The sequence below is a fragment of the Neovison vison genome, chromosome 12, assembly GCF_020171115.1.
Source record: "Neovison vison isolate M4711 chromosome 12, ASM_NN_V1, whole genome shotgun sequence".
Taxonomy (NCBI): domain Eukaryota; kingdom Metazoa; phylum Chordata; class Mammalia; order Carnivora; family Mustelidae; genus Neogale; species Neogale vison.
In genome coordinates, this window is record NC_058102.1 from 78,930,693 (window position 1) to 78,991,640 (window position 60,948).

At 38.0% G+C, this 60,948-nt stretch overlaps 1 protein-coding gene across 2 annotated transcripts; it reads right to left on the bottom strand.

Moving 5' to 3' along the window:
- Positions 1-2,417: 2,417 nt before the first annotated feature.
- Positions 2,418-60,364, bottom strand: GXYLT1 (glucoside xylosyltransferase 1). Of its 2 annotated transcripts, XM_044229384.1 has the most exons (8): positions 60,121-60,364; positions 49,445-49,537; positions 39,037-39,208; positions 36,488-36,613; positions 31,321-31,572; positions 19,346-19,469; positions 18,868-19,040; positions 2,418-8,291 (listed from the first exon to the last, which is right to left on the bottom strand). In XM_044229384.1, exons 1-8 carry the CDS (start codon positions 60,339-60,341, stop codon positions 8,130-8,132), a joined length of 1,323 nt encoding a protein of 440 aa, XP_044085319.1. In that variant the 5' UTR covers positions 60,342-60,364; the 3' UTR covers positions 2,418-8,129. The 2 variants fall into 2 exon arrangements, with proteins under 2 accessions (XP_044085319.1, XP_044085320.1); XM_044229385.1 differs by lacking the exon at positions 49,445-49,537.
- Positions 60,365-60,948: the final 584 nt, after the last annotated feature.

The window sequence follows — 60,948 nt, forward strand, 5'->3', positions numbered from 1 at the left end:
CTGCCATATCTTAGCTGTTGCAAATAATGCTGCAATAAATATAGGGGTATATACATCTTTTCAAATTAGTGTTTTCATCTTTTATGGTAAATACTCAAGTACTGGGATTACTGAAACGTATGGTAATTTTTAAATTTCTGGGGGACCTCCATACTATTTTCCACAGTGGCTGCAACAGTTTTCATTCTCACCACAGTACACAAGGTTTCCTTTTTCTCCACATCCTCACCAAGTCTTACTGTGTTTTTTTATTTTAGCCATTCTAACAGGTGTAGGGTGACATTTTATTATGGTCTTAACTTCCATTTCCATGATTAGTGATGTTAAGCATCTTTTCATGTTGTCTGTTTTATCTGTTTGTCTTTGGAAAAATGTCTATTCTGCTCCTCTGCCTCTTGTTTAACTGGATTATTTGGTTCTTTGGTGTTGAGTTACTAAGTTCTTCTTGTATTTTGGACATTAACTCCTTATCGGATATATCACCGGCAAATTATCTTCTCCATCAGGCTGCCTTTTGTTTTGTGATGTTTCCCTTCACTGTGCAAACACTTTTTACTTTGGTATAGTCCCAGTAGTTTAATTTTGCTTTTGTTTCCCTTGCCTTAGACATATCTAGAAAAATGTTTCTGTAGCTGATGTCAAAGAGATTATGGTCTATGTTTTCTTCTGGGAGTTTTATGGTTTCATGCCTCACATGTAGGTCTTTAATCCATTTTTTTTTCGTGTGGTGTAAGAAAGTAGTCCAGTTCATTCTTTTGCATGTAGCTGTCCATTTTCCCATTTGTTGAAGAGATGGTTTTTTCCCTGTTATATATTCTTGCCTCTTTGGTCATAAATTAATTGACCATATAAATGTGGACTTATTTCTGGGCTCTCTATTCTGTTCTATGGATCTCTTATTTCTGTGCCAGCACCATACTGTTTTGTTTACTAAAACTTTTGTCGTGTATCTTGAAATCTTGGACCGTGGTACCTCCAACTGTTTTTCTTTCTCTAGACTTCTTTGAGTATTTGGGGTCTTTTGTGGTTCCATACAAATTTTAGGATTGTTCTAGTTTTGTGAAAAATGCTACTGGTTTTTTTTTAATAGGGATTATATTACTTATATTATTATATATTATATTACTTCACATACTTTTTTAAAGATTTTATTTATTTGAGAGAAAGACAGTGAGAGAGACCAAGAGAGGGGGGAAAGTCAGAGGGAGAAGCAGACTCCCCATGGAGCTGGGAACCCAATGCAGGACTCAATCCCTGGACCCTGAGATCATGACCTGAGCTGAAGGCAGTTGCTTAACCGAGCCACCCAGGCACCCTATTTCACACATTTTTAATTCTCCTGTATTATTTGAATTTTTGTTTCCATGGGGACATTTTGTAACTTACAAAAGATTTAATTGAAAATATGATAAAATTGCTAGTATTTATTATACATTTTCCTCATGAATTTAAAAGAACTGCTTCTTGGATGCAGTCATCACTTCAATAATCTTTTAACACCCTTAATATTGTGACTAGAAAACCCATTGTATAAATAATATAATATGTAAAATTACAAACTGTTGAGATCATAACAATACAGGGAACTTTGAAAGCAAAATTAAACCCTGGCACAGAAAAGGCTCGAATCTGAAATGTGATCCCCCTGGAAATTAGAATAAATACTTGGGCCAGTAAAATAATGTATGGTCTGTTGCCTACCCAGTAGCTATCTCCCAAGCTCCCAAGCTTCTACCCAACCAATTTCTTTTTTTTTTTTTTAATACTAAGTCTTTTTTTTTTTTTAAAGACTTTATTTATTTGACAGAGATCACAAGTAGGCAGAGAGGCAGGCAGAGAGAGAGGAAGGGAAGCAGGCTCCCCACTGAGCAGAGACCCCCGACGCGGGGCTCGATGCCAGGACCCTGAGATCATGACCTGAGCCGAACGCAGCAGCCTTAACCCACTGAGCCACCCAGGCGCCCCTACCCAAACAACTTTTAACATAACCCTGATGTGTTCCTTTTCCTCCAAGCAGCCATTCTTCAAGGGAAACCACCTCTAAGTTAGGGCAAATCTTCATGGTCTGAGTCAACTGTTAGTTTTATCACCTTAGCAAAGTGACTGTTTTAGGCACAGCTATTATATGGCTATGAGAGCAAGGAGAACCTTTCTCTTACAAAAAAGACATATACCTCTGCCTGTGGTTGTGATTGCAATCTGAATGTTAGCTGTCACTCTATGGCCATGTGGTGAGACCAAGCTCACATGGTGAGAATGGTAATGAAAAAACAGACAGTACTTAACTTCCTGAGGACACTGATCGGCTGCAGAAATACTCCAGAAACTGCCCACTGCCTAGGATCCTGGTTATCAGGCATCCCAAACCTAAACATTCCAAAATTGGTTTTGATTGTTAGAATAGTTCAGACACGCCATTTGAAGAAATTAAACATTTATGGAGTATATGTTTATTTAGAAACAGCAATACAGTTTCTCAAGAAAAAGATGACTTGAACTCCACCAATACAGAACAAAGCAACTTTCCATTATTCTCAGGTTACATCCAAATCTATAACCTTATTCCCCTTTAATAAATTTTAAGATATACAAAATACTTGGAGAAGATACCAAAATTATACTAAAATCATATTTTAAGGTAAAAAGCAGTTTAAAGGTAGTGATTTCTACATATCACAGTACACCAACAGGCCTTCCTGCAGTTTTAGAATCATTACCACTCAAAATATTAATATATTTATGCAAAATGCCTGTGAAAAGTTGAAACACCTGCAACTTTTTCCAGTTTTTGATTTCAGGAACAGGTGCAAACCACAATCTTCACAGATCATCTGTTATAACATCCATCAAAAACCATTGGTCCAGCTCTCAAATACTGACAAAGCATATTGCATGTGGGTCCTGCTAAGTCTTGAATGGATGACATATTCTACAGGTATACAATAAGCCCTGAATTACTTTTGCATAACATTCCAATACTCCCTGAAGAGATTTTATATAAAGTTGAAAACAGCTATTTGCCATCATAGTCAAAGTCAGTTTACTTTTTAAATGGAATATAAAACTGATGTGTTCTCTTCATGTTTTATAAGGAGTTACTATGGTATTATGTGAGTGAATATGCTCATAAATTCAGATTGTATATATAAACCAAACATAAGCAAATGCTCTACATCAGTTCTTAAGTTTGATATTAAAAACCCTGACCACAGACCCTCCAAACAGCATTCATAGTATTGGTAGGAGGAGAAATTTTCACTTCTTTTTTCCCCCTATTTTTTCAAAGGCACTCTTTTGTTTAAAAACCGAGTTTACAGAAAATTCTAAAGAAATAATCCTTTTAGACATTTGGAATTATTGGTAGAGATGAGGTGACAAGACACTGTTTTCCATTTAAAAGTAAATTTGACATTTTTTAAATCAATTTTAAATTGCCTAGTCCAATATGCTATTCCACATTCTTCTCATGTTCTTTAACTCCTAGACATATGAATTAATATCATACTCATTTCAGTTTTAAAAGAAAACATTCCTGTGCCATATAGACTTAAGTTTATATAACTTGATTTTAGAAATCTGGTTTCCTGTTCAGTGAATTAGGAAACAGCAAACACCAGAACAACTTAGCCAGACTTTAAGAGGCATAAAAGGGTCGCTTTGGCAATGTAAAAAGGATAACTGTTACAGTACAAATCATTAATCTACTTTTATTAAATATTAAAATGCAGTAAGGCAATTGTTTTAAGACACTTGAAAGTACATTTAATAAATGGATAACTGGCCCAATACCTGACATATTGCACCACTACTTTCCTTCTCTATTTACTCTAAGGAATCAAAAAAGCTATTTAAAAAACAGACCCATGATCTTTCTAAAATACTTAAAGAGGTTCTGATTACTATTAAGGTATTTATTACTTAGAATACAAACTTCTCAAAGACACTGAACAATATCTTTTCAGGCTTTTCCCTTCAATGTGTTTCTCCTGTCTTCCTATTCCCTTGAATCCATTTATAACAGCTCAACTGAAAGTATGCCTACTGAGGAATCAAAAGATAGGATTTACTGTGTAAGCTGCCATTCAAGGTAGAGCAATGATTCCCAATCTGGCTTCGTATCAGTATCATCTGGAAAACTGCTGTAATAGATTCCTGGGGCCCCTTCAGACCTAATCAAACCATCCCCTCCATCCCAGTCTCCCCTGTGCGAATCCATGTGGTTAATCTTGCATAATCCAACAACTGGCATGACTAAACCAACAACATTAAAAAGAGGATATCTGTCATCATGTTTCCATAGGTCTTTGCTCACAAACTGGGATCCAGTAAAGAAATAAAATGTTGAATCATTATCACTAAATTTAGATCAGTGAGTAAAGTGACTGGAACAGGACTCTAGTATTGATGAATCAAACCAAAGTAGCTATGCTACTTGCCTCCATGAAAGCCAGCACCCTTCCTGACCCTGGAGTGCCTCACAAACTGAAACCAGAAGGCAGGCAGACAGTGGCACAGGGTGGGGGGCCTACAGTTCAAAAAGTGACAGTTTCCACAGCATTTCTCTCCACCTCCACTTCTCGATTTTCCCATTCTCATTCCATCTTTTCCCTTACTCTGCCTTTTTGCCATTCTCACTTTTATTCCCTTCTCTATCCTTACTTTCTCACTTTCTCTCTTTTCCTTCTTTTTTTTTTTAAATCATTCATTTATAATCACTCCTTTCTTCTCTGCTTTCTCTTCCTTAAAAACTCCTCCTTACATAATATAAGCAAATTCTTACTGGAGATACATGTCAGAAAACATTCATGAAACAGAATGATCTGTATAAGAGGCAAAACAGAACTCAACACTAATGCTCTTGTGTGGCATGTATCAGTCATGTAGAACGCATTCAACTCCATTATCTCTGTTGGGTCACGTTACTTTCTGACTTGTGATTTCTGAGACTCATGAGGTTGGAAGAGCATATTGTTTACAAACCTAAGGCACAGAGAAGGTGAACAGATATGCCTGAGGTCCCAAACCAAGAAAAGAATCCAGGTATAATAACCAGACTTGTTTTCTTGCCATTATACCAGTAACATCGGACAGGAGGCAAGAACGAAAGAAAAATGAATAAGCGGTAATAGTATTATTTCAGTTTTTGAAGTGTCTAAAAGATAACTGGGTTACCTTATACATTATGAACTATTCTTCACAAGGGGAAAAAAAAAAAGCAACTGTATTGCTTTAAAAAGCAAGTCACAATATATATTTTCTAAGGGTTTCCAAGTTCTTTTAAGATGGCTACTTCATACAAATGAAGTCTGACTACATTTTAAAGTCATTCAACTTTGGTAATACGGCAGCCCAGAGATAGTTGAGGTTGTTCTAACACAAAGACTCAAAGAATACATAATGTAATTTATATAAACTGCATAGATATAATGTTTTATGAAAAGAAATATAATATATTCTCTAAGCTGTTATATATATTTAACCTCATTAATGCTGAGAACAGCATTTCTTAGGAATTCACAAAGAAAAAGTTACCATATCTAAGGATAAATTCAGAAAACTCATTTTACTATTGTTATGGATTTTCTATGAATCCTAAATTTTAGATAAATATAGTCCCTAAGTAGAAAGTTTTCACCATATCCCAATTTATGGTAAAATGCCCAATTAGGTCAGCTCTGAATAAAACCAGACAAAAAACCTTCTAACTGATCCACAAAGTGGAATGTGAGACAGTGAAATAAGTCACGACATGAGACCAGAGACATATACAGTCCAGTTGAATTAAATCATGACCACAATCTACATAGCCCCACCCCCATTATTAGAGCCCAAGGGGCTGAGATTCTCTGTTCACTGAGGAAATTAAACCTAAGAAACTTACTAATAATATAAATCCGTATCTTGCTAATAACCCCAGTTCCTCTAATATTTCAGAATCACATTTATAATCTACTAACTGTGCCAAGAATTATGGTATCCTAACTTCAACCTTCAACTTGGCAAAATGATTCCCAGTAGTTCCCAAACTAGCTTACATCAAAATCATCTGAGATGCTTATTAAATATAGAATCATAAGATAACTTATTTTTGTACCCTAATCTAACATTGAAGACAACTAAGGAAATTTGCTTAAGAATGGAAAGTAAATAAAGTCAAAGGAGGTATGATGTCATCGTAGTTACCAAAGTACTCATAGCAGTAAAATAACAGACTATCTGGCATTTTCTTTAATATACTTCAGTGAAGGGAAAAGGAATAGATGACACAAATACAGTAAGATATTTAAGTGTTTGAGCTGGGCAGTAAGTACCACTGTACTGTTCTGTTTTTATGTAGTTTTTAAATCTCTTCATTAAAAAACAATTGCAGCCCCTCTCCTAGACACAGTGTCCAAGAAGTCTAAGGGGAAGCCCAGGGATCCACGCTCAACAAGCCCCCCTCGAGAGTCTAATCTAGACAGGCAAAGTTTTCTTTCGGAGACCATTAGAAATGATCTGATATATATCCTCCAAACTTCAAAATCCTAGGATTCTCATTTTCTACTCAGTAAACTCAGTGTCAGCACAGTTCACAAGTGCTTATATTCACCATGGCATTCTGTCAAAGACATACAGATTGTGTTCTCTAAAAGCATCTGTTCAAAGAGTGCTCTAATTTGCCTTTTTTACACCTTCCTCTCTCAATTTGCCCTGACTGAACTGCAAAAGACAGGGGACAACTGCATTGACCATGTCTTTCTGCGTATGCCACGTCTCCACAGAGGACACTCTAAAGCCAATCACCACTTTTTTCACATAAGAGGTTTTTTTTTTCCTTCATGATTTTTCCTTTTCTAATTAAGCATTAAAATATCAAAAAAGGAAAAAGAATAACCACATAGCACTTAAAAAAGTCACATATATGGCACAGCATAGTACATGCCAAGTACTCAGAATCTAGTTATGTTAGAGAGAGCAGTCAAGAACACTAAATAATATTTTTCTTCTCTTTGAGATTAAAAAAATGTCTTAAGTGATATTAAAAAAAGGAAGATATGCACATTAACCCAATCAAAACTACTTTTTCTATACTCAGATATAACAGTCTTCTTAATCCAAATCATCCACAAAAGTTGTCTAGCTGACTTAAAAGTAAGGCTCTCTACATTTGCTTCTTCAAAAATATCTTGCAAAACCATTTTGAGGTAGAAGAAAAAAGTTTAAATGGATCACTTTTTTCTGCTTCATTGTAACTAAAATTACTGTTCACAGGAAGTATATAGCTTATGTCTTTTGGTCCATCACATTTTCCATAATCATGTAAGTATACTAGTTCCGTTCTCACTTTATGACCAGCGTATTTTTTGTTCCAGAATGCCCAGTAAAGCTGAAAATTTTCATTTAAAGTGATGAAAATTTCCAAAAATATCTGTTTAACAATCTAAGATCTGAGTTTGGCAACACAAGTTAACATATACAAATGAAAATACTACATTTCACAAACACATACAAACTAAAACTCCTAACATTTTTACGGTTTTCCCACTTTCTTATACAGCTCAATTTTAAACATGCAGCTTACTTATAATCTAACTTTAACATGATTGTCACAGGAATATTTTAAAACAGAGATGAAATGTATAAAGGCACACATCGATTGTCAATGGTTACATCAGTTACATCACATTGCATTAGAAACAGAACATACTCTGTTTCTGTAAACTTTCTGTCACACATTTAAAGTGAGGTTAGTGCTGACATAAAATTATTGCTATACTCACAGTTTGAGTGTTTTCACTGTGTATGAGGTACATTTTCTCCATCCATACACCCCTACTGTTCCTACTCACTTGAGAAGAGTCAACCAAAGTAGGCTACAAACCATTCAAAAATATTTCATCAATACTGGACTGACAGCAAATAGCATTACAAAACATCAGAGATCAAAAATGTCTTCTTGTTGGAGTCCAAGACTTTAATTTATTCTTCATTACATGAATTATATGCTCATTTAACTTCTTCAGGAGAAACAATTATTCTGTAGATGAATAATTTCTTCCTGAATACTTCATCCAAGACCATTCCTTCATGCATGTCCTCTGATATTTTGTTGTTTTAATTCACTTGATTTAATGGTTACCAAGGATCGATCACCTTTCCTTTGGAGGTCTATCATACCGGTCCTGTATGCTTTTTGTTAGCTGTTTGATAAATATTTTGTAAATTTTTCCACAGTACGTATGGACTGTCTTTTGTAGTTCCAGTTCTAAAGGTTTTAATAAGGAACGGATGTTGTTATCTTTAAAAGAACACTAGAGAAAGAAAATAAAAAGACAAAGATACATATAAAATTCAATTATGCCTCAAACTTCTTCAATTTAATATTTATGACTTCCACTTAGTCTCACAAAAAGTACAAATGCTCAACAAATAATTTCAATGAATTAAATGGATGTATGTTCTCACATGAGAGGAGGAAGAAAGACACAGTAAATCACTGAGGGCATCAGGGAAAGTTTTTCAGAGAAGAGGTAATGGAGGCATGGCATTCCAAGCCAAAGCAAGTACACATTCAAGACCAGAGAAGGCCCAGAGACACCTACTGGTGTGAGATGATGACCAAAAGCTCTGAAGGTATAGATCTCAGAGACTCTAAGGAAAGCCAAAATTCACTCCAATAATAGTGTTGAGGCTAGGCTACAAAGAATTCAGAGAAAGGCATGGAGTGGGAGGAATGAATGCAAAATGACTGCACAGTTCAGAATTTCCCAAAAAGCCCTAACTATATAAAGTAGTCCCATGGGTAAATGCATTTGGGAGCTGCTCCACATATGCACTCTTTATGGGAACTCACATTGGCACATGAAAAACTGTAAACAGTGAAATGAAAAACACGTGTGTTGAATGTTGTTTGGCCCACTGGTTCCAAAATATATTTTGACCAGAGTCCTTTTTTACGGTGTAAAATACTATGTAGCAGTTATTAAGTGGAAAGAAATTGTGACTTTATTGTTTTCAACTAGCTATATTTTATGATTTGGTATTTACAACTAGGCATATTTTCAATTAGAAAGATAGATGGGGCTTAAAAATGGAGGAGGTTTTTGGTTTTTTTTTAAAGATTTTATTTATTTATTTGACAGAGAGAGATCACAAGTAGGCAGAGAGGCAGGCAGAGAGAGAGAGAGGAGGAAGCAGGCTCCCTGCCAAGCAGAGAGCCCGATGCGGGACTTGATCCCAGGACCCTGAGATCATGACCTGAGCCGAAGGCAGCGGCTTAACCCACTGAGCCACCCAGGTGCCCCCAAAATGGAGGAGTTTTGTGAAAGTTTAAAGTCAGTGAAAAACGCAAGCTCCTGAAAGAAATGCAGCACCTAAAATCTCTGAGGGTTCAAATGACCTGAGGTGAACCCCAAGGTTCACTATCATGACACTGAGGGAGAAGAAAGGAAAATGCCACTTGAATCACAAACAGTGAATCTATGGGAAATCACAGCCAATCTTTGGAGAACAGGATGAACTTAGATGATAATTTGTAACATGGCTTTTATCAACGTAGAGATGTAAAGAGATGCTGAACTTCAGTATCTCTTTAGGAAGAAAACTATGAGCATTAACTGCATGAAACCATCACTCTTGGGGTGATTTTTTAAACTCAATCACATACACTTAGGATAAATATTGTTTAGAAGATTAAAAACAAAAAGAGGAGCAGATGCTTAACTGAATGTAATGAAAACAGTACTGACTGGCATGGAGGTATCTGGGAGAAACAAATAAAAGCTGGATTGGTTGGGTTTTTGTTTTTTATTTTTTTTAAGTGCTGTATATAGATATGGCAAAATTTATTTGGGGTTAAAAACAGCAGCCATGTTAAAAAAGGCAGGCTTAATCAAGTAACACCTTCAAATAACATTTTAATGTGTCAAAAACCATCCTTGGACAACTGTGGTTGAGAGGCCAATAATAATGGAAGACCAAACTACGATCTTTTTCTTACTAAGCAATGGAAATACAATGACAACATGAGGTGACTGGGTGATGGGTGTTAAGGAGGGCACGTGTTGGGATGAGCACTGAATATTATAATGCAACTAATGAATCGATGAACACTACAACAAAAACTTATGATGTACTATATGTTGGCTAACTGAACATAATGAACTAAAAAAATTTTTTAAATAAAATAAAATGACAGTATTACAAAGGTGTTTAAAAGTTGATTTCCAGAAATATGAAGTACTTGAGACTCAGTTCCTTCATTTTCATGTTTTAAAACCCCAGTGTTTGTGGTTAAAAACATTTTTTGTGGTTGCCTGGCTAGCTCAGTAGGAGAAGCATGCAAATCTTGATCTCAGGGTCATGAGTTTGAGCCCCATGTTGGGTGTAGATTACTTAAGTAAATAATTTTAAAAAGTATTTTGAAGAAGTATTTTCATCTCCTCACAGAGGCATTTTTCTGAAATAAAAACAGTGCCTCATGAATTAGTGCTCTTTTAGTCTACCATATAACACAACAAATTTGACCTTTCAGGGACAAGATGATAAATTACCAAAATTGCCACCCATATAAATAGAGACTGAAGTCATGGCACATTCTGGCATTCACAAATCTGCAGCACTGCAGAGCTGTGCAGGACATAACTTGCATCTAGGTGCTCCCCTTCCCAGAGGTCACATGTGGCCTTACCTGACTGGAGGCCTTTTTCCACCCAGTATGGTTTGCCTGACTTACTTTGACTTCTCCTTCTCTGCCTGGTACTCAACCTCATAGCTCAGTTCAGATGTCAGTACTTCTGGGAAGCCTTTCCTGATACAGTTAGTCACTCCTTCACTGGCACAGTGCACGAACTTTTAAGAAGGTCATGCTTTACACATAAAACTGTCAGTTGAAAGGCAGCAAATAAGTATTGAGGTTAAGATGACTACAATTAGATAATCTGAGGCATTTTCAAAGAATACATGTTTTAAAAATAAGGCAGAATGGCAGCACAATCCAGTAAATGCTGAGAGCCAACTATATGCAAGAAGGTACAACACTACACCCTAAACCACAATTTCACTTTCCCTGCAGCCAACTGCAGTCTGGGAGCAGATGATCCTCCTCCTAACATATTGTCACGAGGTCTACGGTAACCTAACGCTATGTTACAATGCCTACCATTCACCTATCTTCATCTCCTCACAGAGGCATTTTATCATCTCACATCATCAAGAAGAAGGGTGCATATAGGACAATAAACTATCCTGAGGGAAACCACATTCACAAAACTTTTATTACAATATATTGTTACAACTATTCTGCTTGATTATTAGGTATTATTCCTTAATCTCTTATGTGTCTAAGTTATAAATTAAACTTTATCGGGGCACCTGGGTGGCTCAGTGGGTTAAAGCCTCTGCCTTCAGCTCAGGTCATGATCTCAGGGTCCTGGGATCGAGCCCCGCATCGGGCTCTCTGCTCGGCAGGAGTCTGCTTCCTCCTCACTCTCTGCCTGCCTCTCTGCCTGCCTCTCTGCCTACTTGTGATCTCTGTCTGTCAAATAAATAAATAAAATCTTTTAAAAAAATAAATTAATTAATTAATTAAACTTTATCAAAGTTATGTACGTATAGGAAAAAAACATAGTACATACAGGGTTCAGTACTATCTGTAGTTTCAGACATCCACTGGGGGGCTTGGAATGTGTCCCCCATGGACAAGAGGGGAAAGACCAAAGCACAGAGGGAAACACTCAGGACAACTCCCTTGCAGAGATAGTTATGCAAATATAAGCAGGATATGAAGTAAATCAAAGTTAACACAGAACCACCAAGAAATGTAATTCAGAATGAAATACATGAAGCAGAAAATACCTTATAGAGCAATAAAATGTTTTGTTCCCATTTTACATTTGCAATTTTAATCTTAATATTTTTATTCATTCAACAACTAATATTTAACAAATATGTATGGACTGTAAAACTTGATTTGCTGGAAGACACAGCCATGCATTTACATTTTAAAGATGGTTCATATCCTTTTTCATTCATATTGTTCATTGCGTTCAATGGCTATGACTAAGCTTCTGTCTGAAACTTGCATAAATACCCTTGTCTGAATACATTGCTTTTAAAAATTACACTTCTCATTGAATTATAGATAAGGGAAGATAAAAACACTAACAAAGAGCACTTACATAAAAGACTGATTAACTTCATTAAATTGAAAAATGGAAAGATACAGATATAGTTAATACAAATTCAAAACAAACACAAATTATCAGTTCAGTATTTGAAATTATTTTAACGGATTTTTGTTCAAATCAAGTGTAATTAGCTTAAAACTATTAGTCATCTTTTTAAAAGTATATACTTATTAGAGATCAAAGATCAAATAAAACTAGTGAAATTTAATCCCTTAATAATGGATTCTTTAGGGCGCCTGGGTGGCTCAGTGGGTTAAGCCGCTGCCTTCGGCTCAGGTCATGATCTCAGGGTCCTGGGATCGAGTCCCACATCGGGCTCTCTGCTCTGCAGGGAGCCTGCTTCCTCCTCTCACTCTCTCTGCCTGCCTCTCTGTCTGCTTGTGATCTCTGTCTGTCAAATAAATAAATAAAATCTTTAAAAAAAAATAATAATGGATTCTTTAATGCTCAAAGGAAACAAAGATACCATATTTTTATAGGAATGCATTTCTTTTATATTCTGCAGTCTCAGAACACCAAAAGTACTTCTCATTTGACAACCCGTGATAAAGCATTAATATACAAAATTGATTTCTGGGGGCATCATAAAGTCTGCTACATTAAAATGAACATAAACACTAAATTTTAGAATTCTTTAGTGAGTAGCTGTATCATGATAAACTGATTATACAGAAACTTCATCTGTCATGTTTACAGAAGAAACTTAGCAAATAATGCACAAAATGATAGCCCACAATGCCATTAGCACTTTGCTTACCACCAAGTTTGAGAAACACTGATTTCCAGGAAAAAACTTCAATTCCTTATCATTGCAGATCATCACCTTGACACAGCATATCATCACCACACTGATCCCAGCCCAGTCACTCCCTACCTTCACCCAGCACTCCACTCCTGAACAGCTCCACACCTGACCTCTCCATGGACTTTTCTTGAAAACCCCTGAGCTTTTTACTCAGGCAGCACTCTGCCCAGATAGTCCCTGCTCCTGGAAAACTCTTCCTCATTCAAGGCTCACTTTATTATTGTTTTTTTTTTATTAACATATCATGTATTGTTAGCCCCAGGGGTACAGGTCTGTGAATCATCAGGCTTACCCACTTCACAGCACTCACCATAGCACATACCCTCCCCAAGGTCCATATCCCAACCACCCTCTCCATACTCCCTCTCCCCCCAGCAACCCTCGGTTTGTTTTGTGAGATTTAGAGTCTCTTATGGTTTGGCTCCTTCCTGATCCCAACTTGTTTCATTTTTTCAAGGCCCACTTTAAAGGCCTCCTTTGAGTGAGGCACAAGGCTTTCCCTTGCACTTCAAGGCAAACAAAACTCTCTTACAGTTCCAGTATAGCCTCTGTCATAATGGATTACAGTGAAGTATTTTCATCCTCATTTCTATTAATGAAGCTCTATTAGACCAGTCATTAGCAATAAAAAGACTAAGAATCTAAAAAACAGAGGCAATCAGCTCTTTTCCTGACCTCCACACTTAAACTAGCACTCCTATTATTTACTTATGTTCTGTCTTCACATCCACATAAGATTAGGCACAGTCTAGCAGAACAAAGTACACATCTGCATGAGAGACAAATGGTCACATATATTTCTCCCCAGGTATCAGTGAATTAACTGCATTAAGCAGTTAATTTTGCTCATTAAGCAAAATCATAAATCATAAATCCAATCTTCATTTGGACTTGCTCCAAGTTTGGTCCCCAACATACTCATGGAGACCTGGTTCAGGCATCAAACTAGAGGTATCTGGGGCAAGGGAGGAAAAGGGGCAGTATAATTTTCTCAAACTCAATATAAAGCAGATGCTTAAATGAGGAAACCCCATTTACAAAGGCAACAAAAAAGATAAAATATCTAAGCATAAACTTAAGATGTGTTCAAAATCTGCATGAAGAAATCTATTGAACATTTCTGAAAAAACAAATGGAAGGATACCTCTTGTTCTATTTTTTCTTAATTTTATTTATTTATTTGAAAGAGAGAGTGAGAGCACGAATGGGATGAGGGGCAGAGGAAGAAGCAGACTCCCCACCAAGCAGAGAGCTTGATGTGGGACTCGATCCTGGGTCTCTGGGATCACAACCCAAGCCAAAGGCAGATGCCTAACCCACTGAGCCACCCAGGCACCCCAATGGACCTTGTTCTTCATTAAGATGTCTCAACACCATCAAAACATCAGCAGCTCCTAAGTTAACATAAGAAACTGATCCATTCCCTAAGGAAGATGTGGTCCATATACACTGTGGAGTATTATGCCTCCATCAGAAAGGACGAATACCCAACTTTTGTAGCAACATGGATGGGACTGGAAGAGATTATGTTGAGTGAAATAAGTCAAGCAGAGAGAGTCAATTATCATATGGTTTCACTTATTTGTGGAGCATAACAAATAGCATGGAGGACAAGGGGGGATGGAGAGGAGAAGGGAGTTGGGGGAAATTGGAAGGGGAGGTGAACCGTGAGAGACTATGGACTCTGAAAAACAATCTGAGGGTTCTGAAGGGGCGGGGGGGTGGGAGGTTGGGGGAACCAAGTGGTGGGTATTAGAGAGGGCACAGATTGCATGGAGCACTGGGTGTGGGGTAAAAACAATGAATAGAAAAGAAATAAATACACTGAAAAGAAATAAAAATTAAAAAAAAAAAGAAACTGATCCATTCCCAATAAAAAGGTTTTTGAGTTAATGAGTTAATATTTGTTTTTTTAGTTAAATGAATTAATATTTGTGGAAAAGTAAATACGCAATAGCTAGGAAAACACTGAGAACAGGCTCTGAAGAGGGAGTAACCTTAATAGATATTAAAACATAGTATTACCACAATGCCTTTATAACTAAAATAGTGTGACATTAGTGCACAATTAGACAAACCAGTGGAACAAAAAAGAAATTCAGAAACTAGAAATGGAACTTTAGTATATAATAAAGTCCATATCTCAAATATTTGGGTTAAAGATAGACTTTTAAACAAATGGGTGTTCTTTTTTTTTTTTTTTTTAAAGATTTTATCTATTTATTTGACAGAGAGAGATCACAAGTAGGCAGAGAGGCAGGCAGAGAGAGGGGGAAGCAGGCTCCCCGCTAAGCAGAGAGCCCGATGTGGGGCTTGATCCCAGGACCCTGAGAGATCATGGCCTGAGCTGAGAGCAGAGGCTTAACCCACTGAGCCACGCAGGCGCCCCTAAAAAACAAATTCTTAATGGCAAAAAATGCTATAAACAAAGTAGAACTAGGAGAAAACTCTTCCAGCAGATATCACAAATAAAGGACTAATATCCCCATTATACAAAGAGGGGAAGTAAAGACCAAAAAAACTCTCTCATGGTGATGGTTGCACAACTTTTAAAATACGTTAAAATCCACTAAATTATACACTTTAAATGAGTGAACTTTGTGAGATATAAATTATACATCAATAAAATCATTTTAAAAACCTACAGGATAGGTACAAGATTTGAAAGAAAATTCCCCCAAAAAAAGATATAAAAATGTCCCTTAAATATATAAAATGATGTTCACTTAATTTATAAGAGAAAGGCAAATTAAAACTAAACTAAAAAAAACAAAAAACCGAGGGGCGCCTGGGTGGCTCAGTCATTGGGTGTCTGCCTTCGGCTCAGGTCATGATGCCAGGGTCCTGGGATGGAGCCCTGAATGGGGCTCTGCTCTGCAGGAGGCCTGCTTCTCTCTCTCCCACTCCCCCCTGCTTGTATTCCCACTCTTGATGTGTCTGTCTCTGTCAAATAAATAAATAAAATCTTAAACAAACAAAAACTAAACTAAGATTCCATGTCTCAGTTATCAGAATGGCTAAATTTTAAAAGCTTGAAAATACACTCCATTGATGAGGCTATTGGGGAATAGGCCTCCTCATAAATTGTGGGCAGGAATTCATACAATCCCTCTGTAGGGGAAATCGGCAGTATCTTCAATCCATAATTCCACTTGCAGCAACTTACCCTAAAGATACATCCCATCAATACAAATATACATATGGCAAGGTTATGCACTGCTGCATTATTTAGAATTCACAGTTCACAATTTTGGAAACTACCAAAATATTCAAACTAAGGGACTGCTTGAATTAACTCTGGTATATACACAAAATGCAGTACAGATATAGCTGTTTAAAAAAAGAAAAATAAAGAAGGGGAGGGGGAATGGATGAAGCAAGCTATGGAGATTAAGGAGTACACTTATCATGATGAGCATGGGGTAATGTACAGAATTGTTGAATCACTATACTGGTTTGTTTGTTTTTTGTGTTATAAATTTTGTTTATTTATTTGACAGACAGAGATCACAAGTAGGCAGAGAGGCAGGCAGAGAGAGAGGAGGAAGCAGGCTCCCTGCCGAGCAGAGAGGCCGATGGGGGCTCAATCCCAGGACCCTGAGATCATGACCTGAGCTGAAGGCAGAGGTTTTAACCCACTGAGCCACCCAGGTGCCCCAAAATCACTATATATTGTAACCTGAAACTAATATAACACTGTATGGTAACTACACTGGAATTAAAATTTTTAAAAAAGAGGAAGTGATTTTAAATCCATGAATTTCTGGACTATTTTAAGTGAAAAAAAATTAAAAAGAGTAAATAATATAAACAATATGCTATCTTTTTTTTTTTTTTTTTACAATATGCTATCTTTGTGTAAGAAAAGGTGGATTACAAAATATACATATCTCTGCCATCTCTATAGGAAGGATCAATTAGAAAACAATGAAATCAGTAACCTATGGTGTAGGGTATTTGGGGTAGAAAGGGTGAATAAAAAGTGATACCCCTGAGTAAACCCTTATTTAGTTTTCAGTTTTTGAAATATACTAACATTTACCCTATCAAATTAAAGTTGAACCAATAAAGATGGAGGAGAAAAAACCTTAAAACTGAAAGCATACTGAAACAAACAAACCCAGCTGTATTCCAAATTAATAAAATAACCATACTGAGAAGCAGAATAAAAAAACTAATCCAGGGCGCCTGGGTGGCTCAGTGGGTTAAGCCTCTGCCTTCAGCTCAGGTCATGATCTCAGGGTCCTGGGATCGAGGCCCGCATCGGGCTCTCTGCTCAGCAGGGAGCCTGCTTCCTCCTCTCTCTCTGCCTGCCTCTCTGCCTGCTTGTGATCTCTCTCTGTCAAATAAATAAATAAAATCTTTAAAAAAAAAAAAAACAAACTAATCCAAGTAACTGCTTAACACAATACTGAGTACATGCCTTCATGGTGGGGAGGGAAGGGGCAGGTAGATAATGGGAACAAATCCTTAACTTTTCTTAGTAGGTTGGTTTTTAGCAAAGACTAGACCATTTCTGAAATTATTTTAAATGAGGAAGTGTTTCATTTTATGAGTCAGGATTCTAAATGCAGAAGGCGATAAAACATGAAAACAGAGTAAGAGAAAGCAGGATGAACTCTGGGGAAACAGAACTGGAGGCATCAGTGTAACTACATGATTGTGTGTATAAGTTGTGTGTGTGCTGTGTATTTATATTTCCTAGCTCTGTCACTGAAAGGGCTCAGAAGTGAAGGCAACCTTATAGCAATAAGCATGCCCAGCACCCTGAGCCCTCTAAAAGAAACCAGAGCTCCTATGACAGAGAGGTAATTTCAGGGTAGGACAAGGAAGGTAAAACAAGTTGAGCCTAGCATATTTTTTGAGAAAGATAATGAGGAGGTACCCAAAATAGTGAAGGGAATATGTCAGATGGGCACACGAGTTTGGCAAAAGGGACTCTAATGGCCAAACTGGAAACAACTTAAGCATCAACACCAATAATGCATTATAAATCATCAAGAAAAAATACCTATCAATGATTTCTTACTAATAATGTATGGATCAATAAATCGGCAAAAGGGGATGGCTCTTCCTTACAGGAGAATGCTTAGTGCCAAAATTGTACAGAGAAGGACAACTATGCCTGGACAATCAGCAATTTGCAACTACCATAGTAAAGACTGGTTTAAACAAGAATCAACAATGGATGCTAAATGTAGCACAGAAATTCTGAAGAGGAGGATATTTATAGGATTTTAAAGAGTCTCCCCACAGACTACTCACAAGAGGAAAAACAATTACATAGTGGAGAAACTGAACAACATTTTTCATGAGTGATCAAAAGCAGCATCACCCATGAAAGGCAGGTAGACAAAGGTGACTATGAATGTGATACCCTGAGAAGCTCACAGGGCTTACACAGTATTCTGACCAGGAGGAAATACTCTGAACCTAATCATAAGGAAATAGCAGACAGGCGAATATGAAGAATATTCTAGTAAGAAAAAAGATAAAGAGGCTCTATTCTCCAAAAATGCCAATGTCATAAAAGACAAAAACTGAGAAACTGTTCTATATCAAAAGAGAATATACATCAAAGTACTGTATCAATATGAAATTTCCTGAGTTGATACCTGTACTGTGCTTAATAAGAGAACATCCCTGTTCTTACTGAAAACATTAAAATCTTCAAGGAGTAAAAGAGCATGATGTGTGCAACTTACATTCAGATGGTTGAGAACAAAACATATCTATACTGAAAGAGAATTGATGATAAATCAAATGAGGTAAAATGCTAATAACTAATGAACATGAGTAAAGGATATGGAAATTCTTTGTTTATTCTTGCAAATACTCTAAGTTTGTAAGAATTTCAACACAGACAGTTAAAAAAAGAAAAAAACACATTCTTACATTTCTCAGTGCTTCATAAATGGCTCTAAATGCTGGTTGTTTATCATCGTGGTAAACACCTCTGTTCCCATGAAGAATAAAGATTCCTTCTTCTTCTGCTTCCTGGCAATTGCTTCCATATATACAATGATCTGGTCGATAATTCCATTGACACGGAAAAACAAAAAGGCTTTCTATGCGAAGAAAAATAAAACAATGAAGCAAATAACCCTAATTCCACAGAATTAACATTCTGCAAAAATTTTAAACACACAGCTCTTACAGGAGAAGATTTAAAATAGTGAAAAATGTTTAAAATTTAGATCCTTTCCTACAAAAACAATATTAAGAAAAGTTTTTTTAAGAAGTTCTACTCTGTCTTAAACATAGTGATAATCACAAATATAAGCCAAAATTAAATAAATGTGTTTCTTTATTTACTAAATAATACCTATGATTTTTTACAAATGGGAAGAATTAAAGAAATTTAAATGATTACCTGGATTATGAAAAAAGATGATATTCAACAGATCTTGATCCCCCCATGTGATGTTAAGTTTGTATTTTTTAAGCAATGGCATAAGTATATCTCCCCATCGCAGCCGTACAGTTGTCATGTCATTCTGTTGGTAAATACATTGAGAAGATCCTCAGGCCTCCATGGTTAATATGGCAGCACAATGGCAGTTCCCCATTCTTCCCTCAGTATCACAGAGCAACAAGAAGAAATGCAAACTTCTTCTGTTACAAAACCAAGTGACTCTAACGTAAACCTAAATGTGAGCAGTACTGTCCATTTGGGAGTAGGAAAGATAATAAAAGAAGGTATCTGAAGCTGCATGTAGAAGTAATAAAACTAATAAAAGCCAGGAAAGACTGGGAAAGAAAAACTAGGTGATAGTTTTAAGTACTTTGTAGATGATAGTTTTAAGTACTATGACCATGATCTCATCCTAAAACCCAGATCAGATTGTTTTAGTACCTATGTCATATGTCTAGACATAGTATCTGGGTCTATATCACAGTTATTGTGGATTCAACCTGTTAACATACAAAGTACTTGGACAGTACTTGGCACATGACACATCTCAGTGTTAGCTATTATTATTACCAGGATCACTATCACTCTTAGACTGATTAGCCAATCTTTCATAATTGACATTTCAAAGAGATCAATTTGAAACCAGTAAATCAAAAACAGATTATGAATTTCATCAGGTGCCTTTTCAGCCTCTATAAAGTTGCTCAAAGTTCATTATTTTAAGACACAAAGTCAAATACCCAAGGAAACAACCAAGTTGAAAGAGGGTCTGGGGGCGCCTGGGTGGCTCAGTGGGTTAAGCCACTGCCTTCAGCTCAGGTCATGATCTCAGGGTCCTGGGATCGAGTCCCACGTCGGGTTCTCTGCTCAGCGGAGAGCCTGCTTCTCTCTCTCTCTCTCTCTCTCTCTGCCTGCCTCTCCACCTACTTGTGATCTCTGTCAAATAAATAAAAATCTTTAAAAAAAAAAAAAAAGAAAGAGGGTCTGAATCTTGTGAATGTGGGTGAGAAGCAGTGGAGCTGAATACTAAGCCTTTCCAATTAATTTGATTCTTAAACTCTTCAGACTTAACCCAATATTCCTCAACGCACAGTTTTCAGTGTGCACAGTGAATTTTAAAAATCCTTCACAATGGGGTGCCCGGGTGGCTCAGTGGGTTAAAGCCACTGCTTTCGGCTCAGGTCATGATCCCAGGGTCCTGGGATGGAGCCCTGCATCCAGCGCTCTGCTCAGCAGGAGACCTGCTTCTCTTCCTCTCTCTCTCTGCCTGCCTCTCTGCCAACTTGTGATCTCTGTCTGTCAAATAAATAAATAAAATCTTTAAAATAAAATAAAATAAAATAAAATGCTTCACAATGTTAAGTACAGAAATTAAGAATAACATTTAGAAATCTTTACAGCAACTCAACAGAATGTTATGTCTATTTAATCTAAGCTGAGCCTACTTCCCTCTCTCTCTCTCTTTCTGCCTGCCTCTCCGTCTACTTGTGATCTCTCTTTGCCAAATAAATAAATAAACTCTTTTAAAAAAACAAAAAAAACTGATCCTTCATACACAGTCTGAAAGACACTGTTATACGCTATTCTAGGATACATAATAAACACAATGGGAATATAAACAATCTATCTTTTAAGAAAGAAAAAGAAAAGAGAGAATTCCAAATGGGAAAAAGCTATATATATATATTTTTTTTTTAAAGATTTTTTATTTATTTATTTGAGAGAGAGAGACAGTGAGAGAGAGCATGAGCGAGGAGAAGGTCAGAGAGCAAAGCAGACTCCCCATGGAGCTGGGAGCCCGATGTGGGACTCGATCCCGGGACTCCAGGATCACGCCCTGAGCCGAAGGCAGTCGTCCAACCAACTGAGCCACCCAGGCGTCCCGGGAAAAAGCTATATATTTAAACTAAATATTATCTGCTATAATTTTATTACTCTTGTGTGAAGTTTCTCAGAACACCAAAACACTCTGGAAAATAACTGAAGGAAGTTTTACTTAAGGAAATAATAAGAAGATACTTTATGGAAAGGACAACTCTGAAATAAGTCATTTAGCATGTTAACTAAATATTCTTAGCATCTGAAAAGGGAACTCTGAATTGTACAAGGACAAAGACTACCAACACATTCAACAGACAGGGCTGGTGGACCTCTTGTGCCATGCCATGTTCAAATCTTCATTGAATTTTTTCCATTCAAATATAATAAATATAAATATAAATATATAAAATATATATATAAATGTACATATTCAAAGAAAAAAATGATTATGAACATTGGGGAGAGTATGTGATATGGTGAGTGCTGTGAAATGTGTAAGCCTGAAGATTCACAGACCTGTACCCCTGGGACAAATAATACATTATATGTTAATAAAAATAATTAATAAAAAAGAAAATCAACGAAGGATCAAATTACAAGGTCTAGTGCAGTCTTAGGAAAAAAAAATCAAAGGGGTGAAATAACCCTTAGGTGTTAAAGAAAAAGTCCTACTACAAAAATTTTGGATGAGAAGCAATAACACTAGCTTTAAATGCAATTATAAAATCTAAAATATCCAAGAGAACCAATGAAATATGGTAAGAAATGAGTTTAGAAAAGAAGCATTATAAAAGACGTCGAACTTTCACTCTTCACAGACGACATGATACTCCATATAGAAAACCCAAAAGACAAGCAAAAAAACTGCTAGAACTGATAGAGGAAGTCAGCAAAGTTGCAGGTTATAGTATCAATGCACAGACGTCTGTTGCATTTCTATATACCAATAATGAATCAGCAGAGAGAGAAATCAAAGAATGAATCCCATTTGCAATTGCACCAAAACCAGTAAGATATCTAGGCATAAACCTAACCAAAGAGATAAAATATCTGTATCTGAAAACTACAGGACACTGATGAAAGAAGTTTAGGGGGGCTCCTAGGTGGCTCAGTTGGTTAAGCAACTGCCTTAGGCTCAGATCATGATCCCCGGGTCCTGGGATCAAGCCCTGCAAGGGGCTCCTTGCTTGGCAGAGAGTCAGCTTCTCCTTCTGCCTCTCTTGGCTACTCTGCCTGCTTTCTTCTCTCTGTCAAATAAATAAGTAAAAATTCTGAAAGGAAGGAAGGAAGGAACGAATGAACGAACGAACTGAGGAAGGACAGAAAGAAGAAGAAAGAAAAAAGAGAGAGAAACAGAGAGGAAGGAAAGAGGGAAGGAAGGAACTGAGGAAGGACAGGAAGGAAGAAAGGAAGAGGGAGGGATGGATGAAGGAGGAAATTAAGGAAGACACAAAGAAATGAAAACATTTTCCAAGCTCATGCGCTGGAAGAACAAGCACTGTTAAAATGTCTATACGGCCCAAAGCAATCTTTTAATGCAATCCCTATCAAAATACCACCAATATTTTCAGAGCTAGAACAAACAGTCCTAAAATTTTTATGGAACCACAAAAGACCCCAAGTAGCCAAATGTTGAAAAAGAAAATCAAAGCTGTAGGCATCACAATTCCACACTTCAAGCTATATGACAAAGCTAAAGTCACCAATACAGTACGGTACCAGCACAAAAATAGACGCACAGATCAGTGAAACAGAATAGAGAACCCAGAAATGGACCCTCAACTCTATGGCCAACTAATCTTTGACAAAGCAGGAAAGATGTCCAATGGAAACAAGACAGTCTCTTCAACAAATGGTGTTGGAACACTGGACAGCCACAAGCAGAAGAATGAAACTGGACCACTTTCTTACACCATACAGAAAAATAAATTCAAAATGGATGAAAGACTTAAATGTGAGACAGGAACCCATCAAACCCCTAGAGGGTTAAACCTCTTTAACTAAAGAGGTTAAACCTCTTTAACCTCAGCTGCCATAACTTCCTACGAGGCATGTCTCCAGAGGCAAGGGAAACAAAAGCAAAATTGAACCATTGGGGCTACATCAGGATAAAAAGCTTCTGCACAACAAAGCAAACAATCAACAAAACCTTTAAAAGGCAATCTACAGAATGGGAAAAGATATTCACAAATGACATGTCAGATAAAGGACTCGTATTCAAAATCTCATAAAGAACTTACCAAACTCAACACCCAAAAATACAAATAATCCAGTCCAGAAATGGGCAGAAGACATGTACAGACATTTCTCCAAAGACAACGTACAAATGGCCACAAGATGTTCAACATCACTTGACATCAGGGAAATACACATCAAAACCACAATGAGATACCAAAACCTCATACCCATCAGAATGGCTAAAATTAACAACTCAGGAAACAACAGGTGTTGGCAAGGTTGTGAAGAAAGGGGAACCCTCTTATACTAAGGCAGAATGCAAACTGATGGGAATGCAAGCTGGTGCAGCCACTCTGAAAAACAGTATGGAGGCTCCTCAAAAAGGTAAAGATAGAAGTACCCTACGATCCAGTAATTGCACTACTAGGCATTTACCCAAAGGATACAAAAAGTGATTTGAAGGGGCACCTGCACCCCAACGTTTACAGCAGCAATGTCCACAACAGCCAAACTATGGAAAGAGTCCAGATGTCCATCGACAGATGAATGAATAAAGAAGATGTGGTATACATCTACGAGGGAATAGTACTCATCCATCAAAAATAGTGAGATCTTGTCATTTGCAATTACATCGATGGAGCGAGTGTATTACACTAAGTGAAATAAGTCAGACAAAGACAAATACCATATGGTTTCACTTATACATGAAATTTTAAAACAGATGAACATATGGGAGGGGGTAAGATAAAAAAGAGAGGGAGACAAACCATAAGAGACTCTTAACTATAGGGAAGAAACTGAGGGTTGACAGAAGGGAGAAGGGTTGGGGAATGGAGTAACTGGGTGATGGGCAATAAGGAAGGCACTTGATGTAATGAGCACTGGGTTAATGCAAGTGATGAATCACTAAATTCTACCTCTGAAACTAATAACACACTATATGTTAACTAAATTTAATTTAAATAAATTTTTTTTAAAAAGAGTCATTACATATAAAAAGAGTTCAGGTTATAGAAAAAAATTTTTTAAGTAGAGAAATGGTCAAGGAGTATGGGCAAACAGCCATTCACAAAAGAGAAAACAAATGGCCAAAAATTAAATGAAAATATAGGGGCCCCTGGGTGGCTCAGTGGGTTAAAAAGCCTCTGCCTTCAGCTCAGGTCATGATCCCAGGGTCCTGAGACTGAGCCTGAGACAGGCTCTCTGCTCAGGCAGCCTGCTTCCCCTTCTCTCTCTCTGCCTGCCTCTGCCTACTTGTGATCTCTGCCTGTCAAATAAACAAATAAAATCTTTAAAAAATAAATGAAAATACAATTTTTCCAAACTGACAGTATAGTCAGGAAAGTATAAGTTAAAATATGATATATTCCAGCCATATAACTACATGCTCATACTAGTACACACAAATAATAAAACCAAATCATCCATTCTCTGCTATCTCATATACACATTAAAAGTGTGACAGACTCTGTACTGACATAAAAACCAGTCAATTATATATTTACTAAGTAAAAATAGCAAACTGAAGATGTATAAAACTATTTCTATTTAAGTGCTTATGTACATGTACATCTGTTTCAAAACATTTTCCTAATGGGTCTTAAAAATATATAGTAAAGTCTGTAATATCATTTGGGCAAAGAAATGAAACTGAGAAGAGTGGTATGTAAGGGGAGACTTTTCTCTTTTATTCTACATACAATGAATTATTTAAATTTTTATAAGCCTGATATCATTCTGCAATTCTTTAATTTTTTTAATATTTTAATATTAATATCTAATATTTTTAATATTTTATTTATTTATTTATTTGAGAGAGAGACAGTGAGAGAGAGCATGAGCAAGGAGAAGGTGAGAGGGAGAAGCAGACTCCGCATGGAGCTGGGAGCCCGATGCGGGACTTGATCCCAGGACTCCGGGATCACGACCCAAGCCGAAGGCAGTCATCCAACCAACTGAGCCACCCAGGCGTCCCGTTAATTTTTTTTAAGTTTATTCATTTATTTAAGTAAACTCTATACCCAAGGCGGAGCCTGAACTCACAACCCCAATATCAAGTCACATACTCCTCTGACTGAGTCAGCCAGGTGCCCCCATTTTGTAAATTTTAAAAAGGAAAGTGTAGCTCTAATTTACTAATTTTAGCAAACCTGCCACCAAAATGTGCACATATTAAGGTCAATTAATTTTACTTTAGAATAATGTATGCTTTTGAAAATACTATCATTATGAGTCTATCTTTACATAAGCATGAAACTGATAGATAGCTATTCATAGCATGTTCCAACAGTGTAGAAACTGGGAACTCGTCAGTTTCCAAAGATCAGTTATTGCACTAATCTCTGAAAAGTTCTATCCTTGTTATAAGATGTTCATTGATACTCTGTTCTCATAAGCTATATATATATTAGAGTAAAAGTCCTCATGACATACATTTTGCAAATATGTAAAAATAACCACCGTGTCTACTTCATGGACATGGAAATGTTCTCTTTCCAATATTTTTTTTTAAAGATTTTATTTATTTATTTGACAGAGATCACAAGTAGGCAGAGAGGCAGGCAGAGACAGAGGGGAAGCAGGCTCCCCGCAGAGCAGAGAGCCTGATGCAGGGCTCGATCCCAAGACCCTGGGATCATGACCTGAGCCGAAGGCAGAGGCTTTAACCCACTGAGCCACCTAGGTGCCCCATCTCTTTCCAAAAAGAACTCACTAAGGGCCCAGTTTCTAAAACTTCCATATATCCTCTGCCAGTAATTATCTACTCATGTCATATCCCACCCTAAATATTCCCAATACAAAGTTGTACAAAACACACATTCTGCTCTCAGTAGGTAGAGAAGACAAAGATTACAAAGTAATATATAGCAGGATGATAACAGAGTACACACCAAATATTCAAGAAAAGGACTCTCAAGATGCCTTATTTGGGGTGCCTGGCTGGCTTAATCAGTAGAGTATGTGACTCTTGATCTCAAGGCTGTGGGTTTGAGCCCCACGTTAAGTGTATTTTAAAAATAAATAACAGGGGCGCCTGGGTGGCTCAGTGGGTTAAGCCGCTGCCTTCGGCTCGGGTCATGATCCCAGGGTCCTGGGATCGAGCCCTGCATCGGGCTCTCTGCTCAGCCGGGAGCCTGCTTCCTTCTCTCTCTCCGCCTGCCTCTCTGCCTGCTTGTGATCTCTCTCTGCCAAATAAATAAATAAAATCTTTAAAAAAATAAAATAAAATAAAATAAAAATAAAAATAAATAACATGGGGCACCTGGGTGGCTCAGTTGGTTAAGCAACTGCCTCAGCTCAGGTCATGATCCCAGGGTCCTGGGATCAAGAACTGCATTGGGTTTCCAGCTCAGCAGGGAGCCTGCTTCTACCTCTCCCACTCTCCTGCTTGTGTTCCCTCTCTCTCTCTCTCTGTGTCAAATAAATAATAAAATCTTTAAATAAATAAATAACAAAAAAATTTTTTTTCAAAGATGCTTTACATTCTTTGGTTTTCCCTAATAGAAAAAGGTTAAGAAATATCCTAATAGAGATTCACTCTTCTTTTATTATTTATTTATTTGACAGACAGAGATCACAATTACGGGGCCGGGGGAGGGGGATAGGGAGCAGACTCCCTGCCAAGCAGAGAGCCGAAGTGGGGCTCGATCCCAGGACCCTGAGATCATGACCTGAGCGGAAGGCAGAGGCTTAACCTAATCCACTAAACCACTCAGGCGTCCCACCTAATAGGGATTCAATACCGCAAATATAATCATAACACAAAATACAAAGCAATAGCTTAACCACTATTCTATCATTGTCTACCAAGCATAATGAGAAACAACAAAAAAGTAGAATTTTTACTATTTTAATTTGTGATGTATACAACTATTATACATCAGTTTGGAAATAAACAGTCATGAATGATAGGGACTGGGTGACAGAAAAGCAAATTAAGAATTTAAAATATGGCCACTGGTAGTCTTACAGCTTTTCATGCAGTAAGAACCATGCGTCAACATTCACAGATGTGGAAGAAACAGTTTAGAAAGTTACTATAAGTAATCAGTTATATTACTAGAGCCAAAAGTTGTAGAATTAGTAGGAAAAAACAAGGCAATGTTTGCTACAGATACAGTCTGGAAAACAATCAGGAAAAACAAAGACATACATAAGAAAAAAGGAATCAAAAATATATTTTATGGAAACACCTTAGCAATCATAAATATAGTAATATTTGAAAATAAAGCAAATCTGTGTTGCTCCCTGGGCAAGAACAGGATTGTTTGGAACACAGGGATAGTAGGAGTAAAGAAAACTACACCTGCTGAATTAATGTATAATATAATCATGCCTCTCATAGTCTTCTTCATTAAGTCTAATTACACACAGATGAAAACAAAGTTCAAAGTTTAGAAATGATTTCAACTCCCATATCTACAGCTCTAGTTGATTTTAGAACATGCCATGACACACACAAAAAAAAGAAGGGGGAGAAAACATTGCAGTATTTAGGAGTGACATTTAAATAAGTAAAAGACAATCACAGATTTGAACTACAGAGTTATAATTTTGAAATGTTTAAAAAATAATGGTGTTATACTACATTATCTCTAAGGTTCTTTGCAACAGTAAACTTCTCATAATTCTATGAATTTCAAATGAAGAGTTACTGAGAAGTCATATTATCCCTTAGCAGGTAATCTTACAGCACCATCTTCTGGTATAATATTACTGTGCATAGGCTAACAATCAGAATAGGAGGAATTCATGGTATTATGCCAGTTTTATTTAGTACAACTTTACGGTAAAGGAAATTTTAAAACTCAAGCTATATTAACAAATTGGGTAGTTGAAGAAATGTTGTGAATCAAGAGCACAGGTTACACTAGCCTCATTAAAGCATTCAAAATTGAAAAGCACACAAAACTGAAATAAAATCAAGATTTCATCAAGAAAATGAGAAGGCTAAAACAACAAAAAAAAAACTAGGCTTACTAAATCTACAGAAAATAAGAATGATGGGTACAAACAGTCCTAACACTGAAACGTCAAGGTGTGGGCAAGGCTACAAGCAATTGTTATGCCTACACCAAAGATGATCAAGGAAACAACTCTAAATGAGGCCAAGATTTAAATAAGATACACAAGAGGAGTAATGAATAACAGTGTGAAGTCTGGGCTACCAGAAGCCATAAGAAAAATATCTGATACATATATATGTATATGTACACATACACATATTTTCTCATATCATCAAAGATATAATACTCCTTAATGTTTAATATAGCCCCAACCAGATGTAAAGGGATAAACAGCAAGTCTATAAAGGTATCTAAGAAGCCACTGTATTTAGCTAACATTTAAGCGCTTACCACATGCCATGCTCTGCACTAAGCATTTTATTTTCATTTCTCATTTTAATTCCAATGTAATAATTACACGTTATATTAGTTTCAAGTATTCAATATAGTGATTCAACAATTCTATACATTAGTCAGTGCTCATTGTGCTCTTTAATCCCCATCACCTATTCCATGCATTTCTGCACCCACAAACTCTCTGGTAACCATCAGTTTGTTCTCTATAGTCAAGAGTCTATTTCTTCATTTGTCTCTTTATTTGTTCACTTGTTTCCTTAAATTCCATATAAAAATGAAATCATACAGAATTTGTCTTTCTCTGACTTATTTCACTTAGCATTCATCTGGCTTCACCCATGTTATTGAAAATGGCAAGATTTCATTCCTTTTTATGGTTGAGTAATAGTCCACCATGTGTATGTGTATATGTAGGCATATATGTGGTATATAACCACATCTTCTTTATTCATTCATCAGTGGACACTTGGGTTGCTTGCTTCCATAATTTTATGCTTCTTATAAATAATGCTGTGATAAACATAGGGGTTCATGTGTCTTTCTGAATTAGTGTTTTTCTATTTTTTGGGAAAATACCCAATAGTGAAGTTACTGTATCGCACTGTAATTCTATTTTTAATTTTTTTGAGGCATCTCATACTGTTTTCCATAGTGGCTGCACCAGTTTGCATTCCTACCAACACTGAACAAGGGTTCCTTTTTCTCCAAATCCTCACCAACACTTGTTTCTTGTTATTTTTGATTTTAGCCATTCTGACAGGTATGAAGTCGTATTTTTATAGTTTTGATTTGCATTTCCCTGATAATGAGTGACGTTGAGCATCTTTTCCTATGTCTGCCATCTGGATGTCTTCTTTGGAATACTATCTGTTCATGTCTTCTGCCCATTTTTTATTTCAATTACTTGCTTTTTGGGTGCTGTAAGCTCTTTATATATTTTGGATACTAACTATTCTATATGTCATTTGCAAATATCTTCTCACGTTCAGTAGGTTGTCTTTTAGTTTTGGTGATTTTCCTTTGCCGTGCAGAAGGTTTTTATTTTGATGTAGTCCTAATAGTTTATTTTTGCTTTTGTCTTTGTTGCCTCAAGAGACTTATCTAGAAAAATGTTGCTACAGCTGATGTCAAAAATTACTACCTGTTCTCTCTTCTATGATTTTTATGGTTTTAGGTCTCCCATTTAGATCTTTAATCTATTTTGAGATTATTTTTATCGCTTCTCGGCCTTTAGGCTAAGATCAAGTGTATTTTGAGATTATTTTTGTGTACAGTGTGAGAAAGTGGTCCAGCTTTCCTAGCACCATCTGTTGAAGAGATGTGCTAAGGATTTTAAAAGGATCTCCTTTAAACCGATAACCTACCCAAGTCCATTTATCATCTATTTTTTCAGTTGACAGAACTGACAATTAAAGTTAACTGGCTATTGGTTAAATAAATGCACGGGTGACAAGGTTAAACATAAAGACAGTTTGACTCCAGGGGCGCCTGGGTGGCTCAGTGGGTTAGGCCGCTGCCTTCGGCTCGGGTCATGATCTCAGGGTTCTAGGATCGAGTCCCGCATCCGGCTCTCTGCTCGGCAGGGGGCCTGCTTCCCTTCCTCTCTCTCTGTGATCTCTTCCCTTCCTCTCTCTTACTGTGATCTCCCTTTGTCAACTGAATAGAATCTTTAAAAAAAAAAAAAAAGACAGTTTGACTCCAGTGCCCACAAACTACAATGACATAAAATTCATCAACATAAAATTGGTAAGCCATACAACATACTCCTGTGTTCAGAATGCAGAGAGAATCTAGATAGCCTGATTCTTCCATTGGCCCCACAATTTGAGAGATAAAAAACATGCAAGAATATTTTTTTTAAAGATTTTATTTATTTGAGAGAGGGAGAAAAGGAGAGAGCACACAGCAGGAGAGGAGCAGAGAGAAAGGGAGAAGCAGGCTTCCCTCTGAGCAGGGAGCCCAACACAGGGCTGGATCCCAAGACTCTGAGAGCATGATCTAAGCTGAAGGCAAACACTTAACCAACTGGGCCACCCAGGTGCCTCAAGAATTTTTTTTTTAATAGCCCCAAACAGCTCCCATTTACAATGTGTTAGTCAATCCTTATAAAAGTTCTATGATGTAAGTGATGTTATCTACCATCCTCATCTCACAGATGAGAATACTAAACACCAGAGATGTTCAAAACTTACTCAAAGTCCTAGAGTCTTAAACCTGGCCAACAGAATCCAGAGTCTTAAGCTCTTCACATCTATGTGTCACCCCAAGATGTTCTACAGTTGCACAACTACAAAATGACAACTATGACCTAGAGTATCAAGCTAGAAAGATGACATTCGCTGCTTAATACATTGTTATTTTACTTCATTATCAGGACATCTGGCTTGATCTGCCATAATGCTCCAATAAATAGAATACTAAAAACATACTTTTTTCCAATTATTCTAAATAAGTGGGAAATTCTGAGTAGTTTCATCAAGTTCTTAATAAAATAAAACTAAATTGGAAACCAAACAATTTGTGGAAGGAAAGTAGAGAACTGTTAATCAACTACCTATATCAGTGACTTACCTTGAAATACTTTCTTCTCATTCTAGTCATGTTCATCAACATAACTCCAGAGTTTACTCCAGTTTTTCCATAATATGGATGTCTGGCAAAGCGATTATACCATCCTATCCGAGGCTCTTCATGTTCTGGCGCCATTGCAGCAATTTGTGTAGAATTAAATTTCTTTAGTAAAGACCAAATATCATCAACAGGCCGTAAAAAAAGGATATCAGTGTCGACGTACAATAGTGAGTCAACTTCTTTCAGGATTAACTATTAGAAAAGATATTTGAAGCATTAATTATAATTCTATTTATTTAATATAAAACATAAGAGGCTTTAATTATAAAATAAATACCTACGAGATAAGCTAATTTACACCAATTTTTTATAGTAATCTTTCCTAAATCTGTCATTTTTTGTAATAGTATATATAGAGATATAATGCTAATCTTTATATGAACTTTCAGAAAACAAAAGCTATAAAAACAAATCAGGACAAAAAAACTAAATAATAACAATTAGAAAAATAAATAAAATAAAAGCAATATTCTCAAAGATCAGAGATAGAGTGTTTCTTATAGTGGGAATTAACATTAACTTAGCTGAATTTATATCCTGAATCTTAATTTCCTAAAATAAATACAGAAATAAACCAATATAAATGAAGATCTTCTGAATTTGTTCCCTTGGCCCATACACTAATGGCTGGCATCTTTGTGTCCTTTGGTCTTACCTAGTAAATGACAGAGCCAAAACTGGAATACAGACCACCCAGTTCAGGAATCCATGCTGTTTTATTTTCTTATTTACTGTCTCCCAACAAATCAAAGTAAATGTGCACATACTTAGCAAGGGTGAGGACAAGATGTGTTTAGAAATAAGGACTGGCTACATTATTATCTTCTGACACATGCTAAATGGGTCTTCTACAGGGATTTTTAAGGAAAATTTTTTATTCTGTCTTACCTACAAAATTTAGAATCCAACTCCTGCAAATTTAAATTTACTGCATGTATCAGCATACCAGTAGAACTCAATTATTAGATTAAACTAAATCTTTTCAGTTAAGAATATAAAGAGAAGCATTAGCTCCTTGTTCTCCTTTTCAAAATTGTTGCCTCCTCCTTCTGCTAAGGTTAAGCCACCACCTTAATGAGCCGCTATAAATCTGCAATCACCCCCATTCCCCCATCAGCTGATTTAATATCAAACTGGGGGGAAAATGTGGTTTGACTGCAGAGCCAGAGTAGGGAAGATTCACTTGTTCAAAGACCCCAGTGAAAGGGTACATATGTATATGTCTGTATATCTGTCTCTCTTTTGGGGGCAGAAGAGTAAGGGAAATTTTTTTTTAATCAACATGCTGTTTCTGTACCACGAAACAATGTGTGTTTACAGATTACTATACTGTTAGCAGACTTGGAAAACACTGTTAACTGTTAGGAACTACTGCCAACTGGAGATCAGACATAAGGTCAGACATTAAGTAATAGCCATATCAGCATTTTTTCTTTGGTCCCTTTTGGAGGAAGGAGTTGGTAGAGCTTACATTAGTTGTTTTCATCAATCTATTTCAAAGAAGAGAAACTCAGTAAAAAAAAAAAAAAAACAAAAACTATCACTTAGAAAAATAAAGCACCAATTTACTCAAATCTAGTTAAAAAGATGCAGAACTAACAGTGAAATAGAGGGCAATTTGACAGGTTTCAAGTATTTTTGTTTAGTGTTTCAAAATTTCATTTAGGCATTTAACAGATTATATCACTAAATGATCTGGAAAATTTCATATCACAACATCAACAATTAAACTTGTTAATAATACAGAACAAAATCAAAGAGAAATGGTTGTAACCTTAGGCTTCTGTCACCATGTACTATTTTTTTCAGTAATACATTTGTTTATTGAACATCATATTGTATTTGTTTAATCCCTGCCTCCCACATCAGACAATAAGCTCTATGAAAAGAAGAAACCCATCTGTTCCATTCATTCCTATATACCAGAACTTCAGTACAGATTCTCGGCAGAAAATAAGGCAATTTATTAAATGTGATACTACAGTGATTCAACATAAAAATTTTGTTTTACAGCAACCTCTTCGACCTCAGGCATAGCAACTTCCTCCTAGAAACATCGCCAAAGGCAAGGGAAGCAAGGGCAAAAATGAACTATTGGGACTTCATCAAGATCAAAAGCTTTTGCACAGCAAAAAATCGACAAAACCAAAAGACAACTGACAGAATGGGAGAAGATATTCACAAATAACATATCAGATAAAGTGCTAGTATCCAAAATTTATAAAGAACTTACCAAACTCAACACCCACAGAACAAATAATCCAATCAAGAAATGTGCAGAAGATATAAACAGACATTTCTGCAAAGAGGACATCCAGATGGCCAACAGACACAGGGAAAAGTGCTCAACATCACTCAGCATCAGGGAATACAAACCAAAACCACAAGGAGATACCACCTCACAGCAGTCAGAATGGCTAAAATTAACAAGTCAGGAAATGACAGATACTGGTGAGGATGCGGAGAAAGGGAAACCCTCTTACACTGTTGGTGGGAATGCAAGCTGGTACAACCATTCTGGAAAACAGATGAAGGTTCCTCAAAAAGTTGAAAATAGAGCTACCCTACCATCCAGCAATCACACTACTGGTTATTTATCCTAAAGATACAAATGTAGTGATCTGAAGGGGCACGTGCACCTGAATGTTTATAGCAGCAATGTCCACAAAAGCCCAACTATGGAAAGAACCTAGATGTCCATCAACAGATGAATGGAACAGATACAGTATATATATATATATATATATATATATATATACATATATATATATATATATATATGTATATATATATACACACACACAATGGAATACTATGCAGCCATCAAAAGAAATGAAATCTTGCATTTATAGGGACATGGATCAAACTAGAGGGTATTATGCTGAGCAAACTAAGTCAATCAGAGAAAGATAATTATCATATGATCTCTCTGATATGAAGAATTTGAGAGGCAGGGAGGGGGTTGGTGGGGGGTAGGGAAGGAAAAATTGAAACAAGATGGGATTGGGAGGGACACAAACAAGATGGGATTGGGAGGGACAAAAGAGACTCTTAATCTCTGGAAACAAACTGAGGATTGCTGGGGGGTAGGGACAGTGCTGGGTTATGGACACTGGGGAGGGTATGTGCTATTAAGTGCTGTGAAATATGTAAGCCTGATGATTTACAGACCTGTACCACTGGGGCAAATAATACATTCTATGTTAATTTAAAAAAATAATAAAATAAAATAAGGAAATCAAGACTCAGAAACAGAAAGTCTGTAGAAAGTCTGAACAAATTCTAAAGCTAGAATTCCAGCATGAACTTTGGAATCCCAAGTTTGGAATCCCAAGTTTCTTAGAGTTTGCAGTAAACTTGGATATTTTTGGTCCAATCTTTTTATTTTATAAACATGGAAACTGAGACTCTGAGAGAGAATACATGATTTGTTTACTGCATTAGAGATTGTCAGTCCAAGAAACACCAAACCATCCTCTTTCTCATTTGGCCATACTACTGTTTGGCACATTTATAAATACCAATTACTCATTATTGTTTTGGGGGAGAGGCGGTTATTATATACAGCTTTGCTTTTTGACTAGACTATAAACTATTGAAGGAAGAGCTACATTTTGTTACAATATGCACAGCAGCCTCAAATCCCTTCTCAAACTGATGCGAAAATCCCAGGTGTGACACTTAATAGAAATTCAATAAATGGCTGAATAATTTATCTCTGGTGAAAAAAAATTTTTGTGTTTTAAACTTACAAAGTCTATATGAAATATCTAAAACTTTTGGGGCCTTTTTTTTTCCCCTATCCTAATCCCTTATTTGTGTGCCTCCTACAACGGCAACAGAGACTGAGAAAGATCCTAGGATCCAAATTTTTTATGCATGGAAACAAAGTTACCAGTTAGGCAAACTCAGTGATCAAAATTATAACCTTTTTTTTTTTAGGATTTTATTTATTTGACACAGAGAGATCACAAGCAGGCAGAGAGGCAGGCAGAAAGCAGGCTCCCTGCCAAGCATAGAGCCCAATGCAGGGCTCTCAATCCCAGGACCCTGAGATCATGACCCAAGCCAAAGGCAGAGGCTTTAACCCACTGAGCCACCCAGGAGCCCCTCAAAATTATAACTTTAAATCTTACTGATGACCTGGATTCAGTAAACTATATTTTAATATGCTAAGAATTGCTTTGTTCCCTTAAGAATAAGGAGCTAAAGTTTCTTCCCCTATAATTTATATACTTTCCACAAACTTGTGAGCTTCTTAAATTCATTATTTCAACTACTACAGATGTAGATGAAATCAACTCAAAATGAACAGATAACCTTGCTTCTGAATATTTTTAGCTAAAAAATAATAATAATAATAATCTGGGGCGCCTGGGTGGCAGAGTTGGTTAAGCATCTGCCTTTGGTTCAGGTCATCATTCCAGGGTCCTGGGAAATCAAGCTCTGCATCAGGCTCCCTGCTCAGGGGGGGGCCTGCTTCTCCCTCTCTCTGCTTTCAGCTCCCCCTGCTTGTGTGCTCTTTGTCAAATAAAGAAAAAAAAAAAAAAAAGATCAGAATTTATCACCAGAGAACACTACCAAAGAACAGCTCCACTGAATAAATCGTTCTCATTCCCCTTAGAGTTCACGTTCACATGCTTTAAATTTGGGTCTGTGTTAAAATATAACCTGTAAAGGGTAATGTGGCTTGATATAAGATAGAAACAACTATTTAATGTTACAATCTACTTCACTTCCCAAATTACAAATGCAGTGGGCAATAAGAAGGTGATATTGCCCCTGAATTTCTGCTGGCAAGAGGCCTGGCTCCAGTAACATCTGATAACCTCAATTTCTTCTTAAGAAGTAAAACAGTTTATAGCACCTGAGTAAGTTAAAATGTAAGAAATAGTATTTCCAAAGAAATTACTTACATTTTTCATTTTTAACAGATGTTTTCTTTGTAGCTTTTATTTGTTCTATTGAAAGTTTTTTCCCTAATGTTCAAAGGGAAAATTTACATGTATATGTTTATTTAACTCATTTATATGCAACTCTTCATTAACTCATGTGTGTAGAAGCAAAATTAGAAAAAGAAATAAAAATCACTAGAGAAAAAACTTACTGGCAAGAATAATCTCTGGGAAGCACATGGCTTGAAAAGCTTTTTCCATTCCACTGCATTCTCACTTGGAAAAGTTATTGGGTATAATGAATAATTAAATGTCTGCAGAAATGACCAGCTATCAAGCTAAAAAAAAAAAAAACTTAGTTTAGATTATTTCATTTTCAAGTTTCACTGAAAATTATAAGCCAATAGATTTTAAAAAGCTAAAAATTAAAGACATTGGATGTTATGCTATACACAGTTAAGAGAAAATCAGATTCTTCTTTCCATTTGTTTTCATTCAAATTTTATATATAGTAATATATAATTATATATAATTAATATATAGTAATGTATAATTTAATTAATTTTATAAGACCATATGATTCATATAAATAATTCAGTATAAATTTAAAATAATTTAATCAATTAATTTAAAACAACTTGATTTAATATAGTAATAGTCTAGGAAGACTCCACCGTAAAGATCGGAGGCACAATGAAAGTTAACCACCACAAAATCACAAAGCTGAAAGCCTTGCATGTTGTTCATCTACCTAATCTTTACCTGATAACATAAATCCTATCAATTCCTGAATAAATTAAACTCAAAAAAATTAAGCACTAATTTTATTACCAGAGTGTGTATACTAAAAAATGTCTACACTTAAAATCAGACCAATATGAAACTGGTTAGAAAATATTTGTCTATCTGTGTATTTTTAATGTGGATGGATATTCCCTCAATATACTCTACATTCAGTGGGAAGTCTGCTTGAGCATTCTCTCTCTGCCCTACCCCCACGCAAATAATTACATAATTTTTTTTTTAAATACAGTATATATTACACAAGTAATCACTCAGCCAGATTTGAACAAAACACTGAGGCTGTGTGTAAGATGAAACAATAATTTCATTTTTTTATTACACTGCCAAAAGTTTCCACAGTTCCATGGCAATCTGTTGCTGTTCTGTGAACTCTTAAGACAAGAGTAATTCCTCAGTTAATATTTTCTAAAACAATCCAAAGAGATGAAGCTCACAAAAGTATCTATCAAAAATACAGACACCAGAGGCACCTGGCTGGCTTAGTCGGTAGAGCATGCAACTCTTGATCTAAGGGTTTAAGTTTGAGTCCCATATTGGTGTAGAGATTACTTAAAAATAAAATATTTTTTAAAAACTACAGACAGACACTAGGGGCGCCTGAGTGGCTCAGGGGGTTAAGCCTCTGCCTTCAGCTGAGGTCATGATCCCAGGGTCTGGGATCGAGCCCAGCATCAGGCTCTCTGCTCAGCAGGGAGCCTGCTTCCCCCCCACTCTCTGCTTGCCTCTCTGCCTACTTGTGATCTCTCTCTCTCTGTCAAATAAATAAATAAAATCTTAAAAAAAAATACAGACACTAGATATATTTAAGTAAAGCCTAATACCCCTTGGACCCAAAGGTTTTGTTAGGAAACTAAAAGACTTGAGGTCACAAGTAGTATTTTTCATTCACTATTTTGAACTACTTTAACTTTAGAAAACATCAAATAAATGTTTCTCTACATATTTAGACCAAACATAAAAACCAAATCAGTTTGAAATTTAATTTAGTGTATACAGAGAGATAAACTGAGACAGTGGGGAGGGGGATAGTCACTATTATTATGTTCACTACTGTCTCAGAACACAAGGTAGTGAGATTTTAGGTGATTTTTCTTTTTCTTAAAAGTTCTTCCCCCATATCTATCTATTCTACTCTTCTTGCACAGTAAATTTTTTTTATTGTTTTTTATTGTTTTATTGTTTAGTATGGTTACACAACTAAGTTTAGACCAATAAGATACTGGCAAGACTGTCAGATGCAACTTCTAGAAAATATTTATAGAGGGTAGAAGGGATTGGCCTTCTTCACTCCTTTCTCCCTTATTTGGTTAAAATATGGGTGTGAGAGCTGAAGAGTGAGTAGACCCCTTGAAGCATGAAGGAGACGTCTTATATTAAAATGGCTTGGTCATAAGACAGAAGCCAGTGTCCCTGAAGACACAGAGCTACCATATACCACAGACTGCTTACTCTTATGTGAGAGAGAAATAAACTTCTATCTTGTTTAAGACACTGTTAGTTTGGGTTTTCTGCCAATATAGCCAAACTGATTGTAACTAATACAAAACCAAAATAATGAACTTTCTTATCAAAAAGCCACTTCCTTCCATACTGTCAATCTAGACTCCCACCCCTGAAAACAGAATTAAAATCTTTGTGCACACTTTGTTTGAGGCACTCCCAAGCCAACGATGGGAATGAAATTAAGTCATCGGACTTTCAGTCAAATCATCCTACAGTCAATGAAATAAAACCTCCATGCTTGGCAAAGGACTTTAAACAATGTACTTCTTTTTGAAAACAAACCTTCCTCTTATACCTAGATCTGGACTCTTAGATGGAGTGGCGGCCCAACTCTAGGAGGGCAGTTAGGTACTGAGTAAATATTTTTGTTCAATGAAGGAATAAAACAACATTCTATGACAGTATATCATTAAATATTCATCTCTAGAGTCTTAACAAAGTCTCGAATACTTACTATGCCTTTAAAACTATCATGTAGTTGATCTTCAGCAAAAATATGGAACTGAAGTGGTCTGATGCTGAAAATGATAGCTGATTTCAACATGGTTACAGTTTCTTCCAGTCTTTCACCACAGGCAACCACAGCGAGGTGCATTCTCTGAATGGGCTGTACATTCAGACCATACCTAACAGAAAAGAGAACCACATTTTCCAACACTTTTAGTATAGGGTAACATGTTAACAACATGTTTTTGACCATGTTCAAAAACTGAAGTTAAAAATTTATACTTAAAAAGCAAAGAAATATCAAATTACACAACAGTACAAGGTTGAACAATTATATATTTCTGCATCCTCAACCAGTCTTTCTCAGCCAATGTTCCTCACTAGGAACCACAAAAAGAACTACTACTTTCTCAATTCTCCCAAGAATAGCACATAAGTAACACCATTCTACACAAGAGAAAAGTTAATTCATTACTCAGACTAGATGCATTGGAGCTTAATTCTCCCAAAGAACCCCCCAAATGACAAAGGGAACATCACCAACTGAAGATCTCCTGTTCAATTACGTTTAGCTTTTTTATTTAAAAAAAAATCTCAAAAACATATTGAAGTAGAGAGATTAGAATAAATCCCCATGGACCTCTCTCCTAACTGCTATGATCATCCATTCAAAGATATTCTTATTTCATCTAAAATCCCTCTTCACATCCCCTTCACTAACCAACATATCATTTTGAAGCAAACCCAGACATAAATTCATCCATAAATATTTCAGTATTATACCCAATCTTCAATCATACTAATTATAGGAAGAAGTTTCTTTCACATAAATTTTTTCACTGATAAACATTCAGTTCCACTCACCAAGTAATCAATGAGAGGTAAAAATTTCTGATGTGATCTAAAATGTATTTAAACACCAGCATGGCATTTTGGAAAGAAAGATTCCCTAAACCCAAGTTACTGGCGTAGGCTATGTCAGACCCTACTTCTAATACAGAACAGGGGTGCAGAGCACTGGGCTTAAGGTACATAATAAAACTCTTGCAACTTAACAGTGAACTAATAATAATCCACTAGCATATAAAGAAAAGAATTATGTGTGACTACATTGTTATTAAATAAAATTATTTTTTTAAGATTTTATTTTTTTATTTGACAGTGATCACAAGTAGGCAGAGAGGCAGGCAGAGAGAGGGGGGGAAGCAGGCTCCTGGGACCCCAAGATCATGACCTGAGCCGAAGGCAGAGGCTTAACCCACTGAGCCACCCAAATTTATTCCACAGCAAGACTTCACAGAAGTCTCTACACACAAAGACAAGTATAATAAAACCTTCTTAAGAAAGTAAGTGAAATATACTTCAGGGTTTAAAAAAAAAAAAAAATCCCTCTAAAATCAGTACCAGGTCTGACTCCTCCCAGGCATTTTAGCAAGACTTGTTTTAGTCACACCGCCAGCACTCCTTCCACCAATTTCTTTGGGAGGAGTCCTGTCAACTACATTGCATTTGCTTTTGGTTATATGCCCCTTTTTAGCAGAAGCATTATATACAGTACAGACTTTAACACCTAAAATGATAAAACAAACCATACTTTAAAGATGTCACTGCCTACCACCCTGCCCCTAGACCCCCAAAACAGGAAATGATTGCGACTCAAAAAAATTTAAACTAATGTTCCACCACTAGAGGAAGGGATTACTAAAACCTTGTAATAAGATAAAGGGAAGCAGCCAACCAAGTAATTTGATTCCAAAATGATTACTGGTCTGTAAAAATGTGCTATATTTTAACCACAGCATGAATAAGAGGTAAGTCCCTATAAATTTAAAGAAATATTATCCAAGAGGTCACTTTTTAAAAAAATTTTTTAAAGATTTTATTTATTTATTTGAGAGACAGAAAGAGTGAGAGAGCGTATATGAGAAGGGAGAAGGTCAGAGAGAAGCAGACTCCCTGTGGAGCTCAGAGCCCAATGCGGGACTCAATCCCAGGACTCCAGGATCATGACCTGAGCAAAAGGCAGTTGCTTAACCAACTGAGCCACCCAGGCACCCCCAAAAGGTCATTTCTAAGTCAAACCTATTTTTCTTTTTTTCTTTTTGAAGATTTTGTTTATTTCTTTGATAGAGAGAGACACAGTGAGAGAGGGAACAGAAGCATGGGGAGTGGGAGAGGGAGAAGGAGGCTTCCCACCGAGTAGGAGCCCAATATAGGGCTCGATCCCAGAATGCCAGGATCATGATCTGAACTGGAAGCAGAAGCTTAAAGACCGAGCCACCCAGGTGTCCCTCAAACCTATTTTTCTATAGAAAATATAATTAGAAAAAACTCTACAGATGATTCAAACATAATACCTCAGTGCTTCCATGGCTAAATATGGCATAACCAGATCATAAATAGGAATTATGACAGTAATGAATGATAACACATAGAAGAAAATGAATCCATAAATCTAAGAAGACCCTAAATAAAAGAGTTGGGGGAAAGGAAAAACCTTTCTTTAAAAACAAGTATCAGCCAATAATGTAGAAGGAAAGAGAATTCCAAAAAATCACTATTTTGCAATCATCACTGTAACAAAAATAATAGAACAAAAATAATGAATGCTACAACCACAGAGTATCAAGGTACTATCCCCACACATTACAAAGGGGATAAAGGTACTGTTACATGTAGAAGTTAATAGAGTATATTAGATGATAAATTCTAATACAAACACTGTTAACAAATTTCTAAAACTTGGGAATAGACTTATTTCAAGTAACATTTCTGCTATGAAGGAATCATGTGTCTTCCTTTTTTTATTTTGACAGCACAAAAAGCTTTCAGAGTATTCTTTTTTCTTTTTTAATATTTTATTTTTTTATTTGACAGAGAGAGAGAAAGATCACAAGTAGACAGAAGTCGGCAGGGAGGGGGAAGCAGGCTCCCCACTAAGCAGAGAGCCTGATGCGGGGCTCGATCCCAGGACCCTGAGATCACAACCCAAGCCAAAGGCAGAGGCTTAACCCACTGAGCCACCCAGGCGCTCAGCTTTCAGGGTATTCTTTCAGCCTAGTGTTCTCTCTAGAAAATAAAACAATGTTTAATAGTATTTAAGCCAAGAATTAGCATTATAATAAAACATGCAAAGTCAAACCAAATTAAATTTCTGGTAACAATCACCTCAACTAAAAAGTAATGGCTATGAACCATCACTAAAAACTTGCAGTTAAGGGGGGTGCCTGGGTGGGTCAGTGGGTTAAAGCCTCTGCGTTCAGCTCAGGTCATATTCCAGGGTCCTGGGATCAACGAGCCCCGAATCAGGCTCTCTGCTCAGCGGGGAGCCTGCTTTCCCTCTCTCTCTGCCTGCCTCTCTGCCTACTTGTGATCTCTGTCAAATAAATAAATTAAATCTTTTTAAAAAGAAACAAAAAAAAAAATACCTTGCAGTTAAACAAAATGGAAAACTGTGTTCGGAAACATTAATGGTGGGGCGCCTGGGTGGCTCAGTGGGTTAAGCCTCTGCCTTCGGCTCAAGTCATGGTCTCAGGGTCCTGGGATCAAGCCCCGCATCCGGCTCTCTGCTCAGCAGGGAGCCTGCTTCCCTCTCTCTCCCTCTCTGCCTCTCTGCCTACTTGTGATCTGTCTGTCAAATAAATAAATAAAATCTTTAAAAAAAAAAAGAAAGAAACATTAATGGCAATTTCCTTACTGTATAGCTTAAAAAGAAAATTTACCGCTCACTATTCAAAAAAAAAAAGTGTTGAATTATTATACTAGGTTAAAAAAAAAATTACTTAAAGAATTGTACGGGGGTTCCTGGGTGGCTCAGTCGGATAGGCATCTGCTTTTGGCTAGCATTGTAATCCCAGTGTCCTGAGATCGAGTCCCACTTAAGGCTCTCTGCTCAGTGGAAGCCTGCTTCTCCCTCTCTCTGCTGCTCCCCCTGCTTGTACTCTCTCTGTCAAACGAATGAATAAAATCTTTTAAAAACAAAAATAAAGAGTTGTATATAATCATGTTTGTTTGTTTGTTTTTAAGATTTTATTCATTATTTGACACAAAGAGAGAGAGAGAACACAAATAGGCAGAGTAAGAGGGAGACGCAGGCTTCCCACAGAGCAGGGAGCCCAATGCGGGGCTCCATCCCAGGACTCTGGGATCATGATCTGAGCTGAAGGCAGACACTTAATGACTGAGCCTCCCAGGCACCCTTATATAGTCACTTTTGAAGCAAAATACAATACTTGGAAAAATCTTCAGGGTCTTACATATAGCATAAAAAAGAAAATCTAGAAACTTAACATGAAATGATGTATTAATTGTTAAAAAATATTTTTAAATAATCTGTACAAATATAGCTCTAAAAGCTAGCATGGGCCACTCAAAGTAATACACATAACATTAAATTCACTTGTAACCACAGATTCCATTAATTGAAAATCAATTCCCATCATAAAGATTAAATATTTTTAAAACTCCAGCTGCAAAAAAAAAATATTAGTACATTAAAAGAGAATTTTTAAGTAATAACACTAAAATTAGGAGACTGTTTAGAGGTGCCTGGCTGGTTCGGTAGGTACAGCATACAACTCTTGATCTTGGGGTAGTTGAGTTTAAGCCCCATACTGGACACAGAGCTTACTTAAAAAAAAAAAGAGAGAGAGAGAGAGAGAAAGAGATTGCTTAATGAAATAACTAATAAAACAAAAAAGGAAGCTAGAATGATATTTATACTCAATGGCAAAAACAGATTATCCTAAGAGAACATAAAATAAGCATTAAAAACTTAAGAGGTAATTATCAATACAGAAAATATAAAGAATATAAGATTAAGAAGCTCAACAAATATGAAAATACATTCAGCAAATAATCAACAAAATATAAATCAGTAATACTCTATCATTTTACTCTAATAAATGCTAAAATTGTAATTCCCAACAATGCTAAGGTCATGGTGACACCTGTACATTTACACAATGTTGATGCAGACTTAAATCCATATAGTTTTTAGAACACAATTTAGTAATATAATTCATCCTCTTTAATGAGTATTTAAACTTCTTCCATATGCCAGACACTGGGGATAAGCAAGAAAGCCACAATCCTGACCTCATACAATTTACAGCCACTTGCAAAAAGACAGAAATTTAAAAGATTTCATGGGAAAGCATGGTAACTGCCTAAAGAGGGGAGAAAAAAAAAAAAGACTTATGGAAGCTCACTATACAAACATCAAAAGTAGCAGTCTGGAAGTGCTGGGGAAAATCATTAGTTATTTACCAGTTGCCATGCACCTTGTTCCACATGGGGCTTAGACGATGAACACAGGGTATCTATCTGCAAAGCCAACAGTCTGGAAGATGCACAACCACAACAGATGCATAAGCATAGTGATAAAGAGGATACTGAGAAGGGGGAAGCAGTGGGTAGGAAAGGGAAATCGCTGGATAGGAAGGAATGAACACAATGACTAAGGGAATAGGAAGCAAGAGGCTATCAGGAACAACAGTGTGAAAGGAGCTGGGTATAAGAGTCAACCGTGAACTGACATGAACAAAGTCAGCCATAAATCAGGATACAAAATACAGATGAGGGAAGGAATGAGAAACCAGATCATGAATTCCGGTGTAAGCGAGAGAGTCTGAGGCATCTGAGTCAGCAAGATAAAAAAATGACCAAAATGCAGCTGGAAACTGTAAGGGTCTGCCCCTCCCAGAGGAACTTGCTTGTGGACCCTGAATGTAAGGGTGGGGCAGACTGAGTGGAGACATCCAATCAGTAAGCCGTATGTATATCCACTGGGAAAATTGGAATTCAAGTGGCCGCCTGTGTGGGGGCGGGGCTCAGCCACCCCCATAAAGGTTGCTCTGCCAGGCTGTCAGGGGCGGCTGCAGGAGAGCGATGGAGTCGGCAGAGAGCAGTGAAGTCCGTGGAGAGCGGTGAAGTCGGCAGAGAGCGGTGAAGCGGTGCGGAGAGCGGGTGAAGTCGGCGGAGAGCGGTGAAGCGGTGCAGAGAGCGGTGGAAGTCGGGGGAGAGCAGGGGAGTCAACGGTGAATAGAAGAGCTGTAACAGCTCTTGTAAGAGCTACAACCGCGTTTGCAGTCTCCAGCCTCCCACGGCCTCGAGCCGCCGCCTACAGTCTCCAGCAGCCCAAGCCGCTCCTGCAGCCTCTGGCGGCGGCCCCGAGCACCGCCGCCTGCAGCCTCCAGCCTCCGGGGGCCCAGCAGTCCAGTTGTCAGCGGTCCCTCGACGCCTGCGGTCCAGTTGTCAGCGGTCCCTCGACGCCTGCGGTCCTGAGACATCTGCGGTCCAGTTGCCAGCGGTCCCTCGACGCCTGCGGTCCTGAGACATCTGCGGTCCAGTTGTCAGCGGTCCCTCGACACCTGCGGTCCTGAGACACCTGCAGCCCCTAGGTGCCAGCGGTCTCGAGGCGTAAGCAGCCCTGAGATGCCAACGGCCCCTAGACACCAGCAGCCTCGCTGCAAAATGCCTCGCCACCCCGAACCACAAGTGGCCTTGTCCGCAGTAGTAGCTTCCTCCGGGTGGAAGCCTGGTCAGAGTAGCATCGTGGGGAGCAGAGTCTGTGTCATCCAGGTTGTCCTCCTTGTCATTGTTGCTTCTTCGTCATTGGGAGTGGCCTCATCCAGGAAATGGTCTTGTCCAGAACAGCCTCTTCTTGGGAGCGGCCTTGTCCGGGGAGCAACTTCACTGAGCAGTGGCCTTGTCTTGGGAGTGGCCTCTTCTTGGGAACGGCTCCAATCATGGAGCGGCCTCATCTGCAGAGCAGCAGCGTCATCTAGAGCGGCCTCGTCCAGAGTGGCCTTCTTGGAAGTGACCTTGTTGGGATCATCGTCACCGCCTTTTCTAGGAGGTAGCTCTGACCGGTTGTTTGATTCCTGATGCTTGGCGCGAAATAAAGTTTTGCTTGACCTTCGCTTTGTATCAGTCTTGTTCCTTTGATCACGGACCCTAACAGAAACTCAGTTCTGGAGCTCAGAAAACAGCTCTGAAGTAAAGGTATCAGTTAAAAAGATGATCCTGAGGGCGCCTGGGTGGTTCAGTCAGTCAAGAGGCTGCCTTAGGCTCAGGTCATGATCCCAGTGTCCTGGGATTGAGTCCTGTGTCAGGCTCACTACTGAGCAGGAAGCTAGCTTCTCCCTCTCTCTCTGTCAGCCCCCCTGTTTGAGCCCATTCTCTTCCTCTCTCAAATAAGTAAATAAAATATTTAAAAATTAATTAAAATTAAAAGATTATTCTGTGACTATCCAGGGAGTGCGGAGAAAAAAGGGCAGAGTCCTAAGGCACATGAATATCGAACAGTCAGGACAGGGAGAGGAGTAGAGGAGCAGAGAGATCAAGTAGCTGAGATCCTTGTCTTAAGAGCCAGAGACTGACAGAGTTGAAACAAAGAGGAAGTGGTAACCAGTGTCAAAGGTACCAAAAAAAAACTGGGCCCCAGAAGAACAATTCAGAGGTCAGAGGTGACTTCACAGTAGGGGACGAGGGTTAGTCAGATAGCCAGTGCTGCTCAGGCATGTTGAGGAGGGAAGGCGTTTTGTTGTTGTTTAAGAGCATGAAGTCAGTAGATACTCTCACAAGTCTTGCTGATGAAGACAAACAGAGTGAACAAAGAATTCTTGAAGGTAAAAAAGGGATGAGTGCAGGATATTGTAGAAATTTTGTGTTTGGTTTTGTTTCAAGAACAGAAAAGACAGGAGAGGTGTGAGCGTTCTGACAAGCTGCTGGGACAAATTCAGTTAGTCAGGAAATAACATAGTATATACGGATTTGAATTATTAAAAGCCTATGCACATCAAAAGCAGTTTTTCTTTTTTATATGATTTTATGTTCACTGTATAAATTAATTGGGAGAAATAATCCCCTAGATAAGCTTTGATCAAAGTAAACACACTATAAAGAATTCCAATTGGGGAAGCGGGGACAGGCCTGGGAGGAAAACGGCGCCAGCTAAGAGCCCACTGATGCCTGGCAAAATGCGGACCTAAGGTCTGTAGTAACTGGGAATTTCAAAGAAGCTTTACCAGGTGGGCAGACAAGCTCTTAGAGTTAGGAAAACGAAGGTGCTATTCAGAGTTAACACTGCAATGTTGGGTGACAATGATACGGCAATTATATGGCATCTTGGCTTGTCTCCCACGTTCAAACAGAGTAAATAAGAAAGATCCTAAATTCTAAGTAAGAAACTAAGTTTGAGAGATTTTACATAATGATTTGATACATACAACAATATGGTTATAGACATATACTGTGGACTTAATATTACAAGTAGAGAGTGTAACAGAAAAGTATAACTTAAAATCTCAAATTCAGAAAAGTAACAGCACAAGAGTTTACAACATTATGTATCCATCCACATGTAATTCCTTCCAAGGAATACTTGGAAGCATTAGGAAAATAATGAGTTGGAGAAGACAAAACAAGAAAAATAATAAGCAGAGTCTCCAGTATTGAGACTAGATCAACTTCCCTCTGGTACTCTTGTACTCAGTGGAGGGGGAGGGAAGATTACTGCCCATGTTGTAACCTACAAAAGGACCTGGGTTGTACAAATCAGGGCATACAGTTTTCAAGCTTACCCAGCTTTCAGAGTGAGTAGATTTATGCCACAAAGCTGGAGATAGCAAAGTGGTGGCTGTCAATACTCTATTCATTAGCAAACTTTTATAACAATGAAAAGCTAGATATATAGAGCACAATATAGAATGCCAATTCTCCAAATTTATGAACAAGCTGAAGGACAAATATTATCTTTAAAAAGTTAGTTTTTAGAAGTTTGAATAATCTGATTTAACTAACTCATATTAGAATTTCAATCACCCAATCTTTTCCATAGCAATGAGACATAATTAAAATAATGGATTTTTTTTTTAAAGATTTTATTTATTTATTTGACAGAGAGATCACAAGTAGGCAGAGAGGCAGGCAGAGAGAGAAAGAGAGAGAGGAAAGCAGGCTCTCTGCTCAGCGGAGAGCCCGATGCGGGACTCGATCCCAGGACCCTGGGATCATGACCTGAGCCGAAGGCAGTGGCTTAACCCACTGAGCCACCCAGGCGCCCCTAAAATAATGGATTTCAATGACTCCTTCCTAGTTGTTCATGGTATGTATAATGTATCAGGAATACAAGAATATAAAAGTATATACTACTAATATGTATAAAGAACATAGTTCTTCCCACCTAAAATACTTTATCACCTGGCCTTGAGCCTGACTCATTTCCATGTTCCTCATGCAGTCACTCCCACCAGGAAGCCTTCCCTGATGCCTTAAGATGATCCCACCTGATGACTCACTTGTTTCTCCCCTCATCACAGCTATAACTTGTCACCCTCTATCTTTATCTCGGGGTTTCTAGTGTGAAACTCCTACAGAATGCAAGCCCCTGAAAGATGGAGCCACATTAACAAGACTCAGAGTCTGGTCTAAGCACCTGGCACGGTACCTAGAAAATAGAATGAGTAGAATTAAAATTTAAATTAATGATAAAGACAGTAAAAATAAGTGGCTCTCAAAGAAATTTTACTGTTAGGAAGGGCATTTCAGGCTATTGCCTAAGTATCCCCTGCCACTATGTCAAGGAGATAGTCTGATTGCCCTTTCCTATCATCACTTCTTTCATTGAAGGTGAGAGCAGAATCCAAGGCCTTCATTATCCAGAGCCATGTACAAAGCCAATCTACTGAGTGACATACAAGCTCAATTAGCAATGTCATATCAATATTTGTCCCTTCATTAAACACTTATTTTTATCCTCTCATTTCTCAATATTCAATTTCTCTGACAATAACATAATCTTTCCTCAATTATCCCCAACCACCTACAAAATGTTTTTTCAGCAGCTTTATTTTTTTATTATTATTTTTTTTAGATTTTATTTATTTATTTCACAGATCACAAGTAGGCAGAGAGGCAGGCAGAGAGAGAAGAGAAAGCAGGCTCTCTGCTCTTGAGCCCGATGCGGGGCTCGATCCCAGGACCCTGGGATCATGACCTGAGCCGAAGGCAGAGGCTTTAACCCACTGAGCCACCCAGGCGCCCCTTTTCAGCAGCTTTAAAGTAGATAAATGCCATATATATGTTTGTAAATGTCAAGGGAAATCTATCTTTACCACCTGTTTAACAGTTTCTTACTCAGTTACCTAAGATTATAAAATAAATGCTAAAACAACAGTTTACCTTAATAACACCTAAAAACAAATTAGAGCATTTTATACACAGTATATAATAAAAATTAGTTATAACAACTATAATGCAGGATAAATAGAAAACCCAATCAGAAAATTACTTGCTTATAAGACAATACTAAATTACAGGATAACATGTTTGTGTCCTATTACAGTCAAAAACTTACTATGTGCTATCTAATCTTACCTACACTGATCTACCAATTAAATTTAGGTGCCTACCTAAAAGCCGCTTCCCAAAAGCAGTTCATTCCACAAACATCAGAGGGCAGCATCCAATAGGGATTCCAGTAACACAGAGAGAAATCTTTACACCTAACAAGAGTAAGACAGAAATAAAGAGTCCTATGTAAGTATTTCAGTTTTAAAACTAACAAGGAATTTACTTAATAACATAACAACTTACTGTTCAATTTTACAGTAAAAAAAACCTGCAAATCGAATTTTGTAAATTCAATATGGCTAAGGCAATTTGAGGAGTTTTGGAAATTTCTCCCTTATTCAAGGTATCATTATTTTAACAAGATTTAAAACTGTTAGGTAGAGGGTAGCTGGGTTATGGACATTGGGAAAGGTATGTGCTATGGTGAGTGCTGTGAACTGTGTAAGACTGATGATTCACAGGGCACCTGCGCAGCTCAGTCATTAAGCGTCTGCCTTTGGCTAGGATCATGATCCCAGAGTTCTGGGATTAAGCCCCACGTCAGGGTCCCCGCTCCACAGGGAGCCTGCTTCTCCCTCTCCCACTCCCCCTGCTGCTGTTCCCTCTCTCCCTGTGTCTCTGTCAAATAAATAAATAAACACTAAAAAAAAAAAAAAAAACTGATGATTCACAAACCTGTACCCTGAAGCAAATAATACATTATATGTTAATAAATTTAAAAAAAAAAAAACCCTCTTATGTAGCATATAGTACAGACTGAAAAACCACTTCCTAGTCAGGAACTCTCCAAACATATTAAAATTCCCTCCTCAGATGGCACAGAAAATACGGAAACACGTCTAAAATTTTCCTTTGTTACTATACAGATTCCCCTAAAATAAAATGCATTTCAGCCAAACAAAATATTTGCTTATCCTGGAGCAAAATTAAAATGCCACAAATGCTGACTTTAGAAAAGGAAGAGAGGATCCCTGAAGGCTTTTCAATTAATCTTCAATCCAAACTAATCATATGGTGTTTTAAACGGGGGGGGGGGGCGGAGGAGGGGGGGGAAAGCACACTGATATCCATGGCTCAGTTTCATTATGTACATTATCTTCGTTTCACTATATTATACAAACTAAAATGGAGGAAATCAGTGTAGTCTTTCCTCTTAGATTGCAGGTCTGAGCTCAGTAACAAGAGCCATAACACCTCATCTTACAAAAGTATGTTTTTCAATGTTACTACTTTTCAAAATAATAGTTAAGTTTGAAATTCACGGCAGTGAGGCCTCAAGACTAAAGCAGTTAAGTATGAAATCAGGGTAAGTCACTAAACCAGGTCACCTCACGTCCCCTCACCATGTAACTTTGTTTTCTCTTGCTATAAATTCAATTATATGTTACTGTTCTTACAGCAAAAGGTCTATGAAATTTCGTACTTGCAAAGATTTCTGATCATACCTCTCACAAATGCCAACAGTCTAGGACAGAGTATCTCAAACTCAGGCCACACATCGAAATCACCCAGAGAGCACCATACAATAATTATTATATCAGAATCTCTGAGAACTGGGTGGGGCCAAGATGGTTTTTAAAATGCTGCTTGGCCAGGGGGCGGGGAGCTAGGTGACTCAGTCCTTAAGGGTCTGCCTTCTGCTTGGGTCTCATCCTGGGACCAAGGCCCACCTGCTCTGCTGGGAAGCCTGCTTCTTCCTCTCCCACTTCCCCTGCTTGTGTTCCCTCTCGCTGTCTATCAGATAAATAAATAAAATCTTTAAAAATAAATAAATAAAATAAAATGCTGCCTAGGGACGCCTGGGTGGCACAGTAGGTTCAGTGTCCAGCTTCAGCTCAGGTCATGATCCCAGCGTCATAGCATAGAGCCCCGTATGATACTCCGCCAAGAGTCTCATTCTTTTTTTTTTTTTTTTTTTTTTTTAAAGATTTTATTTATTTATTTGACAGAGAGAGATCACAAGTAGGCAGACAGAGAGAGAGGAGGAAGCAGGCTCCCTGCTGAGCAGAGAGCCCGATGCGGGACTCGATCCCAGGACCCCGAGATCATGACCTGAGCCGAAGGCAGCGGCTTAACCCACTGAGCCACCCAGGCGCCCCCAAGAGTCTCATTCTTCCTCTGCCTCTCCCTAGGCTTGTGCTCATGCTTGCTCTCTCTCAAAATCTTTAAATAAAATAAAAATAAAATGCTGCCTAAATAATTCTATATACTACTGCATAAAATCTACAAAGTCAGAATTTTAAAACGGATAGAAAAAAAAATACTGTAATTTGGTTTATCTTTACATGGACACCATTTTCAAGCCCTGCATTAAAAAAAAAGAAAGAAAGAAAATGTATGCAGACCAGCAAGATCAAGAAATGTTTGTCCCCTATCAGGCATGGTTAAGTATTTTTTAAGTCTTGCATTTCCATACTGGAGACAGGCTCAGTGGTCGTGGTAACAGCTAACACAGTTCTTTTCAGATTCAAGAGCTTTCACATCCACTTAAGCCTCACAACAAACTTGTTCAAATAGAGATCTCCATCTTTCAGATACAGATGTTATCACAGCTTTCTTTCAACAAATCCACAATTTATTTATACTCAAAACCTACAGTGTACCTTTGTTCCAAGAACGACAAAATTAATCTGGTTATTCCATCTCCTGCTGTCACACCTTATAGCAATAGAAAATGGAAATGGAAAATGAAGTCTCAAGGAAAATAATTCCCTAATTAAATTCTTCCATAAAAATTATCCATTGAAATTATAAAGTAATACCATTTTCTGTCTCAACTTGCAGTCTTTAATCTCCCAGGCCTAGGCAACCACAACTCTTTTTTAAGAGAAAATCTTTTTTTTTTAAGATTTTATTTATTTATTTGAAAGAGTGAGAGACAGCATGACAGGGGAGAGGGTTAGAGCAGAAGCAGACTCCCCGCTGAGCAAGGAGCCCAATGCAAGACTCAGTCCTGGGGCTCTGGGATCTATGACCTGAGCAGAAGGCAGATGCTTAAACAATGGAGCCACCCAGGCACCCCACAAATCTCTCCTCTGTCTCTATAGATTGGCCTGTCACAAATACTTCACATAAGTGAAATTATACAATATGTGGTCTCTCGAGTGTGACTTCCTTCAGTCTGACCCTTGAATATATTTTCAAGTTTCATCTACTGTAGTATACTTCAGTACACTTCATTCCTTATCAGTACAATTCATTCGTTTTTATGCCCAAATAACGGATGGATATACCACATTTTGTTTAGTTATTCATCAGTTGATAGACATCGGGGTCATTTTCCACCTTTTGGCTATTATAAATAATGCTGCTATGAACCTCATTTACAATTTTTCTCCAAATACATGTTTTCAATTCTCTTGCATATATACCTATATACCCACAAGTGGAATTGCTAGAAACTATAGTTATTAATGTAGATGAAATTGCAGGGAAAAAGTCAAGTTTTACATAAGTTTCATAACCATAACTCAATGTCAAAACATAGTTTGTTAAGAAGCAATGTTTTTCTTTCTGTCTTTAATGGAAATATAAAACATATGCACTACTGAGTACACATACCACTATTAAAAAATCATAAAACACTGATGTGCTGCTGGCAAGAGGTAGCATAATTTAATGTTTCTTACTTCCCAAGCTTACATTCTCTCACTTATTAAAAAAAAGTTTTTAAAAATTGACAGTAGTGGGGTGCCTGGGTGGCTCAGTGGGTTAAAGCCTCTGCCTTCTGCTAAGGTCATGATCCCAGGGGCCCAGGATCGAGCCCTGCATCGGGCTCTCTGCTTAATGAGGAGCCTGCTTCCCCCCCACCCCCACCTGCCTCTCTGTCTACTTGTGATCTCTGTCTGTCAAATCAATTAATTAATTAATTAATCTTTTAAAAAAATAAAATAAAATAAAAACTGACAGTAGAAACTCCTTATGTACCAGTAACTGTTATCACAAGCAAAGATTGGGGGAGAGAAAAAAAAAAAAAAAAAACCCTAGGGCGCCTGGGTGGGTCAGTGGGTTAAGCCGCTGCCTTCGGCTCGGGTCGTGATCTCAGGGTCCTGGGATCGAATCCCACATTGGGCTCTCTGCTCGGCAGGGAAGCCTGCTTCCTCCTCTCTCTCTCTGCCTGCCTCTCTGCCTACTTGTGATCTCTCTCTGTCAAATGGATGAATAAAATCTTTAAAAAAAAAATCTTTGTTTGAATACCTAATCCTCATTTCTTTAAAAAAAAAAAAAAAAAAACCCTAATCTGGAGACAGAAAGCAACTGTACTTTTAGGTCAGAAAAAAATAAAGTTAAAAAATACTGGTAAAGATAGTTCTCCAAGTTCTGGTTATTAGCTGCTTTTGTTTTTATTCCTTAAATCTGCTGGAGGGGCAACTGGGTGGCTCAGATGGTTAAGTGTCTGCCTTCAGCTGAGGCCATGATATCCAAAGTCCTGGGAGGGAGCCCTGCATCAGGCTCCCTACTCAACCAGGAGTCTGCTTCTCCCTCTCCCTCTGGCCCTCCCCACCACCCCAATCCCAATTCCCACCCCACCCTGGTTGTGATAAAACTCCCTCTCTCTCTCAAACAAATAGATAAAAAAAATTTTTAAAGAAAAAAAACCCTATTATATATTAGAAATATACTACTACATTTAAAGAAGTAATTCTATTAAATAATTTTAATGGGACAAAACTGTAAGTTGAGCCTGGGTATGTCTTCCGTAAACAATGACATCCAAAATCAATGAAGTCCATAAACACCAATCTTCTTCACTGTGGAATAAATTGAAATAAAACTTTACTATGACTTATCCTCAAATTTCATATGGCATAATGTTTCTAGTTCTAGATGACTTGTCTACAAAGTGATCAAGGGGTAGCACAAAGCATCTTATGGTGATAACACAGTTGTCTGTTATTTGTTATCACAAATATAACATATGTGATAAAACTGCATGAAACTACATATACACATACCAAATACATGTAAAACTGGTAATATATGAATACAGCCTATGGGTTGTACAACCTCAATTTCTGGGGTTATAATATTGTACTATATTGATACATATTTTAATTGTAGTAGTATTATTCTATGCTCATATAAAATCCTACTATTAGAAGAAACAGTGAATGATACAAGTGTGTCTCTGAAACTTCCTGTGAATTTATATTAATTTTTAAAAGTTAAAAAAAATTACCAAAAACAAAATTCCCCAAAATTTCAGTATTTAAAGAATTGAGATATTTCATGTTCAGGATTAAGCAGAGCATTTAACTATATAAATTCTCCACAATAACAGTTCTCAAATTTGAATTTTACTTAAATCTGGTTACAGACGGTCTTTTGTACTTTTAAATTAACTTGGAAAATGTACTTTTCATTTCAAAACACCTAATACAGTCATGAGGCTTTACTGAAAACCATGCACAACTTTAAGTAAGGGATAAGTTTAGGCATATCCAGCAAAAGAATGTGGAAGTCTGAATCAAGTGCTGCAAGCCACCAGTGCAACCTCAAGGCACGGATACCTACACTGTGACTGTGGCAAGAAAACAAAGAAGCTCTCAACCACATTAAAGGAGAACATTCTCATGATACTGACAAATCAGCATTATTTGAAGACCACCAGTATCGGGGTCCCTCATTTTCAACTAAAAATTGTCTTCAGACAACATAATTTCTAGCTGTGTCAGGTCTTCATTTCTTTTTCTTAAATCTCTAATTTAATTAACACTTAGGGTAAAAAGGACTGCTTATACACAAAAGACAATGAACAATTACTTATCTACTTCAAAACTAACTATTCACATCATACCCAACTCCCTCCTCCAAGAAAAAGAAAAAAAAAAAAACTGTATTAAAGATTTAAATGTTGAAAGAGTGGGAGGAAAAAACACTCCAGTAGAAAGTTTTACTATGTATGACAAAGATTAAAATGGTAAAGGAAAAAACGCCCATCCAAATACACAAAAATTTTAAACTTCATATGGTATGCACAGGTAAGTTAATATGTGGGGGCAAGTATTTTCAACAGGCACAGATAATAACTTTAATGTATTAAAAGAGGATTTCTAAATCAAAAGTACACGTTCCAAAAAAAAAAAAAAAAAAAGTACACGTTCCTCTTTTATTAGCCTAATCAGCTTCCCCTCGAACATACAACAAAATAATTTTAATTACATAATTATTAGTCAGATTTGTGCTAAACACTTTACAACCATGTGAAGTATGATCCTCAGTGAACTAAAATACAAGTGCAGGGTATGGTTTTACATAAGACGTCTCTACATGAACAAAGCAGAAATGAAGGTGGCTTTAGTAAGTAATTTGTTTCGCTATTCACTGCCTGAACTTCTCTCTTCAAAAATGACTTCAGGAAAGAGGAAAAGAACTATCTCTACTAAAAAGAGTAATGTGAAAATAGTTAAACCTTTCTCAGCTACATTAGTGGTTCTCAGTCTTTGGTTTTTTAACACTAACCTGGGGCACATATCTAAAATATAGATTCCCAGACCCCACTAATAGGTCTGGTTTAAGCAAATCTGGACTCAGGCCTAAGGACAGGATTTTTCCCAGAGGTCAGAAATTGAAAAAAATTCTTTTGGTGCACCTGGGTGTCTCAGTGGGTTAAAGCCTTTGCCATAGGATCAGGTCATGATCCCAGGGTCCTGGGATAGAGCTCTGTATCAGGCTCTCTGCTCAGCAGGGAGCCTGCTTCCCTTCCTTCCTCTCCCTCTGCCTGCTTCTCCGCCTACCTGTGATCTCTGTCTGTCAAATAAATAAATAAAATCTTTAAAAACATTTTAATTCTTTTGATTAAAATTTAAAATGACTAAGGGGCCCCTGGGTGGCTCAGTTGGTTAAGCACCATATCCTGGGATTCAGCTTGAGTCCTGATCTCAATCAGATTGAGCCCTGCATCCCTAGATCTGTGCTGAGTGGGGAGTCTGCTTAGATATTCTCTCTGCCCCTTCTCTCAACTGCACGCTCGCTCTCACGTAAATAATTTTTTTAAGATTTATTTATTTATTTATTTATTTGAGAAAGAGCACAAGCAGGGGGAGGGGCAGAGTGAGAAAGACAATACTCGAGCAGACTCCCAGGACTGACTGAATGAGGAGCCCAATGCAGAGCTCAATCCCAGGACCCCAGGATCATGACCAAAACCAAAGGCAGATGCTTAACGGAGTCACCCAGGCACCTAAATGAGTAAATCTTAAAAAAAATTTTTTTTTTAATATAAATGATTGAAACTGTCACCATACGGCTATAGTTTTACTTTGCTAGACACCATATTCAGTCATCCATTCAAGCTACTTCACTTCAATTCCCCAACCCAATATCATACTCTTACCTCTAATCTAACTTCTGAGAAAATGTATTCAAGGTTCACACAGCCAAACATGTAGTAAAGCTAAAGTCTGTCTCCAAAGCCGTAAACATGCTCAGTACCTCCTACTCCTGTTCACAAGATCCAGGAGAAATGAGAACTCAATGGCCTCACCAGTGAGGTGACTTGACACACAAACAGCATGATGGATCCAGAAATGGTTACCACTCAAATGCTTAGTAGTTTCTTGATTCCTCCACTTCACACCACCATACAGCTACAACAGGATGAAATGCTCATAATCTCCATCAAGATTTATCAGTGAAATGTGACAATCATTCTGAGTAGGTAGTCATAAACAGTCTAACTTCTTCTACAGAAGTCCTGTATTTATATTGAGTAACTTAATAACAGTCTGTCCATGTCAAACAGCTTAAGACAGTTTCTCTATGTGGAAGAGCCACTGCCCAGCCAGCATTCCCATCTTTAAGGCATCATTCATCTCCAATACCAATCACGTTATCCAGTCTACCACAAGCATATGCAAGTAACACAGAGCCAGAGAATCAGAAATCACTTCTTGAAAACACCGAGTAGTCCCTGGACGGACATGTGATTCAAACAAGTCCAATGAGAGCCTTTTCCTAGACATTTTCATTTGAGATTAGAGAAGAAACACTGCAAAGATCCCAAGAACAAAGCCTGTCTACGGCGGAAGAGAGTTAAGAGAGTCCTAGTCCTAAAGGTACCTGGAGTTCCCCGGGAGAATTTTCCTTCCAATTTTGCTCCTGTCAACAACCCATATAAGCCTATAAGTCAGTTTTGCTTAAGTCAATTTTGCTGGATTTTAATTACTGTCAATTCAGGATGCTATTTACAAATTAACTAAGGATAGTATTATCTACATTTTACAGGTGAGAAAACTGAAGTAGAGAGCTGGTCAAGTTTTCACACAGAGAGGAAGAGAACAGGTTTGTCTGACTCTAAGACCTGCATATTTTCTAAATACCAAAATATAACTCAAACAGGATACACTAATTAACAGATTTTACTGAAAGCTGTTCCTATCATTTTAGAAATTTTACTTTGAAAACTCGCAAGGAACTTTCCAAGTAATTTACTATCATGGAATTCCATGCAATAGACACTTTCTATAAGATTTGACCAATAAAACATAGTGGGTATAACTAGATTCCATATTTTAAGTGAATGAGAAAAATAAGGTTTTTCAGGTAAGACTGCTTCAAAAAAAGGTAACAATGCAATGATAAGTGAGCCCTACCAAAAAGGGAAGATGCTGCTTGCTTCGTACCCCATTTGCCACCAAATAAACACTATGCAGAGTAGATTTTCATCACAGAAGCTTTACAGAAAAAGCCCTAAAGAATCAAAAGATACAATTCTGCTCCAATTATTGATGCCTTCTGGACCCTTCTCAAATGATTTATACATAGGAAGAGAAGTTAAAGACAAGTATCTTCTACATAGCCTGTGGTAGCCAAAAGAGTTGACCAAACTCTATGAGAAATCTTCAAAAATGTTATAAATAATATCTAAAATTAAGACTCCTAATGTCTTAAGAACTCTTCTGACCTTAATCAAATTGTAGAGTTAAAGTGTTAACTATCTAACTTTTCATGTTGTTCCTCTGCCCAAAGTTCTCATACAAGCATGAAATGTACTTCACCACATTTTTACCAAGCCTAAAACACCTTTACTTTTAAGTTACAGTCATGCCTCATTAAAATGAGAAGTTATGCCGCTCAGATGACCAGTAAATATACAGCTTTTTAGCTGACTTGGACACATCAAACTTGAAAATTCAGTAACAGCTCTATAAAAACATTTATTAAAACTAAGTGCTGGGGCAGCTGGCTGGCTCAGTCAGTTGACACATGACTCTTGATTTGGGGTTGTGAATTCCAGCCCCACCTTGGACATAGAGATTACTTTAAAAAAAAAAAAATTACTGAGGTGCTTATTCTATATTTCAAATAACTTTGTCCCAATCAGCTAGCCAAGCAAATACAGCTTACAAAAATCTGTCACAAAATAAAGTATAAGTTTCTGAGACAAAAAAGCACTAACAACGAATGTCCCTCTATGAAACTGAAATCTCATAATCATCATAGTCCAGTTTCATCCAATGTTTTAAAATGTTGCTTCCTTACGATTCTACCCACTACAAAAATAATTTTTTCCATAATTTTAAATGCTTCCCAATCCATAAAAGACCATGAACAGCATTTTGTGAGCCTCATTATTCATGAGCTCATTCAGGTCGTCAGTCACGCCTTTCCCAGGGCAGATAAGTTAAGAGCTGACAAACCTGACTGGAAGTAGTTCTGCTTTAATGAATGGAGTCCAGGATTCCTCTGACAAAAACATGACAGTCCAGCTTTCCCATTTGCTCCTATGCCCAAACGTCCTCCCCCTTTTATTTTGAAAACGACCATCAACTCACAGAAGAATGTTAAAGAGCCTGCAGCTGACCTGCCCTCCCTCCTATCAACCGCATACTTCCCGATACCAAAGCAGATTTGCCTCTCAGTAAGGGAGCGCTCTGAGTCGTTCCCAAGGAGGTGCCCACAAAAAAAGGAGCCTATTTTTCAAGGAAGTGCAAACGCTCGGATTTTGTTAAGCTCTCATAATGCGCCGCATTCTTTTAAAATCTCACGTAGATTCCAACTCTGGCAGTGATTTGTGCAAATCCACGCAAGGCACTATGCTGCCTTTTAGACACCGATTTTTTTAAAGAAAAATATCCATCCCATCCCACAAAACACGTGAGTGAACATGGTAAGCCTCGCTCCTTTCCTAACTTACAGTAAGTTTCAGAGCAGACCGATGTTTCCTAAAGAAAAATGCAAAATACGCATAAAAGCTCTATCCAGATTTAGCTAAGACTAACAATGAACATTTAAGCGTTAACACACAAAAATTAGACGCCCCGTCCAGAAGAGGGGGGAAAATTGAACTAGGGCGCCAGCCTGATGTTTAAATATCTCAACTTAAACTCCATGGAAACAAGAGGGAATTCCCACTAGCCAGACAGCAAAAAGGCTTTTTTTGTGGGGCACCTTTTACTTTCAATGACTTCTGTAAGGGGGTGGGGGAGCAACTGTCAGTTAAAAGTTGAAAATTAATTTCTATCCGCTTTAAAAAGCGCATAAGGAATGGGTCAGAAGCCAAACACAAAGAGCGTGGAGTGCTCTCGGGCTAGGCTCACCCCCGGATGGAGGGGAAGGAGGGAAATGAGAGAAGGGGTCAGAGACGGCGGCAAAGAAGCGGGAGGCGCGGGCCGGGCGGCGAGAGACGCCGGACTGACCGGCGAGCAGCCCGAGCCGGGCCGAGCCCCGCGCCCCCGCCGCGCCCCTGGCCCTTGGCCCCGAACCCGGCCCCCTAACTGGGAACCGCCCGTACCTGTCCGAGCGGCCGGAATGAGCTGCGGGTCCCACGCTGCCCACCCCTCTCGCGCCGCCGCGTCCGCCGCCCGCGAGCCAGGAAGCCGCCGCGGCCTGCGGCTTCCCGCCACCTCCGCCCGCTCCTTCCTCCAGGGACACGGCGAGCTGGCTGAAGGCGTAGAGGAGCGAGCAGAAGCCGCAGGCCAGGCACAGCACCACGATGCGCAGATAGCGCCGCATCGCCCCAGCCCCGCGCCTCAGCCTTAGCCGCCACTGCCGCCGCAGCCGCAGCCGCCGCCACCTCCGCACCGCGCCCGCCGGGCGAACTGGAGCGTAGGGGGCCGCACAGCGCAGCCGCGGCCGCAACAAGTTCCTCCTCCGCCGCGGCCTCCAGCCCGCCCCTCCTTCCTCCTCTCCCTCCCTCCCTCCTCTCCTTCCTCCCTCCTCTCCTGGCCTCGCCCGCCCAACCACCTTCGCCCGCTAGCCTACTCCCCGCCTGGAGCTCTGACACCGCCTCCGCCGGCGTGGGCCCCTCCCCGGAGCTCCGACAGCAGGCGGACGCGCAGGCGCAGTGAGCGCGAGAGAGCTGGCCTGACCCGGGTCTGAGAGGGACGCCAAAGGAACGCGTCTGAACTCCCAGTGGCCCGGCACTGCAGAGGAGGGGTTTGGCGACATGAACTGGGCGTTGGAGACCGCTGACCCAAATTCAAATTACGGTTCTTCCACATGGTAGTCTGTGACGTTGAGCAAGCTCAATTCTCTGAGCATGTTTCTTCTCTAAAACGGAGAAAATATCCTCCTCATAGGCTGGTTGCAGAGAGTAAATTGCTTAACGCACCAAAAACAC

Coding starts and splice junctions, on each gene's coding strand:
- GXYLT1 (XM_044229384.1), bottom strand. CDS start 60,341: ATGCGGCGCTATCTGCGCATCGTGGTGCTGTGCCTGGCCTGCGGCTTC. Junction 19,470..31,320: donor TGAGAAGAAAGTATTTCAAG/GTAAGTCACTGA, acceptor ATTTACCAACAG/AATGACATGACAACTGTACG. Junction 8,292..18,867: donor TTTATGAAGCACTGAGAAAT/GTAAGAATGTGT, acceptor TTCTTTCTCTAG/TGTTCTTTTAAAGATAACAA.